Source organism: Plutella xylostella, chromosome 4, assembly GCF_932276165.1.
Source record: "Plutella xylostella chromosome 4, ilPluXylo3.1, whole genome shotgun sequence".
NCBI classification, from domain to species: domain Eukaryota; kingdom Metazoa; phylum Arthropoda; class Insecta; order Lepidoptera; family Plutellidae; genus Plutella; species Plutella xylostella.
In genome coordinates, this window is record NC_063984.1 from 3,415,273 (window position 1) to 3,486,908 (window position 71,636).

The following is a 71,636-nucleotide window of genomic DNA, read 5'->3' on the forward strand; positions in this document are numbered from 1 at the left end:
CGTTAAAAGTAAATAAATTGTGGTTTCATTAATTTATATAAGGGTTTCAGTTTCCAGCAGCCTATTTTCAGCTAGCCCTATAGGTAGCTAGCTCTATAAAATGTAAGAAGTACCTACTACAATTTGACGACATCGCTTTTTAGTACAATGTCTGGCGGCTTACCCACTTATTCACAAAAAAGTTACTCCAGTCCAGTAACTACTCTATATGAACGAAAAACGAACTAACGGGAGCTGTCGTGCAATCGGCACGTTTAATACAACAAGATTATAAAGTACTAAAATTATATATAAGTAGCAGATAATAATTATGTAAGTTTAGTTTGTAAGTTAGAATAAGTATTAGTTTTAAATTCGTCCGAGAAAGTAAATCATTGCACATGAGAATATACATAACTAGTCATTAACATAAGAAGTGCTTGAAATATTTTTGAGTTTAGTTGAAATAAGCTACAATTTCAGCAGAGCATTCACTTAAGTATACCATAGAATAACGAGTACTAGTACTGTACTTGTTATTCTATGCTTATACTTATTGTAACTTATTACACTCACAAGAAGTAGAATGTATCTTTGAAAAGTTATTAACGTTGATACAAAGAATCTGTGGCTGAAGTTTTCAGGAGCTTTTACGCCCTGTATAAGTTTTTTTCTAAATAATTTCAAAGCTGTAGTAAACTAGACTACATATTTTATATGAAACTGTATAAGTATTTTATTGTTTTTTTAACCGTAGCTTCTATAAATTATGGGATTCTAATGTGCAATGGAGTTACAAATGAAAGGACGAACTGTGAATGAACGTGCCAAAGTAATTAGGAAAGCTCTGTTTTGAGTATATTATATTTATTTACAAACTTTTAGATAATTATGTAGATATTGCAGAATCTAAAATGATAAGAAGTTACCTTTAGACAAAAAACTTAAATGTGTTTTAAAGGTAGGTTTTAAATATACGTAAGGAAGTAATTATTTCGACTCGAGATGATAAGCCAAAGTAAAAATGTGATTGTTGTTAGCAATAACTTTTAATTTTAACTAGAATTGACAGGATTATTGTGAAACCGTAATAAATAATCTCTTTCAGATCACGTGTTTTTGTTGTTGTCGACTCAATTATAATTCGAAAACTAAAAAAAAGCATTACCCGGCCTGTCCCAAGGCGATTTGGACTCGACCACAATGGGTTCCAGTTCCATCAGATTAAATATTTTGCACGTCCAGCTTTGGAAAAATTGGTGTAAAATTAGTATTTCATTACAAGAATAATTACTTATTATGTTTTGAAATTATAAAAGAGAATGGCCAAATCTGACCCGCTTTGCAGCCACTAACCAAACCTATTTTTATTCAGTGATAAAGGTGTCCTAAATAAGGGAAAATATTTTAAAAAAACTAAACCACGTTTAAAAACAATACTTAGTTCGTGGGAAACGTCTAGTACAGTACAAAGACTTGATCTTTCAGCAGCACCTATATCTTCGTTCTACCATGTCTCATAATAATAAAGTTTACAACATGATATACCTACTGTAATCATGGGCTACAAATACAGTATAGAGATTTGAAGAAGGTTCTTTTGATATAGTAGCGGCACCTATTGTAATACATTGAAACTAACTAACAGTCGGTTAACAACGAACACTATTATAACTAAACCACATCCACAAAGAATCATGCAAACGGAACTACGACGAAAGGCAATGTTATATTTACAAAAAAAGAAAAGTAATATTAATCAACTTCTTAAACCCATGGTCCTTCAGTTCATGGTATCTTACATTTTCAGAACTTTACTCGACTATCGTTACTGTGTAGTTCGTAAGAGTTAAGTATAGATGGTGCTATTACACGTATTCTCATGTTTGTCAAAAGTACAGTAGGAAAGAAGCTAATAATTTTGCATTTATTTGGCCACCCATTGTGCCTACCATCTGAACTTGAGACACATTATAAACACTGACAAGAGGCTGACAAATTACTTATAAATATGTCAAATTGAATTGTCAAACACCCGCTAGACGTAGAGTTAAATTTTATGAATGATAACTCTGTTTGTTCTTTGTATTTTTTCCCTTTGAGGATTAGCATATTTTTTTTTATTTTATGTATTTTTATTATGTATATGTATAAATGTACGTATACCAGAAGAATAATAATATTATCAATAAAATTTAACCACGTCTAGCGGGTGTTTAGAACGCAAAAGAAATAGAGCACACTAAAAAGTCTAACTTACTTAGATAGACAATTAGTATGCAGGTACCTATCTATTTTCATTAATAATAAGTATTTTTGTTGTTGTAAAAAAACACTTTTGTATCTGTTAACTGGGTTGACTGTACCATCCAACATATACCTACCTACTACCGTTAGGTCACAGCACTTATAATGATTGCAACGTCTATACTAGACATACCTACACCACGGTTCACGAGAATGCTTATAGTGGGCATATCATTTTAATGTGAGTATAATAGGTAGATATAGACCTAGTTTACGTGGCTGGTTCGAGTGCCTTTTCCCCCTAATACTCATTTTTATTTCAGTGATAACGCCCTGTCCTAGTTCTTATTTTTGATTTTTTTCCTAGAAGAAAGTGTTTAGAATGACGAGTTATATCACCTCCTATAGGCAAGATTTTGACTAAAGGGACATCCTGTATACTTAATATTGATTCTACCTAAACCACAATCATGTCCCTTTTTAGAGAGTGCTTATAGCCCATACACATGAACTCCGCGAAAGTCTGTTTTGAAATTGTCTGAGTATTTATGATTGCAGTTTTACTTGTAATCGATACGTTAGGCAACTTAGGCATTATGTAAGTTAATCTAGATCTACTCAGACCCTACCAACAGCAATTAAATTCCTAAATAGTCAAATCCAGGAATATTGCATTATCACCGTAATTCTTAATTGAATGTAAGTTGCAGTTCGGATTTATAATTAAAAAAAAACGCAAAGGGGTGTGCAGCTTTGCGTCTATCTAGATATTTAGGTAAGTACCTACGTAGGTATATTAAACAAAAAGTTTCTAGACAACCGTCAGCAGAAACTACCTACTTAGAATGTACAAAATGTACCCACACACAGATCATTTTGATAGCCATATACATAATAAATGGTTATGGAAAATATTTTCATTTTCAGTTTTCAGCTTGAATAATGCCAGCGCAACTTATCTGTATGTTATCAAGTTAAGGCTAGGTTGAATGTTATCACGCCTACCTAAAGATAGCAGCAGATTATATTAAATAATGTACTTAACTACCCAACTATTCATTATTGTGACCACATCAAAAAAACGACGTTATAACTACTTATCGAAAATATTGCATCTCGGTACTCATAAACTGCTGGCCATTGACATAGGTCATAGAAGGATAGATGCGGCAGCAGCCTGAATCTCGAAGAAGAATAAGTATACCTAAAGTCTGTTTTTTTTTTATCTCAGATACTAAATGGACAGATTCTGAACGGTTCATCATCAGTCGATTGTCCCGCGATTAAGTAACGTATCGTTCTATTGGCGGGACAATCGACTGATGATGAACCGTTCAGAATCTGCCAACTTAGTACCTATCTGAGATTAAAAAATAGACTTTAGATACTTATTCACATTAAACATGTAATGTCTACCAAGGAATGAATATTGGAATGTATAGATCGTATTTGAAACGACAAATGATATTACATTGAGTGGAAAATAGTGTAAGTAAATCTAAAGTTAGCCTTCGGTGACCTTTCGTGGTACCATACTCAGGTAGGTACAATATAAATACGTACGTATAGTAGTTACCTTGCTATCGTACCTACACAACTATAAATAGTATGTAAAAAGTAAGGTGGTGGAAGGCAGTGCCACTATCAAACTTTTCCTGCTAACTATTATTTACCCAAGATAATCCATTGGCTACAGACGTGTAAAAAATCAGACCAGCGCCTGATGTACGAGTCTATCCCCCCGGGCCAAGTGCCAGGGTTGAGACAACCTGATGCTTCACCGTCATGGTTACCTCTGTATTTAAAAAACGACCGGGAATAAACAGGTGTTATAAGTTTGAGTGATTTTTGTCTGTCAATATCGAAGGTATTACCATCATCATCAGCCCGTAATCCACGTTTGTATTGTATGGGGAGATTGAGTGCTGGGTAGACCACTAAATTCGTTTGTATTTTTATTTTAAATGAGTCTGGCTTGGCTACTCTTATATCATAATTATTGTTTCCTCCACCAGTAAGGAAGGTAGGTAAGCAAAGTTTAAAAAGTTTTAGGTGTTTCATTGGCCCCTTTCTTTTGACGTAAACGTCTATTAATAAAGCAGTGGTGTTGCTAAGCTTTAAGCTCCTGGAATAACTGTTTTCTTCATCACCGAAGCCTCTTAAAACTTCTAACTTTCTACAGTACCGATATCAACGTAAGATTGTGTCCTAGAATAGAAATGGTGGAGAAAAGCAGCCCTATAGTGATGAATACAGGCGAGCCATGAGGCAGCGAGCGGTGGGTACGAAATTTAATCTACCCCCGTCTGGAGGTTCACTCTATATGACGAACAACGAAGTTTCGGGGCGCTGCTTGCGCCATCCACGACTCTATCTCGTTGTATTAAACATGCCGGTTGCACGACAGCTCTCGTTCGTTAGTTTTTCGACAGCATAGAGTAACCCTCTTGCCTCCCTACCACCCTCCCCCAGCGTCGTATACATATGGCTCGTACATTTACACTATGTACTAATTTATTCATACCAACTCTACACGTCCGTCCTATAATGACGGCGATACTGCTTGCTTGGAAGTTTGTTTTTCGCGATGGTTTCCATGTGAACGATTACATGAGTCGCGAGTGGCGCTACCTCACTCTATGTCATGTCTATGGATCCATATACTTACGTAAGTACATAATAAAGCTGTGTGTACGAGCAACTACTCACTACTACTACTAATGGTCGTGTCTCGTGGATTTATTGCAGATTAAAATATTTTATCCATTTCATACCGCCTATACCAACAGATAGCTAGGTAACATCTAATCCGAATTTTGGAATAGTTCAAGGACTGTGGCAGGGTAAGAGCACAAATGAAGAGCTATAAGCCTCTACTTCATACAAATGTAAAATTCAGACCAGCTCAAAACTGTAGAATCTGTCCTACCCTAATCTGTATTTGGGTCAACCCAGGTAAAAATTACCAAAAATTTACCTGAGTAAATATGAAAAGGGGTCTATCTAGAGTTCCCGCATTTTTTCTTTAGCTACTTATGGAAGTCTGCCAGCGAATCATCGTATCAAATAATTACTGCACAAAATGAGGTCTCGCGCGTTTGATAGAGCACCGAACTTGGGTCAACGTACAGAATGTAAAACAGTTGTAACAGGTTTCGCTGCGTCATATGATTTATCTTTTTTTTTTATTCATGCTCTGCGGCCATGGTGCATTCTTTCCTATTTATACCAAGATTATATCGGAAACACATACAAATACTTTCTAAACTTGTTAATAGGCAATATTAAAAACGAAATCCAAAAGCTTTATCTCCTTCTTTGCAACATTCTACGTATATTACGGGAGGGAGCAAGACAGCCTTATGTCTCCGTCGCTTTCGCTCTCTGCGAAAGCCTCCTGAAAATATCTATTGATTATCGTATAGCAGGCGGTAGGTGTGTATAGCACTGCCTCGCCCCGGAATAGCTATGTGGAGGTTCAGTCGAGGGGCAATTTGTGCGGGAAACGAACTTCACTTGAACCTGGACTTGGAGCTGCTCGAGCTACAAGCAGACCAGACTCCGTGCCATCAGCAAATCACCAGCCACAGGCGGACAGGAAACTTCAATAATAACTCGTAGCTGCTTATGCTATAAATAAAACCCACGATCATCGTACCGACGGCCCGTGCATAACAACAGCATACGTTGATTGAAAAAAGGAAAATAAGCACAAATAAAGCTCTAGCACAAAAAGGAGGGTGGGTAGATATAATACAAGTTAGTACATAAGCTCGAGACATGTACAGCGCCGGTATACATGTATAGGGCCGTCATGACGTACAAAATGTTGAGTTGGCCCAAGAGCAAAAGCTCGGGGATACCAGCGTCGAAGCAAATACTCGCTTCGACCCGAACTTTTCAGATCCTGCAGTCACCTGCTGGAATAGTACAAATAACTTGGTCAATAGCAGATAAATATTACTGTCGCTATGCGATGTTGTATTGATTATGTCATGATTACAAAAATCTATATTGCCACATAACGTTTGCATAATACAATAATTATCAGCTGAGCTGAGGTAACTATGGTCCTTTCTATGTAAGCGAATAGTGTGGTGATGGTAACCATCCTTTTTTGTCCTTTCGGACGGTTACACTATTATTATTACTGCCAGCTGAGCTGAGCCGGCCCAACTTGGGCCCAGTTCTTAGTTCAAGGCAAACATTCTAAACATTCATTGCTTCATCTATATTCAAATCCAACATGTGCAATCTACAGCACTGCACCTAGCAATTATATTCATCAGGAGGGGTAATATTATTAGCAGTTATTGGTATAACTGAATTCGCAAGAAATGGAACGCGCTTGCGCGGAGCGACCGGCGGTGGGTGAGCGGTGGGGGGTGGGGGCAAGGCCGAGCGGGGCGCGGGGCGGGCGCGCGGGGCGACGTCACCTCGCGGAGACCGATTCACACTCGACCAAGTTAAGAAGACACCACAGAACGTGTAAAACCGACTCTCGTACTGCTATCACATTTGGTCGGTTAAATTCGTGCCTGCGTCGTGCGAGTCGCTCGGAGTGATTATGCGAGGTGGGACAGTCGAGCTCGCTGTAGTAAAAGTGCTTCTCTCAGTGCGAGTGTACACATTTTTTTTTGTTTGAAAATCTAATGTGGCTGTTGTTTATTCCGCAACGGACGCTCGTGTAGTGCAACAATAACAGCTGCGTACTGAAATCAAGCAATAAGAACACTGAAATATTGTGAAGAACGAACCTTGTCAAAAGAAGACGGAAAATAAATAAATAGGGTTAAAACTCAACCGCCAGCGGAGACTGCAGACAAAAGGAACGCTTATTACAGTGATATTAAAGTGACATTGGATTGGATAAAGTGAAGTTGTGTGACCGAATTGTTTAAAGAAAATTATGATAAGTTGGTTGCTTAGCTTGAGTATGAAACGCTCGGTGGTGACATGAGATGAGCTGGTCTAGCGGCAGGCTGGTGATCATGGACTGGCGGATCCGGTGGCGGGTGGACAGACGCCGGTGAACTCAGACGCCCGTCTTTTCAAACAGGTACCGGTTTTGGATTATCTTTTTGACGGATTTATTGTGGATCGACCCCAACTTACTTAGACAAGCGCAGATGTTTTCTATTCTAATGCCAGGCTAATAGCAAGTATTTGGTATAAATGGAATCCTATTCCATTATCAACGACCAGAAAACCAACCTATACTTTAGCTATCTATCGTTGTCGTATCGGAAAACTGCCAAGCAAACAACTCCTCTATCGCATTGGATTAGAGGTAGCGATTGCATGGAAACGCAGTGCAGTTCCAGAAGATGTAAAGATTTTTCTTTGTTAACTTTATTGTATTCTAAACTGTGTTTTTAACTATTCCAGGTTACAATGGAGCCTTCCGCAGAGGCCGTGGCTGAACAGCCCAGAGATTATGAATCTAATAGCAACAATGCGGATGAAACAAGAGACACTCAAAAAGACGCAGTAGAAGAAATCACTGAAAAAGAATCGCCGTCAGTGAAGGAGGACAAAACTAGTGACAGTGACATTAACAGTGAAGACATTAACGTTCATGATCAAATCGATGTAAATGTTAATAGCAACTCTCAGTTCTATGAGAGTAGTGATAGTAAAATAGATTACGCTGTAAAAATAGATGATAACGATACTTTAAGTGACGTAGAAGATATCAAAACGGACTCTGCTTCAGCAGACAGTGAGGATTCAGCATTGGGCAGCCTCCCACCGGACGCGGCGTTAACCGACCGAGAGGAAGAGGCGCAAGATCGGGAGGATGAGAGACCGGATACAGAGGAGGAAAGACCATATACGGAGGAGGAGAGGCAGGATAGGGAGGAGGAGAGACAGGAAAGAGAGGAGGTGCGACAGGAGAGAGAGGAGGGTCAGGATCGCTCCGATGGCAGCGACTCGGGTCTCGGCTCTGAGACCACTGAAGATCCCAAACTATCAACTTTTGGCCTAGAACTACCGTGCAGCAGCGGCCTAAACAACCCCGAATCATCAAATGACAATATAGATAAAACCGGCACAAGTACCATTGATGAACCTAAAGTCTTAGAAAATAACGAAACCGAAAACCCATCTGCACAAATAAGCAAACCCCTTAAAAGTAGTCTTAAGAGAAAATGTGAGGAAGAAACCTCCGAAGAACCTGCAGCAAAAAAGAAAAAGGAAGGAATTCGGTTTGACAACGTTACTGTTTATTATTTCACACGATCACAAGGGTTCACATGTGTGCCGTCACAAGGAGGTTCAACGTTGGGGATGGAGTACACCCACTCACATTCGGCCAACTTTACTCTAGCCGAGCACGCATTAGAGCAAAGAAGATTGCACAGACAAATTTTGCAGCAACTCAAAAATGAAAGGCATTCATTGCAAGGCGCTACGTTTTCGTCGAGCGAAGACAGCGACACTGAGGAAGAGGCCAGTGACATTTCAGAATCTGAACTGGATCTAGACAGCTATTACTTCTTACAACCAGTCCCTACGCGACAAAGAAGGGGGTTATTGCGCGCCGCTGGTGTAAGAAAAATAGAAGGGTACGAGAAAGATGAATGTAGAGATATAAGAACTTCACGAGAATTTTGCGGCTGCGCTTGTAAAGGAGTGTGTAACCCGGAGACATGCTCTTGCAGTTTGGCCGGTATAAAATGCCAAGTCGACAGATTAAACTTTCCCTGCGGATGTACCCGGGATGGATGCAGCAATACTACTGGGCGAATCGAGTTCAACCCTGTAAGAGTAAGAACTCACTTCATTCATACGCTAATGAGAATAGGCCTCGAGAAGAAGAATGAGGAAGAGGCAGCTAAAAGGCAATGGGCTCAAGCGCACGCGGCACGGGCGGCGTGCATGCCGGCGGCGGCGGCGGCGGCGGCGGGCTACGAGCCGGAGCGGCCGCGCCCCGAGGAGCACCTGCGGGACGCCGCCCTCGCACCCAGAGTCGAAGTCGAGACATGTGTGAACGCGGGAAGCTACAGCAATATGCATTGCGATATCAACAACGCAATCCCTGCTACTCAACCCAATAACCTACAACCGGATCTCAGTTACGTATACAGAGAAAATCCTTCAAGTCACAGCAGCGTCAACACTAACTGCAACATGCACATGGGAGAGACGAGTAGCCACACCAACCACGCTGACCCTTACACCTCCAGCATCCTGCAAGGGAAAGGTCCTCCCTATTCCATGCCCAACACCATGGGTTTCGAAAACATGCAACACAATGTACAAAGGTTTCCTTGTGATCTCAACTACACGTACGCTCAGCACTCTGAGAACCACCACTTCAAGGGTTTCCAGAGCTTTTCGGCGTCGAGCTTCGAAGAGTTCGCGCACAACTCGCACATGACCATGTTCAGCCACTACGGGCACATGTACTCGGCCGAGTACCTGCACAAGGCGCCAGGGGGCGCGCGTGACCAGCTGCAGTATCACCAGATGTCCTCCAGCCACTACGACATGTACAAGACCAGCGCCGACGCGGCCGATAACAAGGCGGAGCAGCAACAGTATACGACACTCATGTCCTTACCGTATCACACGAATAACAAGGTCCAGAGTGTCGGGAACGATGAGAACTGGTTTAGCCATAGCGGCGGCGAGGTGGAGGCGCCGGCCCCGCCCCCCGCCGCCGCCGCCCCCGCCCCGCCCGACCCCGCGGCTGAAACAACCGAGAATTTCGGGGAACTTATCAAGAAAACTATGGTAGAGTCCGTTTCTGTGTAGATCAGTTAGTTGTTGTCTTTTCATCGTCTTATTATAATGTTATTAAGTTTTAATTTTAGCAATTGGGAAATTTTAATTACTTAAATATACTCACATATATGATTATTTATTTCTGTGTGTCCTCTTTGAGTCTTGGTGTCCGAACCATAATAGAAACCACTCCAAACGATTATGTAGTGAGCAAGCAATTTTCAGATCTCATTCAAGTCTCGCTAAATACACTCATCATTATGCCAAGGTCGTAGCAATGTTGTATTTGCACCTGTTGTAATACTGTCAAAATGACGTTTGAAAATATTACGTTGAGCATTCACGTAATTCTTACGTACGAATAGTACGGGACGACAATATGGGCCATACCAGTTTGATGTAGCTGCTTTAGTCTAATTGGATTAAATTTATTTGATCGTAACTGACCTACTGTATCACTTATCAGATAGCCCAGCCCAAGTAAAACCCGGCAATGACGATAAATTATAAATAGCGCATGTCTTTTGAACTACTGAAATGTTTCGATAAAAATCGCCCCTCAAATTAAAAGAACCGCATTCTAATAATCCGTTACGGATCTAAGTATTAGGTAAGTACAAAATCGACTTTTCGTTTTTGCTTTAAAAATAAATAAACAGTCAACTAATAATACCTAGGTATCAGTTACCCCAATAAAAAGTTTTGGTCCAGAGTTGCAGGTCAAAGCTAGATAAGTTTATATGAATATTTTAGTCATTGATATTTATAGATAAACTTAACGGCAACATTTTTCACCTGCAAACTGGGGTGCAAAATGTTATCTAGGGATACGATATCGATATGATATTATGTAAACTAACACCTACCGATGTACAGAATAGTTACGTAAGGGCGAAGAGGTAATAAATTAAAAGACTCGATGAATTTTGTCTTACCTGTTCTATGTAGGTATATCTTGGTTATTAGATGATCATAGGTGTAGTTGTAGTTATATTTTTCATGCTAGACCACTCGATTTTTCAATCATTTCATGCATATCTTGATATATTCTATGTTTTGGTAGTAAGTCTAGAAGAAAAAAATATTTATAAAAAGATTTATTTGATCATTATTGTCATAATAAAATATTGGAATCAATTATACATAAAATATCACATTTTTATAACACTTAAATCTATCGAGCACAAAAGTATTAAAGAGTAGACTAAAGAAATGGTAATAATACTGTCCTTCAGATTCTATCTTTCGTCAGGAGTCGTTTATCAACTTGAACACTTTCACAGTTTTGTCTTTGCTGGCGGTGACCAGGGTGCGGGAGGCTCGGTCCAGGAAGATGCTATTTATGGAATCTGGAATAAAAACACTGGTTTAACAATGGAATATTCACGAATAAAAACTACAGTTGTAAGTATAAGTAAAGCTGTTTATGTCTCAAGTGGAGGGGATATGGAAACCAATAGCTTCAGGTATAATTTAGTCCATTCGGAATTTAAAGGGAAATTATGTTACGCCTCTGACTGATTCAGAGCTACTATAGAATCAATGGACTAGTAGATAGAGACAGTGAGCCTAAAACTAGCAAACAGTGAATAATCTGCTTACTAAACCGATACTCAGTCGGCGGCAGTTTGAGTTCTAGTAACGCACAGCCCAACTATGTAGAAGTAGTAATAGTGCAGTACCCACCGTCATGTACAGTCTGGTCACTGGCGTGTGCCACCTCGGTTAACTACTTGTGGTATACCTGTGAGGGTTACTACTAGTAATACTGCAGTACCCACCGTCATGTACAGTCTGGTCACTGACGCGCGCCACCTCGGTCATGTAACTGCTTATGGTATACCTGTGAGGGTTACTAGTAGTAGTAATAGTGCAGTACCCACCGTCATGTACAGTCTGGTCACTGACGCGCGCCACCTCGGTCATGTTCCACTGCAGCAGCGCGCCGCCGCCGCCGAGCCACAGCACGCGGCGCCCGTCCCAGCAGAGCGAGCTGATGGGCGTAGGCAACTGCTTGTGGTATACCTGTGGAGATTAGGAGGGGGTGAGGATTGGTGATTGATGCAGGAAGCTACAGATCGTATGCTGTGGCGTGCTTTGGAAGAGGCCTACGACGTCCAGCAGTGAGCTGCTATAGACTGATGATGATGAGGAGTTGATTTATATTAACCATATTGTGATGACTGAAAAGAAAATTAGTGTATGTGTCGATTAAATATCCTTAAACTCGGTTGTGCAACTATTTTTGCTTTATGAGTTTCTAGATCAGGGTAAACCATATTTTTCCTTATTATTAATTTATTGTATGTTTGGTAAATAACAGGCTTCCAATATTCTCAGTAATCAGACTTCATATTCATTTAAAATATAATGTACCTACGACGTAGAGTACACGTAGTAGTACAGCTATAAGGGCTGGTTTACACTGTAAACTGAAAGCACCAATCGAAACCATGTCTGCATCGTTCGTATTTCGTAGCGGCTTATACATCGCTGCACCACATACACTCACTCTATGTATTATGTATAAGTACCTACGTTGGAAACGTTAATGTAGAGCCTTATTCAGCCAGTGCGTTTGTGTTCTGATATGGTTAGGCTAGCAGGAATATTCTTGACAAATGAATTTGGATAACGTATTTTCATAGACTAAAACAAAAATATCTAAAAATTTAACTAGAAATTAAGTAAAGCATACTTACAGAATGCGAAACACTAAGATCGGTGACATTCATTTCTCCCTCCTCGCTGACTGTGACGACCCTATCTCCTGACTCCACGAAGCATGCTCCTCTGATAGGCGACGATGTGACGCAGATCTTATTCAAAACTTCCTTGGACTGCAAACTCCAAATGTACACCTCCCCGTCGCTTGTGCCCGATATGATATCGATTCGGGCTTCGCGGAGGTCGTGGCCGCGCCGCCTAGAATCCATAGACAAATTAGACAATTGCTTCGTGTAGTTAGTTTGTAGGTGTGCTGTGTGGGTGTTGGTAATAAATAAGTAGAAGTTAATGTGATTTGTAGGGCAAAGGTATAATGGAAGTAGGGTATGGCTGTGGGACGGCTAAGTAATTTTAGTAACACGGAAAGAGGTCAATACTTTTTCAGACGTTTTTTTCTGAAATAAACAGTAATTTATGAATATTTGGTAAGGGATTCTTTTTCAGGCATTAGGTTTACAAAATTCAAGAACTTCGTACATATGACACGTATTACGTGCATGGATCGATATCTACAATGAAAAGCTCAGGTAGATTATTTATTTATGAAATTGTGTACCCACACAACGATTTTGTTATGGGTAACCATATAACCATCATGTATAAATATTATTGCCATATCTATGCATGAAAGGAAATTACATATAGTTAGTCATAATCCATTATGTCAAGTACATTGGGCTACCAAAAGGCTATCAAACTGAGAACAGCTTAAAAGCTGAACTGATTTTCATAAAATTGTACTTAAACAGGGACCAGGTTGCCTATACCTACCTACCTAGATAAATTATTTACAATAGTTCGATCAGGATTCTATATCGACTAGACAGCACTTGATGGACGATTGCAGAGTAAACCAATTACGCAGGTTCGCGCATTTTCCTATCTCCCGTAATCTGATAATGATAAGGTATGTAATATGTATTAGTTAGTACAATTAGTACATACGTACAAACTTTAGGTAGGTAGGAAAGCGTTTGAATCAGCTGTTTCGAAAATTTTCATAACAAGTTAAATAATATTGCTAAAATTGATAAAAAAATTGGTGAAGAGCTCGGTGACCTACTTTCGGTTGTGCACTTAATAAAGACTCACCTTTTATAGTTACTATATGTTTTTTTATACTAATGCTGTTGCTAGCGAGCTTCGCTTGTTGTACTTAATATAACGGGTAGGTTACCGGCGATGAAATTCAGTACCCAGTCATTCGGAAAATATAATCTACACAGTAACAAAACATACGTAATCAATAGTGATAAAAGATGTTTCGGAGCAGTTGACTCACACTCGTAACATTTAGGTTGCAGGAAACGGGAGAGATTAGATCTTCACAATTCAAAAATAAAACAAAACAAACGCGTAACGTTACATACTATTAACACTACTAGCACAGTGACGTCACAACAATCTTGCCAAGAAAGTTGTTATTCAGTATGTAGTATCACCATACACCTACGCTACGATAGATAGTCCGTCATAGCTCAAAAGTTACGCCAGCTATTTACTAATTATGAAGATTAGGTGATGTCTCATGCCTGCTATCAGATATCTTTAGCATAAACTTAGGTATCGATCGCATTTTTCTTCCAGCCATTTTGTGGTTAGGTGATGAGTTACGTATGTGTAGTAATGTGTACGTATAGTTATGAGGTGTGCGGCTGTGCAGAGGGGAAGTTCAAACAAAGAATAGGGAACGCTCGCATTGAGGCGATGAGTGGCGATGACGTTCTAACTTATGGCCCCACTACACGTCCGCGGATGTGTCCGGAGATGCATCCGGAGATGACCTCCGCGGACTTGTAGAGGGGATGATTTGGGCATCTGTCGAGGTATTTCACGTCCGCAGACGCATCTGCCACCGATCCGTTTGTTGTCGGGGTTTTTGTGGCACAGATCAAAGGGTTCAAGCGCGAGCGTCTTGCATCGCGACCACACGTCCGCTAGCGCAACAGTCATTGAGAAACCGCAGAAGCTAAAGCACGCGTGCTAATAAGTAAAATGGCGAGTATTATGACAATCGATTTTTTTTTAATTTATTGAATTATATCAAGCAAAAAATTGCTTGTGGAATCCAAAGAACAAATATCATGAAAATAAAAATGTTGTAAGTACTTATACAATTAAAATATATATTTCTTTATAATTCTCATGAAATTACGCGTGAACTGGATACAATTTCCGCAGCCTTTTCGATGTCCATGTTTACGAGTAGCCTACGCTCTGCCGATATTCGACTCAGACTGACCGATCAACAGAGATTCGTCTGCAGATGCATCCGCGTACGTCTCCGGACGCATCCGCGGACGTGTAGTGGGGCCATAGAAAGGTCACGAATGCCGACCATTGCCCAGAATATATATTTTTTTTTCTGTTCAAAATTTTTGAAACTTCTCGGCGGGATCATAGTGTGTCATCATTTGTGGTCATCGTTCCTGAACATACTCTGTATACATAAAGTATATAATTATGTAGAACTAACCTGTACGTAACAGCGGTGATCTTCCCGTCGTGGTCCCGCTCGGCGCGCAGGCGGCTGCGCCCGCGCCCCTCACCCCCGCGCCCCCCGCCCCCCGCGCCGCCCCCGCGCCCCCACACGCGCACCACGCAGTCCCAGCCGCCAGATATTAGGAGGCGCTCTGTGGTGCAGTGGATGGGGTTAGGGCAAGGATATAGGAGCTGTTATTCGTTGATGATATAGGAAGTTTCGGAGAGCTGTCATGCCATCGGTAGGTACCGGTACGCTTTGAAACGAGATAGGTACCTAGTGATACAGCCGTACATGGTTGGAGCAGCAGTATCCCAAGAATCGTGTCGTCAAGCTAGAGTGGCTTCACCTAGGGCCTATGATACTTTAATGACATTACATTCTTTTGGAGACGTACTTATTTGGCTGTTTGGAAAATTAACATGTCTACGGATCTTTCTCTTATATAATTCCACCCTGTGTAACGTTATAAAAAGGGATATTTGTAGTAAATCTAGCTAATGTACGTACCGTTTTCAAGCCACAGCAAGCAGCTGACTGAATCATCGTGGGCCCTAAAACTTTCGACGACTTTCCCGTATTCCACATCGTACATGTATCTGTAACAATCAAAATTATAAATAAATAAATATGTGGGGACATCTCACACACGGCCATCCGACCCCAAGCTAGGTAGAACCTGTGTTATGGGTGTCGGACAGCTGATATATCTACACAAATACATAGATAGATAGATACTAAATATAAATGGATGTGCCCGTAAAATGGCAATAGGCCCGCCCCCTATTACATTGGGACTAACATAACACTCTGGCGAAAAGTGGGTGCATCAATGTACCTCTGCCTACCCCGCAAGGGAGTACATTAGTACAAGGCGTGAGTGCGTGTGTGTTAAATATAAATATCAACACCCAAGACCCGAGTACAAATATCTGTTTTTAAACAAATATCTGCCCCAGCCGGGAATCGAACCCAGGACCTTCGGCATAGCAGTCAGGGCCACTAACCACTACGCCATTCGATCGTCCAAATTACTTCAGCATACCGAGCATAGGGCGCAAGACTGCCAAAATCTATAATAAAAACAAAGGAGTCTTACATATCGTTATCCCACGACCCAGCCGCCACCGTATGATCATCCACCATCACGCACGAACTGAGCGGCGTCGCACACAAAATAACGCTCCTTATCTGCTTCTTGAGATCAATATCGTACACTTTAAGCGTACCATCCTTCCCGACCGACACCACCTTATTGTCATGAACCAACGCCGCCGTCACCTCCTCTCTATGCAAACTTATCGTGTCAACGCATTCCAATTTATACGAGTTAATAACTTCGTCATTGTTAGCCACAGGTCTCGGTATTTGGTGGGTGATTTTGCGGACGTGCGGCCGAGTGAAGAGTTGCTTGGGGACTTGTCCGAACTCCATGATTTGGACTTCTAGTGCGTGGCGGTCGTTCATGTCGCCCACGCTCTCGAGGTCCACCGCGCCCTCGTAGCACAGGTGGTAGAACACTGGAAGAGTGACGGATAGTTTAATATGTAGGAAATTAGAATATTAATTTATCTATAATAACCATGAAATGACACAAAATATTTTTAAGTAAGTCTCGAAAATTACTAATGCTCCTGAAGTTTAGTCGCACTGGTATGCAAGTTTCGTCACCAAGATGTCGTCGATACAAGACAATAAAATTATTAATTGCTCTGGGCAATAGTAGCCAGACGTAAAATTATTATACAATATTATTATATAGGGTCTCATTCCTAATAAATCATGTATCAAATTAAATGTACCACACAAAGAGGTTACTCACATAATTATATACCTAGAAATCTCTCTACGCACCATTATTAGCCTTAACTGCCTCCGGCCCCCTCTGCTTATAGCCGAAAATGAGATCAATCCATAAATGCAGATGTCTGGACACGTACTCAGACTCCAGTGCCTCTCTCAGCTTGCTCACGAAGTCCTGGGCGCCGCTGGCCCACGGCGGGAGCGCCACGTTGTCGACCTTCGACCCGTCGTGGCGCTCGCCGAAGTGGATCTCGTATTTGTTCATTAAAAAGTCGCCTCCTCCGTCGGTGTCGTAGAACTCTGGCAGCAGTTCCTAGAATAGATGTTTTAGGTTTTAGAGAGAATACTAACTAATCTTGAGTCTCCACTGATGCTCTACTGTTAGCAGAAAGAGGCAATATATTATTGATATGAAGAGTGATACATGTTAATTACAGAAACAAGAGTGGCCTCAATTTATATTGGTCGTATTTTTATTATTATTCTTAATAGAGAATGTTCGGTCAGTGTATAATATCTTACCTTGAAATCAGACATATTTCGCAAACAATTGTTATAAACATCTGAAATTGAATTGAACATTCTGTCTGGATGATCAAATCTGCCATTTTGCAAGCATAACATGTATTGCGGATATTTCCTTACCTGTAAAAACAAATACTCATTAGAAAAAAACATATACTCATTAGTAAAATCATGTCATACAAAATACCAGTAAATAAAATAAAACCAAACGAGCTTTTACATGAATTTCATTAAGTAATAGATATTGATAGAAACTTACTAAATAAAACAGCACAAGACCAGGGGCAGAATAATGAGATCCATAAAGGAATTTAGGACTAGACATCTCATCATATCTCTCGAGCAGTTTCTCCAGCCGGTCCGGGTTCAGAGCCCCCATGGGCTTGGACAGGTCTCTGAAACTCTCCGCCTTGTCCAGGTTCAATATCTTAGAGCTGTAGTCAGCCACCACCCAGGGGAACACGGGATATTGTGTCAGATCATTCTTACTTCTATCTGCTAGACTGAAACAATACACAGTTAATGATTGCAAAATAACTGAAAGTACAAGGAAATTATAAAGTATTTTTTGTAATTTTTTTTTTTACTAACCCAATTTGTCTCATTGCTGGTCATAGGTCTCTCTCTGGTTCTGCCACCTATTTCTAACCATGGCCTCCTCATTCCACTTCCTACAAAATACAATCAGGTCCTCCCGCATGTTCTTCATGCAATACAAATAAATTTAATTTCCCAGGAACTCTACTTTTCCATTTTAAAAGTCCTGTGAAACTTACCAATTTAAATAAATAAGATAGTCATAATTTGATACAATTCCATTCTGCCACTGAAGAGTCATTTCTTCTGGATGCACCCTTTCTAGACTGGCTTCTGGAGATTTTTCTATAACATTATAGAGGGTGTCCCGTTCATGTTCTGATTGGAATGACAAGTATATATGGGGCACCATGCTCTCTTCATCACTGTATAACTCGAGACCCTGAAATTATAAAGGGAAAAGCTTAACATTGAGAACCATTAATTTTTTTGGAAAAATTCTAAAATATGCATTCAAAATATAAATATCACAAAATTTTACACCATAGTATTATCTTACCACATGTCTAAGCAGAAATCTCCTCTTATAAATTCTTTTTAATTTGGAAAGTTTTAATTTTAATATTGGACTCTGAAAACACAATATTTTTTTGATTATTACATTTTTTTTTAATAAAAAAGAATTCTATGATATACAGATAAACAAGATACAGATCTTGTAGCATATTACAAGATCAGTAAAATACAAAACTAAAATGAGTCATGAATGAGTGACTCACACTTTCAATGTTGTTGAATGGTTGGAAGTAAAGTGTGGTGGGTGTGAGTGCGAGCTTCCCCTGGTGCCTCACTAGCGGTGATATCTTCTCCGCTTGCAGCTCACAGACAATCTTCTCCGTAAAGTCATCCATCATAACTGGGTCAAACACCATCCTTGTGTATCGAGAGTGTAAGATCGTAGCCACCATACTGTTATGCTCTGGAGCATGAAGGGTTGAAGCTCGTTGCAACTGTAACATCTGACTCAAACACTCTTCAGCCAAAGCAAAATCAAAAAAGAAGTAAAACTCCCTCTCTTCATACACAAACTTGTATGGTGCCAGTATGTTGTCTTCCAGCATCTCAGAATATTGTTGCACCTTCATTTTAATTGCATTTTTCGGAGCTTCATTGGTTTTAGGGTGTGCTATGGAAATGTCACTTGCATCTTTAAATTGTAATTTATAAAGTGGGAAGGCCCAGTCTCTGGGTTCAAATACTAGGGATTTTGAGCACAATTTCAACCGTCCCTGGATAGCATTTACACTTTTTAAAACTGCATCATTCATAGTGCAAGAGTAATCTTCAAAATATATTTCTCCAGGCTCCAAAAGCAGCATAGAAAACCTGAAAAGTTTAATAGGTATTTGATAAAGATGATCCTAAGCCAACCTACTAAACTAGTAGCCAAGCAGAATAATAATAATAAGAATAATTATTTAAGTATGTTTTTGTAATAATTGGCTGTTTTGGCAGTACTTTACTGGTCAGAATAATCCTGCCTGGGTAACATACCTAGATTTGTCCATTGTCTAAGTTTATAGCCAATGATCCCTTCTGATATTTAGTCTCGGTGTACAAAGAATGGGGATAAGACTTCACTAGGATTCATCTATTGTAATTTATCGAATGAACAAAGAACTCTTGGACACCGGTGAAAGTATATAATTTTTATACTATTATTTATACTTAATTTATTTTTTACGGAATTCCCCAATGTTTATGTAACCTTTTCAGATAGAAGTCAGTAGTATTGTTGGAGCCTCTAAATAAAAGTTAAATAAAAAAGATAATTTTGTCCGTAAAATGGTAAAACTGCATTATTTTAACAAAAACACAACACAAAAGATGAAAATGAAATTGACATTTGATTGACAGAATGACAGAAGAGATGACAGCAGCACAGTACAATGCTTGACGTTGACATTTACTGTTCACAGAACAAAAGATTTATATCTAGTGTTGCCGTAAAAAAAATTGACCTGTGCAATGTCGTTATTATTCTGAATTACATAACACTAAACTTTTGCTTAAATCACAAACACATTCTACACAGTGAGGTAAAATTTTGCATGTTTATTTACTTAGTACCAATGGGTAGAAGGCACGCACCTCAGGTCACGTCGTATACACGTCACGAAATATACGTCATAATCTCGTGGTCATTATTCTGAGGGTTCCGCAGTCGTACAATGTGGTGGTGTGGCAACATCTCTTTTCTCTATGCTCAAAGTTGTCAAACTGATATTCTTCTTTTCATGACGCGCGGTTTTTAAACTTTTGATTTTGGTAGGTAGGTATTGTAAAAATTAAACCTAACAAAAAAGAAAGAAAGAACATAATAAAAAGACGTAGGACGTAGAAATGCAAGACGAAGCGAACGCCATGTTTCAAATGCGTTTTCCTCAGAAATTGTGGTACTTGCTGAATCTCAGGACTGATGCTATATTATGGGGTGGAACCGGAAGAACAATTTTATTGAATTACAGGATCCTTCACAGCTATCTTCAATGTGACCATTCAATTTTTAAAACTACTAATATATCGAGCTTTGTGAGGCAACTGAATCTGTATGGTTTTCGAAAAGTAACATCGCATTCTCAAGATCCATTGTGCAATTCTAGCAACCCATACATGCACGAGTATGCTCATGACTATTTTCAATTTGGTAGACCGGAACTTCTGAATAAAATTAACAGGAAAGCCATAACAATAAAGAAAAACTTTAAGCAGAAGGTACAAACTAGACATAAACTCAAGCCTGAAGGTGTAAGTTTGTAGTCGTATTGTTTTATCTATTATCTGCTTTTAATGCTCTGAGTATTGTTTTAGAGTGTCTATACAAATGAGGAACTGTTCCCTTATATGACTCCACTTCAGAAGGCTCGTCAGACTCTCCGCGTTGCTTTGCAAAAAGCAGCTCGAGACTTATACTCCCAAGCATCTCCAAAATCTGTTAACTGTGAAGGTATATCTTCTTCTAACTTTTAATAACTGTATGTTAATATAGGTGTTCTAGGCTAAAGTGCAACTACAGAAGTGGGTGTCTCATGACAAAAAAAATGCTACTACATACTAACTTTTTCAACCGGGAAATGTATGTAACCGCATTTGTACTTTTTTTTAAATCATTGCAGGTACACCAGAGAATCACCATGAAAAAGAAGAGAGCTTTTATTTGGATTGGTTCAATCCAAAATCAAATGATACAGATAAACAGTTTCCACAGCCAGGTCTATCCAACCTTTCCTTTATACTATGTTTTTACTTTAATTTCCTTTTAAACACCTTTTTCCTTCCACCCTACCCCAAATCCTATCCTAATCCATTATTTCTCCTTTTCCAAAACCTATATAGAGCCAGTAACTGATGCAGAAAAGGAAGAAATCCAAATAGTTCCAAGGAATGTGAAATTTGGGTAATCATTCAAATACTTACTAATATTCACTATTGACATGACTTAGCATACATACATTTACAGAAATAAACAAAATCTTATTTGTGTTCTTTAGTATGAAATCAGAAGAAATACTGATAAATTTCACTGATGAGTCAAACCAGCAGAACAACGAATCAGACTCATTTACTGGCCAGTTCTTGAGCATGCCTGAACTAGATTCTGTGCCTGTTGAGGACCATGGTGCAGATCTATTAGCACAATATACTATCAATGTTGAACAAGACAAAGGTATTGCAAGAAGCATTCTTCAGAAATGTGACAGTACTGATGATGCACACAATGCTTTGAACTGTCTGCTGCCATCTATCAGCATTGATCAGAATGATGATGTTTCTATGGTAGAGGTCAGTAATGGATATGATAAAATCTGGCTTATGCCCAGTTGCATGAAAGCATTTTAAAACTTAGGCCACCCTTTATATGGCCTATTCTGTTTAAATGTAATAACCAAACATATTAAAGTGATCTAGTGTGAGTTTTTAGTGCTTTCATGCAGCTGGACATCAGATCCGTACAATGCCATGAAGCTATTTCTAAAAATTAAGAGTATCTTCTGCTAAATAGTAACTTTATGTTTCAGAGAGGCACTGGACTTTCTGGACATTACCATGGAGAATGGGACCAGATGTTCAATGATATAATAACAAGCAAGGGTGCAAGCCAAGAATGTGGCTCTGAGTTGAAGGAACTCTACTCCCAGATTTCAAAAACTATTGATTTACTAAATTCTTAAGAAAAATGCATTTATTGAAATAAATGTAATGAACTCCTTATACCATGTTACATAAAAGTTAATATTAATTTCTTTTTACTTCTTTTGTTTCTTCTTTTCTGCCTCTTCTTCCTTTTCTTTTTCAATTACTGAGACATAGGAGTTGATAGTGTCAGCGTCCAGCATTTGGATTGGCTGGTTGCGTCTCATGACAGCTATCTCAAGGTTCTTCTGACCAGACTGCACCACTTCTAGGAGAGCTCGGATTGCCAGCTGCAATAGGAATGTTAAGTAATGATTAAAAGTTGGAACTATTGCAGGATAGTTGTATCTTTTTATAGAGGGTCTTTGGAGTATCTCACATGAAAAATATGAAATTAATAAAGAGTACACATAACTTAAATAAAAGTCAAATAAATATCAATAGATAAAAAAAAATATTACCTTGACAGCTCCCTTTTCAGATGCAACCTCTTCACCGGTGTAGTTCTTTTCCAAGAATTCTCGTACAGTTTTTGCAGATCTGCCTGTAGCATTAGCTTTCCATTCATAGTAAATTCCAGATGGCTCAGTTTGGAACAAGTGTGGCTTGCCATCATAGTCAAATCCACCAATCAGGCATGAGATGCCAAAAGGTCTACGACCATTACTTTGAGTGTACTTTTGCTTCAAACCTGCTATGTATCTAGTGATGTATTCTAGGGTTACAGGGTCTTCAACTGTCAACTTATGAGACTGGCACTCGATTTGAGCTCGATTAATAAGAATTCGAGCATCCGCCGTTAAACCGGCGAAAGCCATAACAACATGGTCATCTAAGAGACATATTTTTCGAACAGTCCTTTCTTCTTGCAGTTTAGCGACGGATTTCTTTTCAACACCCAGCACTACCACATCTGCTCCTCGAACACCAACCTGTAATAATATAACCAGAAGTGAGATTCGTATTAAAGAAGCATAACTTAACCAAAGTGTGTATAGAAATACAAAAGACATACAGCGGTAGATCCTTTTCGAACGGCTTCTTGAGCGTATTCCACTTGAAGAAGATGACCGTCTGGTGAGAAAACAGTAATAGCTCTATCGTAGCGGGCAGACATGATTTATTTTTCAGAAATTAACAAGATTTCAACAAAATTCCGAGCCGCTTGCAAGGTAAGATGACAATCGTTTTTAAAAGTTTTTTTTATTGCGTTCCATTTGACACATCAAACTAACTTTTATATTATGCTAGCACTACACTTGGCTAGACGTATTTTGTTATACTGCCACCCCACTTTGTTATTCGTATTGGATATATTAGCCAAATGCGCAACTTGTAGGTCTGCAAAAAGTTAAGTGAATATACTGACCACACATAATAGGTTTTGGTGGGGTAGCATTCTGTGGCATTTCTGTTCCATGGGCATCATTATGTTTGATTTCTAGCTTTTATTTGCTGTAGAACACCCTTACTACTAACGTTCTGAAATTTTTAGTTAGTACATAGGCTCTGTTTTTTGTTTATGTGCGAAACACTGCCGTTAAAAGGTACAAACGTCCCGCAGATATTTCGCTACCGCACAGTGCAGTAGCTCCGCAGCTTCTCCGCAGAGACTCGCTGTCGCATACGAATGGTGTACAATACAAGGTGTTAAATCCGTTTTTTATCTATTTCAAAACTGCCTGCCTGTGTGTTTATTTACTCTATGGTACACAGTATTTGTCAAAATACTCAAAATATTATTGACATTTGACACATGTCAAACCATCAATATGGCGGCTTCGGTTACTGAATTTGAGCCATGGCTAAATGATAAATTAAAATCATTAAATACAGATGAAGGAGTCTTTGGATCATACATATCAGGTATTCTTGATGCGGAAGATACTTTGGACGATAAGAAAGATGCCCTCGAGGGTATACTTTCGGAGTTCGTGGTGAGTTGGAACAGTACTCATGACATTATCACATTTTTTATGGTGAACCATCTATTAAATGTGGTTTCATTGTTATTTCCAGGAAAGTGATATAGCGGCACATGTAACTGAAATCCTTGAAAAATGGGAGGCATGTCAGGTCAAAGCGGAGGAAGCGCCGAAGGCAAATGTCGACGCGCAGCTCTCGAAACTAATGGAGTCTCAATCTTTAGCTACTACCACACGTAGAGAATACACAGACGAAGAAAAAAAGATACGCGAGGCCATACTGTCCCAATACAGTCAGCTGTCTGACAATGAGGTAACAATATTTTGGTTAGGAGCCTGTCTTCGGACTTGTTTAATATTCTAACCTAAATATTTACTTTGAACAGGCATGGGGTAGTGGGTTATCTTCGGATTATACGCGTGGTACCAATAATAACAAAGATTTTTCTATATTAAAGTGCACATACAAAAAGTCAACTTTAAGGTGCATTTGGATGAAACTCCTGCCAATGAGTTCCGCAACACAACACTGTCCTCGAGTCCTAGGAACCTGAAGATAGTCTACAACCAGTCTGTCCTTGCTTGCAGGAAGAAAAAGAGATAGCAGAAGAGCCAGACCCAGATGATATGGTCAAGAACACAAATGCATCTGACGTTGCTGCAGCTGCACGGGAGCGTCGCGAACAGTGTCGTCAGGAAGCTCAACGTAAAAAAGAAAAAGATAGAGAAGACAGGTAACACTTAGCAATTGTGACTCTTATCAATGAATTATGAACAAACATAACAATAAGGCTTCTTAAAAAGAAGTTACTTCATTTAACATGTAATAAACAAAATCTTTTTTTATAATTTGTTTCAGAGAAAAGCAGAAGCAGCTAAAAGAAGAGAAGAAAGAGAAACGCAAGACTCAGAAAGGGGAACGAAAGCGGTAGCAGAGGAGTACCTAAGCACCCATGCTGCTTACAACTTGCTTCACTGTTGTTGTAGGCGAGCGAATCTGAGGTTAACTTAAAAAAGTTGTTATTGGTCTGAGTGAGATAATACCAAATACAGTTTTATTGCCCCCAATTTCTCACTTGAGAATTTGGAGAACAGTGCAGTATGAAATGCAGCACTACTATCAACTTTTTCCTGGTTTGTGGGGCAATGCTTAAACAGGATTCACATTGGAAATATGGGGTAAATTTAAATGAGTTAGTCATTGGTACTTTCTTTTTTGAATACCATTCTTATAATATGAAATGATATCCATTGCAATAAGATATTTAGAAAGTGGAAATAATTGTGGCTGACAATTAATACAGTAATTAAAATGATTTACTTCAGGTTAGTGTGTCTATAATTTTATAACTCTTCTTGATGTAAAGATATGTTTGCATTTATTAATAGTATTTTAAAAGAAAAATCTTCCAACTAGTTTAAAGTAGAGACTGTCTATATTTTTATCTACAAACATAGAATTAAAGAGTGTTGTTTTCCCAGTCAGACCCATAATAAAGTCTTGTGGTGTTTTATCAATAGCATACTAATTACAGTATTTAATACCTCTTCTCTTTTTGTCTGTATTATGAATATAATTATGCCTTTTAGTCATAATTTTAGGTTTTGATATTACAATACTAATATGAAATAAATTATATAATATGGATGCAATACAAGAAAATAAATAATATGTGTATGTACCCAATAATGGTTTTATTAAAACACTTTGTAATCTGTATAAAAATACAACAGTTAAAATGACTAGATTTCTAATAAAACAATTTTTACACCAGTTCAAAGTAACCATTCTTTAAATCTCATTGGGCACTTTCCCTTCACAATCACTAGCACCATTTTCTTCCTCTTTAACTGGTTTACTGGTGACCACAAAATTATGTCCACCCCCAGCATAAACTCTCATTATTAGACTATTGTCCCCAGTATCTATAGGCACGAGGGTGGGATGAAACACTGCATCTCCCGAGCCTGTGCCGGTGTTGGCATGCTCGTTCCAGCCCCATGCCCACAGAGTGTTATCAGCTGCCAAGCAAATTGTATGCTCAGATCCTATTGCTATGTCTTTTATTTGCCTATCATCTGAAAATAGATGTAATTTATTAGTTAATTATGTGTGAGATTGTTAAGTAAGTTGTCCTTTTTACCCGACTGCCAAAGGAGGAGGGTAATGCTTTAGATTTACAGATTACACACCTGGTAATGAAACATTTACTAGTTTTCCAAAATTAGCTTCCTTTGATGTGCCAAGCTGTCCATAGTTATTTCTGCCCCATGTTAGTATTTTACCATTACCCAACCACAGCAAAGCATTTGTCCACCCACTCAATAGCTTTTTGACATCTTGTCTCACATCTATATCAATTTTCTGAGGGTCAAAAATTTTCTTATACTTCTCTGGGCTCAGCAATAGTTGGCCATGCTTATTGTCTCCCCACACATACAGGGCATATTCCTCTGAGCTCCAAGCTAGTGTATGGTTCTGCCCACAAGCAATGTGAGATATTTTACCCACTTTTGATACCTTTTCAAACCTGTCTGCTGAGAGGATTTCTTCACCAAGACCCAACTGTCCATACTTTCCACAGCCTGTAATCCAGACTTCACCTTTAGAATTGACAATGGCAGTGTGGCGCAATCCCATTGATACTGACTTAGCATTAACTTGCAGTCTTATAGGCTTCATGGATTCTTTGAAATGGCTTTTAGGGAGTCCAAGCTGGCCATGACTGTTGGAGCCCCACACAAAGAGGAATTGGTCATCTGACACTGCACAGCTGAAGTCCCAGCCGCATGCAATTTTGTAAAAGTTAATACCACTCAATGGCCATACTCTGTGAAACTGATGAGCTTCCTGTTCGTCGCCGAGCTGCTTCCTGTGGTTCCAGCCGCATGAGAACAGCTTGCCCTCTCCATCCAGGAGCAGAGAATGACCTCCACCACAAACAATCTCACTGATACTTTGAAATAAATCTGTACAGTCAATCTTTGTGGGTTTATCTAATTGCTCATTGACAAGGTTTTGACCAAGTTGTCCATGTGAATTCGCACCCTATAAAAGAAAAGAAAGGATAATATTTATAAATTTTGATTAAGTTACTTACCACACAGATTAGGTTATGAAGGTTAAATAAGTTCCGATAATAATTATATAGATTGCTAGTTACCCAAGACCAAAGAAACATTATAAATTAAGATATTGTGAATGTGTGATATATAATTTATTTTGTAATAAATTAATTGAATATTTGATTTGTTTTGATTGTTTTACTCGATCCAATCATCCAATCCATATCCAATCCGATTCCGATTCGATTACGATTTCCGACACAAGTTGACAGTTGACAACATTTTGACGTTACACTTCAGACTTCTATTGTACCCCCCGGACCCGCCGCCGGACCCCGGCCCTACTCCTATTCCTCCTTCTCCACCACTCTTCCCTGAAACCCCTCAGGAATCAAGCCGTAAGCGCCCCCATGAGGAGCCAATTACTGACTCAGGAAAAAGAGTTATCACGGACCCAGAAATTGCGTCTGCATCCATCCAGTCGATGTATACGCACCCTAGCCTCAACGAAAACAACAAAAGGTACGAATTGCAAGATGTAGGACCATTTATTGTCCACGTTTCGAGACTAGAGTCATCCCCCTCTCAAGGTACTTCCCTAAAAGCTATCAAATTCGGCCAGTTTCTACATAAAAACAAAATTGCCAATATTACCCGTGACGGAGTTAAAGTAGTCGGTCGAAACAGAGTAGCTGTCGAATTCTGCACTGCAGCTGACGCAAACAAATTTATGCAAGATCCACTGCTTAATGAAAATGGATACAAGGTAGGCATCCCAACATACAGCATCACCAGGATGGGTGTATGTAAAGATGTTCCACGGGACTTGTCAATGGATGAATTTGTGAATTCACTTGATCTTCCCCAAGGTTGCGGTCATGTGCTAAGAGCAAGGAGATTCAGTAGGAAGAATAAAGACAGTGATGGAAAGGTTTCCTGGATTCCAACTCAAACAGTAGTCATCACTTTCAGAGGTCAAGTCTTACCAGAAAAGATTTACTCGTACAAAGCGACAGTCATTGTAGAGCCTTATAAATTCCCCACCATCCAATGCAGAGCTTGCTGCCGTTTTGGTCACGTGAAGGCACAATGCCGTTCCAAGCCCAGATGTTACCGTTGTGCTCAACCACATGATGGTGAAAATTGCACCATATCCCAGGAAAATGCTTCATGCCTACACTGCTCCGGCAGACATTTCTCAACAAACCTAAACTGCCCTGAGCATTCTAGGCAAAAATTTGTTAAATTGATTATGTCTCAAGACAATATTTCCTTCTCTGAAGCAAATGCCAAGGTCCCTAGCAGTAGGAAACCATACGCAGAAGTTGCCAAATCTCCATCTTCTACACAAAATTCACCATCAGCCTCTCCCCCATCACAGACCACCTCATACAGGAAAACGGTATTCACCCAAAGGCGTCCCCATGCCCCCCTTGGTAAGAGCTATGATAAGCAAGCTCACAACAGCCTAATTGCTGATGTTTCATCTTCTCTTCCCAATGGATGCGCCCTCAATAATAACTCTCCCTCTTCCTCTATTTCAACATCTACACTCCCAGTAACTCCTAATGATAACCTTCTAGAGGTATTGATTTCCTCAATTATATGCATCGTGTCAAAATTCAATGATACAACCCTACCGCCCAACGTTGCCAATAAACTCAAACTTCTCTACCAATTCACAAATGGCTCTGACACCAATCCTTCAGTGGAATGCCCAGAGTCTGAATCGTAAAAAATCTGAACTTTTACTCTTGATAGATAAACTTCAACCTGTTGTCGTTGCCGTCTCGGAGACATGGTTCTTGCCGGGTTCCCGATTCCGGGTGCCAGGGTACTCCTGTTTGCGGGACGACAGAGACGACGGGTATGCAGGCTGCGCTTTGTTTGTGAAGCGCTCCATTGTCTACTCCTCTCTCCCCATCCCTGCACACGGGTATGGATTTAATGTGGTGGCTCTTAGAGCTCTAAACATTACATTTGTATCCGTGTATTTCCCAGATCCCCATCCTTCCCTTCTCCCTCCTTTTTTTAATATTATTTCCTCTCTACCGGGGCCATTCTTGATCATGGGTGACTTTAATGCACACCATGTATCATGGGGCTCCTATCACAGTGACAGTTTTGGAATTGAAATAATTGAAATGCTTGATTCCCTTGACCTCTGTATACTAAATGACGGATCTCCTACTCGTCGCGTTCTCCCCTCTCAGAATCCTAAGAGTGCTGTCGATCTTTCCATCTGTTCTCCTTCCCTGGCTACATTAATGTCTTGGCGGGCCCTCCCGAATACCTATGGTAGCGACCATTTCCCAATCGACATAACTATATCCAATAGACCATCTTTTATTCAAAATTTTAACCCATTTCCAAGATACAAGGTGAGCCAAAAAGCGTGGCAGAGTTTTGTTGAGTCTGTCGAAAATAAAGTCAATCTGATCCCCCCTTGTTCTCCAGATAACTTTATGAACAACTATTCTGAGTTTGAAAACGCACTAACATCTTCTTCTAAGCCAACAAAATCAAAAAGACGCTCAAGGGTCTCCCCTCCTTGGTGGGATTCTGAATGCACAGAAGCAATTAAACAGCGAAATGATGCAGAAGATGCTTATTCGGTTGCAATGAGCCCAGAAAATTTTGTTGAATATAAGCGTTGTGCAGCCCGTACTAGAAGGCTATTATTAAAGAAAAAAAAGCAAGGTTGGATCAGATTCTGCGAAAACCTCTCTCCTATGACTCCCGCTTCCATCATTTGGAGACAAATAAGAATATTTCGTGGGTCCTTAAATGCACAGAATGTGTTGTCCAACGATCCTGCGGTTTGGCTGGATGATTTCTCTGACAGACTGGCTCCACCATTTGTTCCAAACTTTGATTATCTTCCTCTACCTCCTTCTGTTCTCCCATCCTCACATAGTTTAGACTCCCCATTCTCAATTGAGGAATTGGAATCTGCTATCCATGGTTTGAGAGACTCGTCTCCGGGCATTGATGGCATTCCATATTCCTTTATCTCTAAGTCGAGCTCCAGAGTCAAGCATTTCTATTTAGAATTATCAAATTATTTCTTTGAATATGGGGTTCTCCCTGATTCATGGAAGAAACAGATAGTATTGCCTATTTTAAAACCCGGCAAAGATCCAAATGATCCCAATTCTAGACGACCAATAGCCTTATCGTCTGTTTTATCTAAGATAACGGAACATATGATCAAAACTAGACTGGAATGGTTGGTCGAAAATAGAAACCTCATAGCTAAGTCTCAATACGGATTCAGAAAGGGTATGGGTACACTAGACAGTCTGGGTATTCTGGTCACAGATATCCAGACAGCATTCAAAAGAAAAGAATATCTGGTAGGTGTTTTCCTCGACGTGGCTTCTGCGTATGATAACGTTCTCCTTCCAATACTCAGGCAGAAACTGCAACATCTGAGTATCCCTGAGAGGCTGACCCGTTTAATATGCAACCTCCTCGCGGAGAGACTTATTTATATTAAGTGCCCAAATTCATCCATTGACAATCCTAAACTTGTATGGAAAGGACTTCCCCAAGGTTCAGTATTAAGTCCACTCCTGTATAACATATACACTCATGACCTGGAACAGTCTGTAAACTGTTTTTGCGAAATTTTGCAGTATGCTGATGACATAGCGTTATACTTTGCTAGCCCATCAATAAGCGAAGCTAATGTTTCTCTGAACCTAGCCATGAGATATCTAACTGACTGGTTGCACGAGCATGGCCTTTCATTATCTGTTGCCAAGTGCTCCAGCGTGGTGTTCACCAAGAAACGGTATGTACCAGATATTGAAATCGTTGTAGGTGACGATGTAATCCCTGTTGACAACAAGGTAAAATTTCTAGGTGTTATTCTCGACACACGCCTAACAGGTGTTCCGCATTTAAATTACGTCGCTCAGAAATGTGAAAAAGGCGTTAACGTCCTAAGATCCCTGTCTGGAGTTTGGTGGGGTGCTCACCCCTATACTCAAAAACTAGTATATAACGCTGTGGTGCGCAGCCATTTCGATTATGCGAGTTTTATCTTAGACCCTAGCAATAAGGCTGCTTCAGAAAAATTAAATAAACTCCAATATAAATGTCTGCGCATTATAACTGGTGCCATGAAGTCTTCCCCGACCAACGCTCTACAAGTGGAATGTGTGGAACCTCCCCTCTTTCTCCGTAGACAATTTCTATGTGACAGATTCTTTTACAAGATCTGTCAATTTACCTCTCACCCTCTCCTTTACAAATTAGGTACCCTTCAACATCTATCTACTGTTCAGATCAATGAATCCCCATTAACAGTCCCACTTCTGCTGAGAAGCTTCATCAGATTCTCTAGACTTCCCAACACGACAGTGACGTTTCTCTCTAACCCTATGTTTAGCACCTCTTATGACGCCCTTACCTTTCAACCAAATATCATTACCGATTTTGGTGTGGGAAAAGATTCTCCTGACGCTAACCAAACCTTCAACTGTTTGGTAAGTAAAATGTTTTCAGATTGGTTATGCATATACACAGATGCATCCAAACCGTCAGACACTAGCGACACTGGCCTGGCAGTATGGATCCCCAAATTCAAGATTATTCTTAGTTTTAAACGCCCTCCCGAGTCTTCTGTCTTCACAGGTGAAGCTACAGCAATCTATGAGGCCCTGCTTTATGTAGAGTCTCATAATCTTCAAAATTCCATTATCTTTTCTGATTCATTGAGCTGCTTACACGCCATAATTTCATTCCCTTTTCGGAGTAAATCCAAATTCCCTATTATATTTAAAATTCGAGAGTGTTTACACCGCTGCGTTACCCGTGGCATCAATGTAGCTGTGGCTTGGATCCCAGGCCATAGCGGTATTGTCGGTAATGAGCGCGTAGACTCATATGCTAAGAATGCTGTCCAAACTGGTTTGCCGACTCATTATAAAAATTTTTCCCATGATCTTGCCTCACTTGCCAAGCCAAGACTTGAAAAATCTTGGCAAAAATTCTGGGATCTTTCAAAAACAATAAAGGGAAAGCATTATGCTGATATACAACCAAAAATACCCAATAGACCATGGTTTTTTAAGTCTAAGTATATTGACAAACGCACCACATCTACAATCTGTCGACTGCGATTGGGCCACGTGTGTAGCCCAGTCCATTTGGCTAAGATCCGGGTCCGTGATAGCTCAATTTGCGACTGCGGGACGGACGAAGGCACAGTAGAACACCTACTGTTCAGTTGTCCAAAACTCCAATCCTCTATATACGACTCCCTACCTCCTTCAATCCCTCGTCCTGTTAATGTGAAGTGTCTACTAACCTATGTCCATTCCTCATTTGCAAATATTTTATCAACTTTTCTTAAAACTAACAACATTACACTCTAACAGTCCTCCCCTTCGAAATTAATAATGTAAATACATGTGATCGTTATACTAACATTAATCTACTAACTTTTGTTTGTGTTGTCTTGTTTCAGAATATTCATTCTCTGACTGAAATACATCAATCAGTAAACAAGGCAAAATAAAATACCGTGCAATCTCCAACACATGTTATTGGCGGAATTGACAGTGTTAGTCACACACAGTCAGAGAGCCACAAAAACAAAAATTGAATTGAATTGACTTCTATTGTAGGTACTCTGTGGCAACGTTTATTATTCTGAGCTTTAAAATATGTGCAATGGCGAGATGAGCGTGCAGAAGGTCCTCAGTCAGTTCATAATCGTCCACGACGCCGACGTAGAGGTGGCGCAATGCGATAGGCACGCACTTTTATTTATTACCCTATGGCGAAGGTTGGATGATTTTCTGACAACGAGTCAATAAAGAGTTAGCAAGAGCGTTATTATTCTGAGTTCTAGGGATACAAAAGCAGAACTTCGAACGCAGCCTCAGCTGTCAAAAGGTCAAAAACACCGGAGGGTGTCAGAAGGTGATTGTTTTGCATCTCTCTTTGTCTCGCAAAAATAATAGAGACAGAGAACGCGTTTCACGGCTTCCATTCGATCGAAGTCGACTTGAGTTGCATCTTGCAGTGTTGTGTTTTGTCGGTATTTTGCATCTTCTATTTTGATTTTAACTCAAAACTTTATCAATGTGAAGATAGTACGCTAGGTATTTCGATAGACTTTTTAGTTTTAGATATGAATATTTCCGCTGAAGTGTAAAAATGAGACTGTATTTTTGTACGACATAAGTTTTATACTACAAATAGGTAAGTCAGTAATGAAATGAGAAAAAAATATTTATTTAACTTCCTAATCATACCTGTATAAATTTTTCAAACCATAACATTTATATTTTCATATCTTTGCCCAGCAGCGGACTACACAGGCTGCATAAAAAAAAACATTTATATTTTCAGTAAAATGGAAGCTAAAAAGCAGGCAACAGGAGCTCAGATCACTGCGTTGCTAGACTACATGCAGGAGAACCCGGAGTTGTCCAAGGGGCTGGTGAACTCCGGCCTGGAGCGGGAGGAGGTGGAGGCGCAGTGGAGGGAGCTTGCACAGACCCTCAACAACATGGGGGGGTCAGTCAAATCTGTGGATAAATGGAAACAGGTATAATGTGGCCACAAAAATATTTATAGTCATGTTGGAGTGGTAAAACTCTGTCCTCCTTATTTTTAAACAGAGACAAAAGATAGTTCTGCCTTAAACCTGGCTTTAGACTACTGATTTATATAAAATCTCTGAACTATAACCAGTTCTAAGACTTCTAAGCGAGAACTATTGTTAGTCTATGTATATTTTATCATTAGAGGGTGTATGAAAGTAGACCTTGTAATGAACCCTATTCAAGTTCTCGAGTGGAATTCCCTAACAGTAAAATGCTGCATAGTTATGATGCTCATCAGCCCACTGAACTGGCAATCTTAGTGGGGTAGCTGGTGCTAGCTGGATGGGACACAGTGTTGTGGCTTTCTGTGAGAAAGGTCTGTGCCCAGTAGTGAATAATTAGGGGGTTGATTATTGATTAGTATAACAGAAATTCATATTATAATATCAGCCCAAAATAAAACTATAGTTAAATTGTTTGGCTATGTTATGTCTAATCTTTATATTTTTGCACTTCACAGACATGGCGAGACTTGAAATCAAATTCGAAAAAGCGAGCCCTAAGAGCACAGCAGTACGAGCCAGGGGGCAGCACCAGTGCAGAGAATTCCCAGAGCGCCGACCCTAATGATAATGATAATGGAATGTACTCTACTCCCAAGAAACGCTATGGTAATTTAATTATATGTAACAAAATATATTCATCTTCAATTTTATATATGTATATTAGGTATATGCACTCACGACTGTAATCCCCGAAAGGGTAGTCAGAGGTGGCTCACAAGCGAGCCACCCACTTTTCGCAGCACATTTGTACTCACGTAATAGGTTGCAAACCATATCACTGTTTATTCATTCGTTCATCTTCAATTTTGTTCACCAAAATTAGGGTTACTGCTTATTTATATAAAAAACCTTATGTTTTAATGCTATTTAAAAATAATATTTGTTTCATTCTAGTCTCATTTGATGAGGAGCTCCTACGGATAGAAAGGGAAAAGCTGGAAGTGGACAGAGAATACAAAGTACAAAAGATAGAGGTATTGTCAAGGTAATGTTGATCTATTGATTTTTATTTTGTCATTAATCAAACTTTTGCTGACAAGCCATAAAACTAAAAAAAAAACACTAATATAGATATTTATTTTATCTGGTCATATTGTATAGGAAGTTGCAAAAAAAGGTCCTTCAGGATAACCTCCTGAGTCAATCCATTCGGTTTAATAAACCACTTTTGCAATACCTTTTATAGTATTTAGCCTCCTAAAATCGATATAAAAAACTTACTTCATGCATCATATTATTATTTAGAATCTAGACAATCTATTTTAGATTTAGATTTAAAAACGCTTGTGTCCTAATCTCACTTTATTATTCTTTTACAGGATAGCTGCTGCATTGGAAGAATTAGGTAGGAAAAAAGAAATAATAAAATAAAAACTTAATTTATATAATTATGTTGTATCAATTATTTTTAACCGACTTCAAAAAAAGGAGGAGGTTCTCAATTCGTCGGGATATTTTTTTTAATTTTTTTTTATGTATGTTCACCGATAACTCCGCCGTTTATGAACCGATTTTGAAAATTCTTTTTTTGTTGTATTGGGTTGAGCTTCCAGGTGGTCCCATTTTTTTTTTCAGAATTTTATCTCACCCCTAAGGGTGGGTAAAGGGGTAAAAACAGGGTATGAATTTCCATTTTGGACACATATTAACCGATTCTAATGAAATTAAGAACGTAAATATAGTTCTTATAACAATAAAATATGATGGTGACCTTGAGCTGATCTGATGATGGAAACGGAAGGCAGTCAAGGGAACTCCTCAACGGTATATAGCAACTACCTCGTGTTTAGGCTTGAATGATTCGTATTGATTAGTAGGACTTTTTGGTATCATTTGCATCTTACTTTTGATTAAAAATTATTGCAAATAAACTAAAAACTATAAAATAAAATAATAATTAAAAAAAATAAAAAACCGACTTCAAAAAACCACTAAAATGCCTTTGTTCCCAGCCAGTCACACCTCAACCAGTCACACTGTTACTCGTTGGGAATTTTATGTTCAAAATTCCCATCAGTCCACACTCTGTTACTCGTTGAAACACCCTTTTCCTTCATTCCCAACGTGTCACATACAACTGTAACACTGTAACTAGTTGGGACTATGAAAATAAAAATTCCCAACAAGTCACAGTAACTTGTTGGGATTTTCAATGAAGAATTTTCCACCATAGACAAAAACCGATTATAGAATAGAATACACTTTATTTGTACACCCCAAAAGAATAATAAAATATTCAAGTTGTAACTTAATTTGGATGCGGAAAGCTAAAGATCACATCCAGTGGCGTGCTTTGGGAGAGGCCTACGTCCAGCAGTGGACTGCTATAGGCTAAAGATGATGAACCTAAATAGGGTACAAAAGGCGGTCTTATCACTAAAAGCGATCTCTGCCAGACAACCTTTGGATGGAGGGAATAAGAGATTAAGGTAGGTGGCGCTAGTGAAACCTCATCAAGTCTTTTGAGCCAATACAAGAGTCCAATGGATCTGAATTCCACCATATGCGATACCTATAACTACTACATGGCTGTTATGCAAATTAGTAATATTAAGTTTTAACTAGTTTAAGTTTTCCGAATAAAATAAATAAATAAGTACGTAAATACTAGATCGGTGTTGGTCCCCATAATTTTCGCCATTATTTTGAGATCATCTGCATCTTCCGTCTATGTCCGAGGCGCAGGCCAGATCATCATTAATCTGAGGCAGGTACTTCGGAAGTACCTAATTATTTATTCATGGTGAAGCAGAGCAGATATGAGTCGATAAGCAAATATCAAACTGCCATAAAGTCACCTCCACGCAAAATTTAACAAATGAAAGTTTTCATTTTCTCTATTATTTTGTGGCTACTGCTACTACTACTACCACCCAGTATCTATCTTTCATAGAAAAAAAATGATTGGATTTTACAATTCGGTTTTGATTTTATAATTTTATTGTTAACTAGTTTAATAAAACTTATTTGATTGTTCGGAATAATTATTTCTATTTTCATACTTTTTCAAGAAACGAAAATAATAAAAATCGTAATATCAAATACTTATACAGTGTGTTGTTTTTCGTACCCGACAAACTTTAAGGGTTTCTACGAGTAATATCATCGAGAAAAAACTTCGTTTAGAAAATCATCTCGAGATTTAAACGCCTTACGGATATGAAATAAAATGCTATTATCCGCAAAAAGTCATCTCTATTCATTTAAAATATTCACAACTGCTTAAAAGTTACATAAAAAAGTCCAAAGCAACTTTAAAATGGCCGCCATTTCTATAATATTGAGATTTGACCCCACATATGGGGGTTTTTTCTCGATGACATTACTCGTAGAATCCACCCTTAAAGTTTGTCGGGTCCGAAAAACAACACACTGTATAAGTCACAGTACCTATCACTGGTTAGGCATCATCATCATTCATCATCACTGAACAAATCTTAACGAGTAACGGGAGAACAGTTGGGAATTTTCTAGTTTATGTTCCCATCCAGTTACAGCGGCTGGTTTGGAATTCAGAAATAAATCATTCCCAACGAGTAACACTCCCATCGAGTAACACTGTGACTAGATGGCACACTTTTCATGAAGAATTCCCAACTGTATACAGTGTGACAGGTTTGATGTGTGACTCGATGGGAACAAAGGCTAAAATGTAAGTAATAATTTAAGGTTTACACAAATTATATGTGACAGTACAAATATACCTAAGCAGGAACTGTTCTTTTTTGAAGTTGGTGCCATATTTCTTCAGATTACTTTGTCACTGCACCAACATCAAAAAAGAACAGTTCCTGCTTAGGTATATTTGTACTGTCACATATAATTTGTGTAAACCTTAAATTATTACTTACATTTTAGTGGTTTTTTGAAGTCGGTTTTTTATTTTTTTAAATTATTATTTTATATCTTTCCCTGGAAATGATAGGATACATGCAAAAACAACAAAATGCTAGATTCGGGGTTAGTTCCCAAACTTCGTTATCCCTGAGCTTCGGAGCGCTGCGCTAACCGCAACTGCAGAGAATCGACATCCTGCCCCCTTGATTACATCAACTTTCTCAGCACAAGCGGGGGACGTGATGGGTTGTGATGATGATGAGTGACCCCTAGGATTTACAATGTTTCCTACCGTAACGCTGCTTGCCGAAGCCTATACTATACACATGGAACAAACAGGAAACTACGAAAATACCTGCAAGAGACAAAACACTTGCTAGCCAATTACAAGCTTAACGCCTTCCGTGATAAGAGTTAATACCGAATGGCCGAGACAGGTAGTTTGGAAACATTACCGTGTGTTACCGAAGCTTGCCATAATCGCATTAACCTACATAACCCCCATCAGCGCTAACAGAAACTGAGCCCAAGTTACGCTGAAACTTTCAGACATGGCGCTTGGGGATATAATAATTGGCAAATAGATATTTATCGTTGCGTAGAATTGCAGATAAAAATGCATGTAGGTACGTAATAATCACATGGAGGGCGGTGTAGTTACCAACAATGTAGGTAGGTACACTAGGTAGGGGAACCCGGGGTAAGATGGGGTCGCGGGGTAAGACGGGACCCCCCACTTATATGTAAAACTATACATCTTAGGAATCTGAGTTATGAGCCAAGAGAAAGGCTTTTTAAATGATTGACCTTTAGTGCGCAAGTGACAGAAGGTGTGAGCGCATGCGTTTTTTGTGTAAGCTCAATTGTTTGTTTTTGCGTAGTGTCCATATTATTTTTGACCGGTAGAAACAACGTCACAACACAGTAAATAAAACAGTGGCATTTTTGGTAATTGTGTGTTTTTATTTAAGGTTTGGTACGCTTTGTTTAAATATGTGCAAAATCACTTTAACATTGAAAGTAATATTTTTTTTTATGAATTATTTAAAAAAATATATAACGTGGGGCAAGACGGGGTATTTTTGGAGGGGCAAGATAGGGTACGGATCTAGCTTGGTTAAGTTTTTTTTTTCTCCAACCCAATATTTGACATTGTAAAAGGGCTCTAAAAGGGCTACAGGGAAGTTGGCTAAAAAGACAAAGCAGATACTGCCTACGAAGAAGAATAACAACGAAGATGACTGTGTCTACCTCTACTGTGAGGATATCTACAGTCCTACTTTAAATCTAAGGAAAACTGGGTCGGATGTCAAAGGTGCAGGCGTTGGGCTCACACTGCAGGTGCTGGTGTTGACGATAAAAACACAGAAGAAGTGTTGTTTGTCTGTTTTGTGCTCCACATAGTATACTTACCCCATCTTACCCCGTACATGGGGCAAGATGGTTTATTTCCCATTTTTTACATTTCTTTAAATAAGTCAATTGTAATGATTACTTTTTTGTCAAAAGCTGTGCTAAAGTGTTCGTCATTAACTTCCTAATAAGCCATAAATAATTGATAACGTTGTGGTTATAAATACCTGTTGTTTTTTTAATTTTCCCTTAGCGACCCCGTCTTACCCCGGGTTCCCCTACGTAGGTATCTACATCATACAGCCACCCGATATTCTTATCTTCCGATAGACTTTCCTCCTGACTCCTGAGGCATAATAATGTGGCCGAACAAGTGAAGTGCTAGGTCTAAAGACAAAGGAAAAAAAAGAACAACCCGGCCTCGGGTGTACCCTCGTGAAAGCAAATTTCTCGTTGCCCGCTGCCTGTAATCTATATTGTCCAAAAGTCATTTCGCATAACTCGTATGACCAAATTTTTTGGCCGAATCATCACTTCTCCAAAAGATTTATGTGGCCTAGCTATGGCTGGTTTTGCCTGAAACTCTTTTGTCACAAGCTTGAAACTTCGGAGTTTTGTTTCAAAATTAGGTAAGTAATTAAATAAATCTTAAGACGAAAAACGTAGAACGGTCTAATACCTACGTATAAATACCTAATTTTATTCTTAATGATTATTCTCATATAATCACCATATAACACTCCCATTATATACGCATCTAAACTTTTAAATCTAGGCAAGGCAACTCAAGTAGCTAATTGTTAAACATTATGTAAATTTTAACCAATTATAAATTTAGCCGTGGGTTTTCCGGTCTCATCGGGTAATAAATTACAATATTGAGGTTGCTAATTTGAGAAAGTTTCACATGTTACGGAAATTCGGGTCTGTTGTTACCAACTCGAGTTTTAACCAGAGGTAATCTTGTTAGCTTTGTAGAGAGTATTGCGTAATTAAATTATTATATTCAACCTAATCCTTATCAATATAGTTAAGTACCATCATTTCAAGAATAATATTCGTACTTATATATAGGTCGCATTAGGTAAAGTTGCGAAACACACGGTATCGTCAATAAACAGTACCTATATCTTGGGTCTAATCAGGTTACCTGAGGTACGAAATTCCGAAGTCTACATTACATACATACATTATATATATGTATGTCGCAGGCATCTGGTTTAATCTCCTGTTTGATTGAACCGCTAGCCCGTTCATTGGATGACGCTGCTTAGTTGTATGACTAGGCCGAACGTTGATTGCACAAGCGTCACAAAACGTCCAACTAGTTAGCTGACTTAAAATCAGTCAGGTGGTGAACAAAACAAATATGGCGTCTAACAGCTAACAGCTGACACAAAAAGCACCTATGTTGTTAGTTTTTTGCAAATAAATTAGCTTTAAAGTGCATTATTTGTGTTAAAATACTGTGATAACATGGATTTACCTATTATTACGCCGCGGGCGGATAGTTTCAAAGAAAAAATTGTTGCGTAACTGGATAATTATAAACAACAATATGAAGGTACGTTTATTGTTATTGTTTAGTTAATTTGTGAGATAAGAGCTTTGTAACATAGTCTTTTTGTTGACTCTTTTCTGGTCATGTTCACCCTAACCAGACATTACAAAGTTGCTATACTATATCCCATTCAACGACTCCGCTGAATGACGTTCAGTCAAGACGTCGAACGTTACAATCAACGACTTGACGAGTTGTCCTTTAGTCATACAACTGAATAGCGCCATCCAATGAACGGGCTAGTGGTTCAATCAAACAGGAGATTAAACCAGATGCCTGCGACATATATATGCTATATTTATAATATTCACATTAACAAAACTCCGCTCATCCATAAGAGCGAAGGTCCTTATACTGTGTTTAATAGACCAAACAATTCATAAGTACCTAACTATACATATTACGTGTCACCAGAATCGAACCCGAATCTTTTAATGTGCTGAAAAGCCTTAAATCTGAACCTCTGAAAGCGATTACAAAGCTGAAACACGCGCTAATATCCTAAAAGCCGAGTCATGGAGCTAATTATGCTACGGTTGACATTACATTGCACCTTCCTGGCACTTGCCCGACTGCAGTCGAGGCAGTTAATGTAATTGGACATAACGTTAGATTATTAGATGGCGCGGATAAGTGCAACGTTCCGGCGGCGGCGGCTCCAATGCAGTTGTCGTTTAGGAACACGGTATGGTAATGTTAAAATACCTACGTATTCACAAATGGATAATGTACGCGCTCGTTAGGTTTTATTATTCATTCTGGCTCTCGGGTGATGTGTTTTGATCGCGACCGAGGTGTTCGGTTCTTATTTGGTATAAGGTATTGGATATAAGTTGGTGTGGAGTTAGAAATTGAATTGTTATGTAGCGGGATGCCAATAATCCTAAACTACCAAAATTTGTTAATAAAAGTGCCTAATGAAAAATCATGCTACTTACGAATCTGTCACCATTTAGTAAGTTGAAACAAAAATGATGTACTTAAGTACTTACCTACATAGATATACATTATAATATTTTCCTTTTGCAAAAAATATTACACAGCAAAACGCTCGTGTTTTTGTATCATAAAATCAACAATGGAAGATCCGTTCTGATTGTCCGCAAATCCTTTATGCGGGACGACATCTGTTTTGATACGCCTTTGTGTGGCTTCTTTACGACCTTCGCTTTGTCTTAAAATAATATAAGGGAAATATTTTATTAACCTGCTACCGTAATTCCCGTTACGGGTACCGTTACGGGCAATAACAACTGAGACACTTGCTTCCCGGATGCGACGATGCAGGAGGTTTTCCATGAATCTCATTCTTATCTTAGATGGGAGGGCAAGGAAGAAACAAAGCAGTAAGTACAGTGAAACTATAAAGTCCTGAAATTAATGTTTGAGGAACTAAAATTTTCAGGAGCCTGGCACCATTAGAAAAGAAACATAAAAGTCATAACAATTGTTTATGTCAATAGGCGGTTGGCTGTTTTTTTGAATTTTCTTATTAATTATAAGGATAATCTAGATAAAAGCAACAATTTACGCTTGGTTGCAATTAGGAAGATGAAGAAAAATATTCGTAGTTAAGCTAGTGAAGTTATTTACCGAGTTTTAATACAATGTTTAGCGGAACATCAAGCTGGACACATTTTGTCGAATTTGGAGGATGTTTACGCTCGTACAGCGTCTATGACGGGTATGTAGCATTGTACAAATTGTAATAACTCATTTTTTATTAGTACCAACGCTTCATTTATCGATAAACCTAGGTTTAGAGCCCAAGTCGAACATTGTTTACATACCACTGATTGTAGGTTTCATATGGTTTCAGTTGAGTCAAACCTTAACATTTTGATCTTGAAGATATATTTTTTGTTTACTTACTAAATTCACATTGTGTGAATTTGGGGGGCATTGTGTAACTCAAAAAGATTTTTTAATTTTATTTTATAGTTATATCGGACGAGCGTGCCAAAGAGGGCAAAATATGGAATATTTCTAAATCGTGGAAGAAACAGAACTGGCCGTCCAAAAAGAGAAATTGATGTCTTTACTATGTGTGCCCTTCGTCAACAGATCCAGTTTTTTTATACAGTTGTAATAACGTTATTTATCTAAATAAATATTTATTGGTTTCACTATTAGCCTTCATATTAACACCTTCTAGCTTGTATAAGAGCTTTTTTGTGGATGATAAGTTGTTTTTAAAATACATAAATAGGTAGGAAGTTAACAGGCAAAATATCAAGTATCAAAGTCAGTTATGTTTCGCTAAAAAAAGTTTAAACTGTTATTTTGGATTACCGATTAGCGAGTGATACACACACACGGCTTGCTCTAAGTATTATATTCTGATGCTGGGTAGTTTACCTACATCTACTATGTATGTTACCTATTTAGAATTTAATAATGTATTCTGTCGAACTCTACATAAATTATCCAATGCTGAAAATATGGTAATTTTCTCTGAAATTCGTCGAAGAGCTGAGGTCGATGTTTAGGAACATTGGCTAGAACTTTCTAGAGAAACTTCGGGAGTGAAGGATTTAAAGCGCATGTAGAGTGGGAGGATGTTACCTCCGCTGATGCACTCCGTCGTGCGCGTGTTTCTGACAAACTAATGCCGAATTCCTTGAATTTTCCTCTTTGGTCCGCTTAACTTTCGTACACTTTACTTCTATTGAGCTTGAATTATACTGTATAGGTAGGTACATAAGTAACACTAAACAGTCGGTTACTTTTACTAAAGTTAAATCTGCACCTTATGAAATGTGGAACGTCTGTTTTTTTCTCGATTTTAGAGTTGGTCCAGTTCTGAAAAATTATTCTGCTCATTGAGTAGATATCGGTTCTACATAGACCTACACTACACTACACTCACACGTGGCTTGAAATTTTTCTTTCAATTCTGGACCTCAACAAAAATAGAACATTAACTTTAGAGCTTTTTCAGCCATTAACATGACATAAAATGAGGCTGACAATCTAATGAATTCTTAAAGTATACCATCAGCAGCATAACTCGATCAATTAAGGTAGGATCTGCAGCGCGGACGAATTTGCCGCTACATGAGTTGTAGCGTAAAATGCAATATCCCGTGCGGGGGGGACACTCCGGCTTTCCGACCGAGGCATTCTGTACCGAAGTACTGTCATGCTATCGTTAACTCTAGTGCTCGGTGATAGCCGTGGTATGGTTCTGCTGTATTGTCCGGAGAGCCGGAGTGAGACCGTGCCCGGGGCGGGGGCGTCATCAGCCGTGCGCCAGGTTATTTAATCAAAGCCACGCGGAAGCCGCACGGTATGTAGCTGACACGATAGGGTTTAATTTTAATAGACTTTGAGAAATATTTTGCAAATCAAGGGCAGTTTGGCGAACAAAATGTTCATGCCGCACAAAGGATCTTACTTTTAACACTGCAATGGGCCGCCTAACATCACATTCATGTTTTTCGAGATTATTATTATTATTAAGTTTCAAAGCTACGTTTGTTGCAAACCTAGCCATTTTCCACAAAGTTTAGTAAGTAATAATGCTGAAGGTGAAAAACTTGTCAATACGTAGGTAGTAGTGAGCAACCAATTCTTGCCAAGTCAGATCATAACTTTCTTCTCTCCGCCTTCACAGATTCTTTCCTAATTATTATTGGGTACAATATGATCAACTGGTTCATCTTATAGTCTGATAGGTATTAGATACACTAACCAAGGCAGCATCCTACCCCATGGCTCGGGCAAGGGTCCAGCGTCGCGCCGCTCAGCCCAGTGCCCAATAACTCGCATGATTAAGTTCACAGGAGCTCGCCGAGTGCCTGCACCCGCTCCACCTCTCTCTGGAAAACCTATTTTAAAACCGCCCCAGCCTGACCTGACGCGGCACGATTTATGTTCCACCGCAGAAGAAATTTGCTTGGGAGTTTTACGTGGTTTATTTTGGAGCTTGCCCCTTAGTCGGATAGGTAAGCGAGGTGTAAGTACGAGTACATACCTACATAATATATTTTAATACCTGATGAAACACATAATCCCCTTTTTTGCGTCTTCTTAGTGGGATAGATTCTGCAAAGTCTGTGTAACTCAACTGTAACTCTAGATAAAATAAACTGTAGGTAATTAAAGTTTTTTTCAGAATTACCGCTTGCAGCGAACAAAATGGTACCTTCCTACAGTAACAGCGTCACGGGTCACAACCCGTGATACACTCGGCTTACGATACATTTGTAGCATCATTGCCTTTTACACACCCGCTATAAAGTGCAGATAGCTGCCACAAATGTATTAATACTGAATATCTCTACTTTATGACCAATAAAACACGTTAACCCTTTGAACGGCGTCATAAGTCACTGATAAACGATTTATATTTGTCTCTCCCTCGTGTAACATTCTAGGATGTTAAAAACTATTGTATGTATGTATGTTAAGTATATCATTTCAATAATGGTTTATGTAACAACGTAACATAATGAATACTGTATTTAAAAAGAAGGTTGCAAAATTGGTAAGAGGGTGGTTCATAATCTACTGCTTATGCACTTGTTCAGAATGACTACGAGTACATATTATAGTATATTATATTATTATACCTACCTATTTTTGACATAAAAATTTGTATGTTGTATGTTTTTGGTTAAAATTTAAATAACGGCTGAGAAATAAAAAAAGTCGTGGTCGTTCAGACACACTCAAAATTCAATACGCTGCTTTCAGCCCTGAAAATAAAATTAAGCTTTGAATTTTTTATAGCTTGAATAACATTAGAATGTTTTGGCGCCAAAATATTAGTCCAGATCCCTCGTGATTGTCATTCGAATAGTGTATTCTCTGAGTCTACCGATATCGTGAAATTTAGACATAATTTTAATTAGTTAAAATAATAGGATTGAGATCTATATTTAGAATTCCTATTTGAGAACCGATCTTGTAACCTCATTAATTATGAGCAACGAAATCAGCCGCTTATTTCACTTCCTTTAACAATATAACGAAGGTACCTACCTACATAAACAGAATTTCTAGTCTCTCGTCTACCATGATACCTAATGATAATGTAAATTAGTGAACATTTTTTCTCTTATTAAATCTAAAAGTACGCTAAGCGCATGTCATCATGTTACCAATAGTGTAGAGTTGCATTTTTATCCGTATGAATATACGTAAAAGAATAATATTATATTATACTCATACTCTACCCTGGATATTGCTCTGAGAATTTATAGTACCTAATAATAATCATATTTTTTTTAGTAAGTAAGTAATTAATAAAAATATCACAATAAAAATGAATGATTTTAAAATAAAAAAAAACCGGCCAAGTGCGAGTCGGGCTCGCGCACAAAGGGTTCCGTAGCTTAAATCAACCTATCTCAAAAACTATAAGAGATACTTTGATCAAACCAAAAATCGTTGAAAGAGTTAATTAGCATGCATCACCTCTATTTTTTTTAGAATTTTATACCCCGTAGTTATAAAAATAGAGAGGGGGGGACATACTTTTTACGACTTTGAGAGCTGATATCTCAAAAACCGTTCACTTTAAGAAAAATGTTTTTTAGAAAACTTTATATCATTTTAAAAGACCTTTCCATTGATACCCCACACGGGTATGTACATCGAAAAAAAAAATTTCATCCCTCAGTTACATGTATGGGGGGCCCCACCCCCAATTCTTTTTTTTACTATTTAGTGTCATATTTTTGTAGCGGTTCATACAACACATATTCCCATCAAATTTCATCACTGTAGTACTTATAGTTTCCGAGTAAATCGGCTGTGACAGACGGACAGACGGACAGACGGACATGACGAAACTATAAGGGTTCCGTTTTTGCCATTTTGGCTACGGAACCCTAAAAAGGAACACACCCCGAAGGTCTTATGGTAGGAAGGCTTGTGTGGTATCCGGCTAGTGAATATTTGAGAGCCATAACGGTTGCCTGGGGCTTCACTCTATATGACGAAAAATTAAGTTTCGGAGCGCTTCTGCGCGAGGCACGACATGACGTCGCACCGGCTCTTGTTCGTTCGTTTTTATTCAGCACTAGCTGTTCCCGCGCGCTTCGCTTCGCCTTAAAAAGTTTTCCCGTGGGAATTCCGGGATAAAAAGTAGCCTATGTTCTTTCCCAGGGTCTAGACCGTATGTATACCAAATTTCATTCAAATCCGTCCTGTAGTTTTGGCGTGAAAGAGTAACAGACAGACAGACAGACAGACAGACACAGTTACTTTCACATTTATAATATTAGTTAGGATTAGGATTAGGATTAGGATAGAGTAACCCTCCTGGTCCTTGCCTCCGTTTGTAGGTCACGAGACACGGCGCGTTCCTTCCACCTCATGCTAATGAGTTCAGCTGACGATGTCGACACACACTTCACTCCACGTGCCGAACACAAAGACATAGGTGTGTAGATGCATACATCTTCATATTTGGCAGAACATTAGTGGAAGTGGCAGCCACTTCCGTCATAAATTCTAGCTATGTTTATTGTTTAAAATTAATCCATTCTACCTTAGGGCTGATTTTTCAATGCTGCTCTTACTAAGATAATCCTAACAACAATTTTATATGTTAACATCAGAGATATGTCAATGTCTAAGGATAACATTTATCCGATTGCATTGCAAAAGTATAATGAATTTATTCGATGTTGACATTGAGCGACTCAATGATTTTGATTAATATTTAATTACAATGCAACACATAATCAGTAAGTATTTAACTTCAGTTTTCATATGATCAAATACTTACCTTTTACAATTCATGTTGCAGCATGCATGACACATCAAAGACAGCAGGCTCAACGCACTGCGAACATCTAAAATATTTACTAACAACAAGCCCTCTGGGACTGAAGTCTCACCAGTCTTGCCACTCACCAAGCTCGTAGGTTACCTATAGGCCTTGTATCCTTTGAACATACATACCATAAAATAACAATGTAATCGTTATTCTATGGTACCTACTCAGTCTGATGTCTAACAGCTAACTTGAAGAATTTATTCTATGATACATATGATACATACATTTGTGGAATGATGTAGAAATTTAATAAATTCTTTTGTGGAAACTTAATAAATATATATGTTTATATATGTATATCTATATATAATAATATAAGTGGGTACATATGTATTATAGTCTTTTTACTATTTATTGTAGTACTTTATTAGTAATAATTTGTTTTTTTTATTAATATTTTTTTTCCTCTCTTGATAAAAAAACAATGCAAGGAAACACCTACTTACTCACCTAAATACAATACTTTCCTACCATAATATCATTAAGCTACTTACCTACATAGCTCACCACAAATCAACAGGTACTAATCTTCAATCACCACATATACTATCCATCACGCACACTCACATAGCTAGGAAGCGATCACGTGGTACTAACAAATATACTTCACGACCCTAGCTGCTCTGCCGATACACGATGTTTACTCCAAAATTGTTCTTTAATGCAATGAGAATACAGCAGAAGCATTAAATATTCCTCCTTCAATAGACATAAATATTACGAACATTCTTTTGTATCAATGTTGAAATATTTCACTACCTACCCAACTTGTGGGACAAGTTGTTGTTGACTTATTAAACTAAACTTTTTTTTTTTTTTTCTTAATGCATATCTGCCATCAGCTTGTTTAGCCTTTATCAGATGTGATGACTTCATGTCGAAGGGGAAGAGTTGTCCACTGACAACACCTTCACTTTAAATATGCGAGTATCACTTTATGTTGAGCAAGTTAGGACGCTTCAAGCGTACAACATCTTTTTCTGTGTTTAAAAGTACTATTGTCAGTGGGTTTATGTGCCTTTCAAGGCGGCCTTTGTAGCTTTTTATGCGATTTTCGATCTCCTCTTTTACTGTTGGTACTTCCAGGTACTCATGGATTTCTTCATTTTTGGTAAACCAGGGAGCAGCACATATGTTTCTGAGCACTTTATTTTGAAATCTTTGTATGATTTGTATGTTAGTTGCGCAGGCGGACCCCCAGAGTTCGCTTGCATAAGTCCAGATTGGCTTGAGTACACTGTTGTAGACAAGAATTTTGTTTGAGAGGGACAGTCTTGAGGTCCTATTTAGCATCCAGTGCAAGTTTCTGTATCGGATTTTCAGAGCGTCTCTTTTTGCAAGGATATGCGTCTTCCAGTAGAGACCACGATCCAGGTGGCATCCCAAGTATTTGACACTGGCCTTGTGTGGCAGGATTTCCCCTTTCATTGTTACAGGTGGGCAGTCACCTCTGCGCAGTGTGAAAGTGATGTGTACAGATTTGCTTGGGCTTGCTTTGATGCGCCATTTGTCCAGCCATTGATCTATTTTATTCAGGTGAGTTTGTAGCTTTTCTGATGCTATGACAGGATTTGGGCTGCTGGCTAAACATGCGGTATCGTCCGCGTAGGTGGCACACAGGATATCTTCAGACTGCGGAATATCAGCGGTGAATATTGTGTATAGGACCGGGCCAAGGACAGAGCCCTGTGGGACGCCAGCTTCAATCTCGCGCAATGCGGAGCATTCCTCGCCAAATTTCACTTGGAAGAGGCGGTTGTTCAAGTATGAGTTGATTAACATGTAGACTGTGTTTGGGAGTGCCTTCTTAGTTTTGTAGAGAAGGCCTGCGTGCCAGACACGATCGAATGCTTGTTGTATGTCCAGGAACACAGCGGAGCAAAACTCTTTCTTTTCGAATGTTTGTCTTATTTCGTGAACAACTCTATGTACCTGTTCAATGGTAGAATGGTGAGGTCTAAATCCGAATTGGTGGTCGGGAATGATATTTTCTTGAAATAGTAGTGGTTTAAGTCGACTCAGGAGAAGTTTTTCAAACAGTTTCGATAGAATAGGCAGGAGACTAATTGGCCGGTATGATGGGACTTCATTTGGTGGTTTTCCATTTTTGTGGACAAGGATGATTTGTGACACTTTTAACAATGGTGGGAAATACTGCAATCTTAGCATGGCGTTAAATATTATTGTTATTAGTGTTATTCCTTTAGGTGTTATCTTCTTTAGGATTTCTGCAGTAATAAGGTCGAACCCAGGGGCCTTAAGATTTTCTAGGGCTTTGATCTGTCTTGCAACTTCTTTTGGGGAGACTGGTTTTATTGGCAAGGACATTTGTTGCGGGCTCTGTAGGAACTCGTTTATTTCTTCTTCAGTTGACAGGTCGTCTGACTCATTTGTTTTAAATACGTTTTGTAGAAAATCAGCAAACACGTCTGCTTTCTCCTTCGCACTTCTTGCCCATGTGGCATCCGGGCGTTTTAAGGGTGGCACATGTTTTTGTGGTTGGCTGAGAAATTTAGTGAGTTTCCATAATGAGTGCTCATCATTTCTATTAGCGTCACTTTTTTCTAGTCTATCCTGAAGAGTTTCATTCTGCAAGTCATGGATGTACTTTTTGAGTTGTTTTTTTGCTTTATAAAACAAGGACTTGTCAGATGGGTGCCGGCTTTGCTGCCACCTTCTTCTCAATCTTCTCTTTTCTTCCACTTTATTTCGAAGCTCTACAGAGAGGTTACATTTGGATTCTCTAGGCAAGCTAGGAGTTGATTTCCATGCCGCTTCTTGAACAAGCTTTATATAGTCATCCAATGCTCTGTCTACGTCACCTGGTTTTCCATGCCCGGCAAGTCATTGCTATTCGCTGGCATTAGGTAACAAGTAATCTAGGTTACACTGTTCATAATAGGGAAGAAATCGTTAAACTTTCGGAAAAAGTTGTAGGAAAAAATTTTGGAGGGTAGGTATGCACTGCTAGAATTTCACTGAAATATTGTGTTTTGCACTGAGATAACACTATGTAGCAATATCCTTGGCGTTATCTAATGTTTTTAGATGGTTTTAGTCACAAAACACTCGTATTTAGTAAAATAAAATAAAACAGATGTATGTAGCACAATGTTCCTTGACACTTTTTTTTTTTTTTTTTTTTTTTTTTTTTTAAACTAAACTTACTTACCTATTTTTAAAGCACTTATTAAAGTATGTAGTACCTATATATAATGTGAAATTAATTTGTAAAACCTAAGAAGCTGTTGACGACAAACATGTTATATACCTACTTACGGTCAAGCTATAAAGCCCTGACATCAATGAGTGCGATTTTGCTAAGACTTTTTATGATAATCAGTTATTTTTTACTTGCTTTTAGTTGGTTTAGTTGGTGCCAGTTAGCCAGGAACCAAAATGTATACCTACTTATGGCAAATAAACGTTTTTCATTTTTCATTTTCATTTTCATGATCTTCCATCAAAAATCCGACAAGCACCAACTCTGGAAACCTTTAAGAGAATGGTGAAGGAACACTACCTTAAATCAACTGTTTAGCTGTTATCAGATCATTAAATAAGTATTATAAAATCATGTATGTAGGTATAATATGTATGATATGTATATGATATACAGGGTGTCCCAAAAGTCAACGTCATCCCTTAAAGGGCTGATAGATCAGCTCATGAGAGGCCAGAATATCACAATATGACCTTAGTAAAAACTCGATAATTTTCGAGATATTGACACTTTTATAAATTTGCTGAAAATCGACACCTTGGATCAGTTTTTTGCGTGCCGCCGGTACAAAAATCCATATAGTTAGAATTTGTTTGGTGTTGCATCACCCTGTATAGCCCTGCTATTGATCGCATCAAAAAAAAAATATCGAGTAATGCTGTATGTTTAAAAAAAACACGGTTTTCAAAGTCATAAAAGGTAATCGTATTTTTTTATAAACAACTTTGACCCTACATACTGTAAAAAAATAAACCACGCAAACCTGGCACCTTATTTGAAAAGATTGCTCATTTAATGCAGTTTCCAAAATGGTATGAAACGTTGCTATTGTTTCAATTAACAAAAAAGTTATTGCTATTTTAGTACAAAACGACCTCGATGTAAAATTGTTTGAAGGAAATTTATCTGACTGAATTTATTATACCCCATCCACACGCTCGGCGAACAATGGCAAACAGCAAACAGCAAACACTGACGTGTGGATGGGTGTTTGTCGTTGTTTGCCTGTTTGTGTTTGTGTTCGCCAGTGTTCGGCATCGGTGTCGGTTTTTCTTGCCAGATCAAAGGATGTTCGGCAAACAGTTCGCTACGTATCCACACGTCTGGCAGCGATCAGTATGCGCGCTAGCATTGCGGGAGGCGGACGTACCAACTTGCTACACTTTTTCGTTGGCGCGCATTTTTTTAAATGTATGTTCACCGATTACTCCGCCGTTTATGAACCGATTTTGAAAATTCTTTTTTTTTTGTATTGGGTTGAGCTCCCAAGTGGTCCCATTTTTTTTCAGAATTTTATCTCACCCCTTAGGGTGGGTAAAGGGGTAAAAACAGGGTATGAATTTCCATTTTGGACACGTATTAACCGATTCTAATGAAATTAAAAACATAAATATAGTTCTTGTAACAAAAAAATATGATGGTGACCTTGAGCTGATCTGATGATGGAAACGGAAGGCAGTCAAGGGAACTCCTCAACGGTATATAGCAACTACCTCGTGTTTAGGCTTGAATGATTCGTATTGATTAGTAGGACTTTTTGGTATCATTTGCATCTTACTTTTGATTAAAAATTATTTCAAATAAACTAAAAACTATAATACCTATAAAATAATAATTAAAAAGAATTTTTTAAATATTTTTTTTTATTATTATTATTATCCCATCATCGTCTTTGCTTTCTTCTTATTTTCCTTTTTTCTTTCTCTTGCTTTAATTTATATAATAAAAATATGTCAACCCGAAAGTAATAGCTCGACGTCCGCCGTGTTTGCCGGTTCGGAATGTTATGAGCGTTCGCCGAGCATGTGGATGGCTGTTTGTGTTCGGTGATTGTGGTTGGTGTTTGCGACTTTGTTTGCTGTTTGCTGTGTTTGTGACAAACAGCAAGCGTATGGATGGGGCTTTAAGGGTAAGTCATGTTGGAATGAGTAAAAGTAAAATAGGTGGCGTGGCCGGGAGTGGAAAAAGAGATAACGTTGTCACAGTTAATAAAAAAACGCATTTTCAGTATCTTTCTCGAAAAAAGTGGACTATAGCAACTCCACATTCCCCATAAATGTAGCGCATGGTAACGTATATTCCTGAGTAGTGCTAATGTGTGATATTGTACAAGTAAAACGCTTACACATGTACATTGTACACCCACAGTATCCAAAAAATGGACAGATCAGTTTGTCATTAACATTACCTCTAAGTACTTGTTATTTATTTTAAAGTTATTGTTAAACAAAACCAAACTCTCCAAATTATGATTATGACCATTAATGAGTATTATTTTTTGCTGATTATGTACTTAATATAATAATAAGGTGTTATAATTTTGAGAAATAAAAATAAAAGTCAATAAATGTTAGTTTTTTTTAAATCAGGTGTAAAAAACGCAAAATATGTTTTATAAGAGTTTGGTAATTTTTTTCTTAGCTATTTTTGCGTCATCTATGTTGCCACGGCTGACCCCACCACCTATTTTACTTTTACTCATTCCAACATGACTTACCCTTAATAAATTCAGTCAGATAAATTTCCTTCAAACAATTTTACATCGAGGTCGTTTTGTACTAAAATAGCAATAACTTTTTTGTTAATTGAAACAATAGCAACGTTTTATACCATTTTGGAAACTACATTAAATGAGCAATCTTTTCAAATAAGGTGCCAGATTTGCGTCGTATATTTTTTTTACAGTATGTAGAGTCAAAGTTGTTTATAAAAAAATACGATTACCTTTTATGACTTTGAAAACCGTGTTTTTTTTAAACATACAGCATTTTTCGATATTTTTTTTGGCTGCGATCAATAGCAAGGCTATACAGGGTGATGTAACACCAAATAAATTCTAACAATATGGATTTTTTGTACCGGCGGCACGCAAAAAACTGATCCAAGGTGTCGATTTTCAGTAAATTTATATAAGTGTCAATATCTCGAAAATTATCGAGTTTTTACTAGGGTCATATTGTGATATTCTGGCCTCTCATAAGCTGACCTATCAGCCCTTTAGGGGATGACGTTGACTTTTGGGACACCCTGTATATGTATGTGTGTGTATATATTTATATATGTATTATATTGTATATAATTGTGTATGTAATACATGTAGTTGGCGTATGTACTTGTGTGTCCTATATTTAGTGTGTAGTTAGATAATAATACATTAAATTAAACTATATTCCCCGAGTAAGTACACTGTACCCCTTTTATATCTAGTCCATCCATCCAAAGGTTGTCTGGAAGAGATCGCTATAAGCGATAAGACCGCCTTTTGTACTCTAGTTAAGTGTCTATGTAAAATTGTTAATTATTTCTTGGTGTACAAATAAAGAGTACTCTATCTATCTATCTACATACTCAGTCTGATGTCTAACAGCTAACTTGAAGAATTAAGGTAGCAACTTGGCCACTCCGAGACAACAAATAGAAGTAGTTTAATACAAATAGAAATCATTATGATGAGTAAATTTTCAATGGTAGATATTTTTATTTAGGTAAGTACCAGCTAAGTCTTTCCTACCATTTGATTATATGTAGTTAACCTTAAATAACGACCACTGTAGTGTACAATTTTGAATAAATCAGTATTTTACGGTAGGCTGGTTCCACTGAATCGAAGTGTTGTGCATTGAAATTCAGATAAACGCGACGTGCGCGATACGCGTGTGAAAATTATAATTAAAATTTCCACTTTTCGACGTAAAATGAGAACTTATTAAAATTAACCTGTGAGCTCCCGAAAGCGCAATATGACGCGTGTAGCAATAGATTTTTATTGTTTTCACGGGTTCAACCGGTTAATCAAAATAGATTTAATTTTAAAACCAAAAAAATTGTTAATAATAAAAAAAAGTAAAAATGTAAAGGGTGTTTAGAATTGCACTTCTTGGTCAATTTACATAGCATTTGATAGCATTTAAGATCTGTTGTAGTAAGGTCCTTGTACATTATTTTATGTTTACTTAACTATCCATATCCACCATGTTTGAAATGTGTTTTTGCTAAATGAGCTTTGTGATCTTAAACGTAAATTAACGAGTTATTACGAAGATGTGACCGATATTGTAAAATCGAGGAGAATAGGGGAACCTGAGTGTACACGAGGACGAGACGAGGACCAATAAACCTAAGGTCAAATCATATCTACATAAAGTGTGTGAATCTGCGTAATTCTGGGTTTGTTCCGCTGCGATACTTCCCAAAAGTTTTAAGGACTGAATATTTTATCTTGACAAAAGGCCGACCTTTTTTTATTCAAAGAAATTTTACCATTCTATTTATGAAAAAGTGGGAATATTCTCGTAGACTTAATTTTAATAATTTTGGCGGGTGAACTTTGTTCTTTATTTAGGTCGGATTAAACTTTTTTAGTGCCTACACCGCCTTGTTGTAAGTAAAAATTTACTCCTTTTGCATATTTTCGCCCAGGACAGCCCTTAGCTGTAAATAGCGTCTAAAATTTCAACTGCACCACCACAAACGGTACATACTACATATTAAACCGAGTTTAGCCGCACACGTAAGCGGAGTGTACACAGGGGGTTCACACCTTAAGTAGACGAACGAACGAGAATTGCCAGGAAACCAGCACGCTTAATACAACGAGATACAGTCGTGTTTAGAGCTGCAGTTTTGCTTTTCCTAAGCTTCGGAGTGCTGTGCTAATCACGGCTCTATCTCGTTGTAGTAAGCTTGCGGATTGCGTGTCAATTCTTGTACGTTCGTCGATTTAGAGAGTGGCCCCCCAGGCCATGCCGTCGCTTTCAAGCTCTCTGGATCCTTTCAGACAGCAGACGGCGCTGGCTCGGCCTAGGACCTCACTCTATCTTACGATTAACGGAGTTTGGGAGAGCTGCAGCGCTAACCATAAATCTATCTCGTTGTGTTAAACGTACATATTGCTTGTGTTAGACAAATTTTATACTAGTGGGAATTTATTTTTCATGGTCTGGCAACTCAAAAATATAAAAGTTGGTCGGGTAGTTGGGTTTATTAAAAAATATAATATGGCGAATTTTCTCTCGGCAACGGAACGATTCGGCTGGTCTTGATTCTGTTGTCTGGTACTTAACTACGATAAGAAGACATTAATAAATAGTGATCCAGAGAAAGGTGTTTTCTTACAAGTCGGAAGCGAGACAAATCTACGTGCCTGATCAAAGGCCGTTCGGACTACAGTATCTGCTGCTGCGTGTTTTCAGGTCAGACTTTTGATATTCCATATTGTTCACCTCCTGAGGCTGAAGAACTCCAATCTGTGTTTTCGGTACATGTGTGACAATGTGTGTACTTACTTTACTTATGCGGAAGTGAACTAAAATTGTCCCATTGGTTATTGTGATTACCTATTTCTGGCAAAGTGTTACGTATTTCCCGGGCTCCATGAGCTTCATAAAGTGATTATTTGATAATGAAGTGAATTAAAATTGACCATTGATTGTAGTGCTTATAATTTCGGGCCAAGTGTAACATATTTTTTGGGCCACGAGATTTCTGGTGATACCCAGTTGTATTTGTACCGCATACATGAGCATTATTTTAATTTTATGCTCACAATTTAATGAAATTGCTTAATTGGTGTGAGTTGTGATTTGTGAAGTAGCTACTTATAACGGAACACTGATCGTTTAAATACTTGGTTACTATAAGTACTTTACATGCTAAACCGATGATAATATTAATCAAATATATCATAGAATCTTCCTTTATTTTATATTTAGTGAATGATTAATCGAATTAATCCGATGTTTTTTTTGTAAGAGTTAATTCCTAATGTAATATAGTGAATGTGAGTACCTATATTGAGGTTATTGATATTTTTTGGTTCTGTTTTGTATATTATAAGTGTTGGTCGTGTTTTATTTTGAATCGCTTTGGAGTTTACTGTCGGTTAAAAGTAAAAATTAAGATTAATAATGGGTAAAACAAAAAAAAGTCAACGTCGCAAGCGAAGTGAAAGTTCAAGTACTGAATCAGTTTCAAGTGATGATAGCAATGTACGGCGAAGATCTAAACACAGCAAACGTCGACGGTACAATCGGAAACATCGTAGGGAATCCAGTAGTCGAACAGGCTCTGATAGCCATTCCTGTTGTGCTGCTCGTAGCCAAAATCGTGAGATAGCGCAAACACCACCGTTACCAACTCAGTTACCTGTAAACTTACAAACACAGGTACATCTACCAGAACAAATGCCAACTCAGGTACATGTACCAGAACAACTGCCAGCTCAGGTACCTACTATACTGCAACCATTATTGCCAGTTCAACCGAATAATAATTCAACACAAACATCGATGGCAATGAGTAACCAACAACAGTTTGCTAATCCAAACTTTTGGGCACAAAATAATTTCCCAGTTGCATTTAGTGTCGTACCCGAGTTTGACCCAAGTGACAACAGCCAGACCGTTGAGAATTGGATAAATAAAGTAAACGAGTGCGCACAGATTTATTCATGGAACGATCGTCAAATTTGTCACTACGCCCTTCCAAAACTGAATGGTCTCGCTAAAAAATGGTACCAGGGATTGCCTTCTGTGCTATTCACTTGGGCGGAGTGGACACAGAAACTTAAATTGGCATTTCCATCTAACGAAAATTATGGTGACTTGTTAGCTGCCATGCTAAAGTACCGATGTAGGTTTAACCAATCGTTGGAACACTATTATTATGACAAAATGACACTAATCAATAAATGCGAAATATCAGGAGCAAAAGCTGTTGGGTGCCTTATTCATGGTATCGACGATAAATTTGTAAGGATGGGCGCAGGTGCAAGTATGTTTACAGAACCGGAGCAGGTTCTTAATTATTTGCGGACCGTATCACAAAGTGAGGCCAATGCTCAAACTCGCGGTAGAAATACTGGTCAAAGTAGGCAACCTTATAGACCCCAGGTAGATCAGTCACGTAATAATCAGGATAGTACCTATAATTACAATACGGGTCAAACAGTCAGATGTTTCAACTGCAATGAGATAGGGCACATTAGTTTAAAATGTAATAAACCAATCAAGAAATGCAGCCTTTGTTTCAAATTTGGACATATTACGAAAGACTGTCGAAGAAATAGTAGCTCAACATCACAAGAGACTAATAAGGGTCCCACTAGAATGGAAAATAACCAAACTGTTCTATGCATAGGTGATAGTGACTCTGGTAACAGAAAGTTCTACAAGAATGTAAAGGTTGATGACACAGAGTTACAAGGGTATGTTGACTTAGGTAGCAAATGTAGTATTATTCGTGAGTCTGACGCAATGAAGGTGACGTCTTCTAAATGGGTAACTACTGACTTACCAATATTACATGGATTCGGAAATTCTTCTGTGAAACCATTGGGAAAATTTAAAGCTAATATAGAATTAGATTCTGTTAGGGCTGAAACTGAAATATTAATTGTTCAAGATCATTATTTGCATACTCAAATTCTAATCGGGCAATCTTTTACCGAGAAGCCTAACATAATTGTTTTAAAAACGACTAATGAATTATTGTTTATGAATTCACCCGAAACGAATGAGGCCAAGGATAAAATAAAGTTAACAGCTTTAGAGGATATATTAATCCCATCAGGATTTACAGTACCTGTCGATGTAAGTACGGATGACGACCACCAGGGTGCTCTTTATGTTGAGTACAGTCATAGGCATCTCCCTAATAATGAGTACCTAATTCTGCCTGGTATTTATAATTTCGATGGCGGTAGGGGATATATTATGATTTCAAACTTGTCACCTAACGTTTTGAATATACAAAAATCGAATTTACTCGCAAGGGGATATAAGTACAATGAATTCAAATCGGAATACATTGGTAATATAACTGAAGGCCAAGCCTGTGAGCCACTCCCTCTTGATGACATCACCATAAGTGCAGATGTGCCAGAAGAGAATCGACAACAGTTAAAAAATTTGTTAGATAAATATCGTGATTGTTTTGCTATGAACCTAAGTGAAATTGGCAAAACAAATCTATCAGAAATGACAATAACATTGACAGATGAAAGGCCGGTAGTCTATAATCCTTATAGAATGTCACAAATTGAAAAACAAGAATTAAATAGGATTATAGATGATCTATTAAGTAATGGCATAATAAGAGAAAGTACTTCTCCTTATTCAAGTCCTGTGATATTAGTTAATAAAAAGAATGGTGAAAAAAGGCTCTGTATTGATTATAGGGCATTAAATAGAAAGACCCTTAAGGACAAATACCCGTTACCTCGTATAGAGGATCAGTTGGATAGTTTAGGTGGTAATAAATATTTCACAAATCTGGACCTTTTTTCGGGGTATTACCAAGTGCCAATGAGCGAGTCGAGTAAATCACTTACAGCCTTCATTACTCCAGACGGCTTATATGAATTTGAGAGAATGCCCTTCGGGCTTGCTAATGCTCCGAGTGTATTTCAAAGAACGATGAACCGTTTGCTGAAAGGACCTGGTAATATGAGGTCTAATATGGCTATTGCTTATATGGATGACCTTTTAGTTGTGTCCAAAACGTTTCAAGAAGGATTGGTAAAGTTAGAACAGGTTTTACAACTGTTACGATCAGCTAATCTTACTTTAAATCTGAAAAAGTGTAACTTTTTCCAGACGAACATCAATTATCTCGGTTACGAAATAAGTGCCGAAGGGATTCGTCCGAACTTGACTAAAATTGAGGCAGTCGCCCAATTTCCCACACCCACTAATGTCCATGAAGTTCGCCAGTTTGTTGGACTAACGAGTTACTTTCGACGTTTTATCCAAAATTATTCTGTTATTGCGAAACCATTAACAGTACTTACCAAAAAGAACGTTGCTTGGCATTTTGGTGAGCCTCAAATAAATGCGTTTAACGAACTAAAAGCTAAGCTAGTAAGTAGGCCTGTATTAGCTCTTTATGATCCAGATGCGGAGATAGAAATTCATACCGATGCCAGTAAAATTGGTATCGGTGCAATATTATTACAGCGTAATAGGACGACAGGGACTTTCCAACCCATAGCGTACTTTAGCCGCCAAACAAGCGCCGAAGAAAGTAAAATGCATTCGTACGAACTAGAAACTTTGGCGGTGATAAGTGCATTGACACGGTTTAGGGTTTATGTGTTAGGTAAAACTTTCAGAGTTGTTACTGATTGCGCAGCAATTCGAAGTACTATGACGAAACGCGACTTAGTTCCGAGAGTGGCTAGATGGTACATATTGATGCAGGAGTACGATTTTGTAGTGGAACATCGCGATGGCAACAAAATGAGCCACGTTGACGCTCTCTCTCGCAACCCAATTGAAACAGATGTAATAACAGAATCTAAGGTTATAGACGTTTTAAAAATTGATGATGACGCTTGGCTTCAAACAGTTCAAGAGCAAGATTCAGAGTTACAACGTATCATTAATATTTTAAATGACCCAGAAACTAAAGACATCGTCGATATTCATAGCAATTATACGATAAAGAATGGTCGTTTGTATAGAGTAATTACTGACAGAAATGGTGAAACTAATTTGAAGTGGGTAGTGCCTAAATCGGTGCGATGGCAAATAGTTCGCATGAATCACGACGACGTTGGTCATTTTGGGTTTGACAAAACGTACAGTAAAATAAGTCAGGTATATTGGTTCAAAAAAATGAGGCGCTTTATAAAGAAATATTGTGAGTCATGCCTCAACTGTGCTCATAATAAATTGCCTACAGGTTCTAAACAGGGATTTCTACACCCAATACCCAAAGTATCTAAGCCCTTTGATACTCTTCACACTGATCATTGTGGTCCTTTTCCCATGAGCAAGAAAAAGAACGTGCATATCTTAGTTATCATTGACGCATTTACTAAGTTCATTTTCATAATACCTGTGAAAAATTTGAAGAGTAGTACTACGGTTCAAGTATTCAATGAATATTTCTCAATATTTGGAGTGCCAAGACGCGTTATATCGGACAGAGGTACAAGTTTTACTAGCAAAGAATTCGAAGATTTTCTGTTAGAAAAGGGCGTAAAGCATGTTCTAAATGCTGTAGCCTCCCCAAGGGCTAACGGACAGTGCGAACGGTATAACCGCACCATTATTGATGCATTGACATCCGCGATCCACGGTAAAGCTGAAAACTTATGGGACACGGCTATACCACAAGTGCAATGGTCAATTAATAATACAATTAATAAAGGAACAGGGCATACTCCATCTGAAATGCTTTTCGGCGTTCAGACAACTGGTGTTTCGGACGGAATCATGAATGAAATAGTTTCCGAGATTCATGAGCCTGTAGATCGTGCTGAAGTTTACGATGACGCTACGGTTAGAATAGCTTCAAATCAAGAAAAGCAAAAAGAATATTTTGACAAGAAACGCAAAATTGCCACGCGATATAAAATAGGTGATTTAGTTCGGGTGGAAAAAGAGATACGCACAGAGGTTGGTCATAGTAGAAAACTACTGCCTAAATGTGTAGGGCCATATAGGATTTCAAAGGTGCTAGACAATGACAGGTATGAGATTGAAGACACCCCAATAACAAAAAAGGAGGGTTGCAAAATTTACAGAGCTACATATGCAGTCGATAAATTGTATCCCTGGCTTGTTTTCAGTAACGACGTCATATCAAGTGATTCAGAGTAAAACATGTATTACTTATATAACAATAATTATATTAATGTTGTATATAAAATTATACCTAAATATATAATATAAGATAATGTGAATAAATATGTAAATATATAACATAGTATCATAGTAATTTATTCCTCTACCTACTTTTATCATGTTTTTAATTGTCGTGTTGTATGATGGTACTTAAATAATTGTAAACAACCCATAAAACAAATGTAAGTATTTTAGTATTTATGAAAGATGATTGATGATGATAATATGTTATGATTAAAAATGTGACGATAAATTGTGTGTTAAAATGCAAAAATCTTTGTTATGTGGAATAATGGTTAAGAGAAAAAGTAACAATTTTGTGATTGTATATATATAGAGCTTATAATTATGTCAAGCGTAATGTTAGCCAAAGAGAAGATTTATGAGCGAAACCTAAGATGAACAGTGATACCTACTTTGTTATATGGAGATAATTATAAATCAAGTGAGTCGTCATTGGCTGCCTTTGAACGACATAAGTTTACAAAAGTGAGTCGTCATTGATAAGAGTCTTTGAGCGACATTAGTTAATAAGAGTGAGTCGTCATCGACAAGAGTCTTTGAGCGACATTAGTTAATAAAAGTGAGTCGTCATTGACAAGAGTCTTTGAGCGACATTAGTTAATAAGAGTGAGTCGTCATTGACAAGAGTCTTTGAGCGACATTAGTTAATAAGAGTGAGTCGTCATTGACAAGAGTCTTTGAGCGACATTAGTTAACAAGAGTGAGTCGTCATTGACAAGATTCTTTGAGCGACATTAGTTAATAAGAGTGAGTCGTCATTGACAAGAGTCTTTGAGCGACATTAGTTAATAAGAGTGAGTCGTCACTGACAAGAGTCTTTGAGCGACATTAGTTCATAAGAGTGAGACATCTATGAAGAGAGAGTCTTTGAGCAACGTTTCAAAGTGTGAATCGGTAAAAATTGTAAAAGTAAGCTGATGTACAAAATAATGCCATTAAATGCGGATTAATGTACATAAATTTATAAAATCTTTTAAGGTATAATCATAAAAATCTAAGCAAGAATGTTTTGTTATAGTGATGGTTAACAATTGTTACAAAAAATATGTGATTATTATTTGTGATGTATGTATATTTATAAAAACTCTATAATACATTTGCATATTTTTAAAAAAAATCAATGTTAATGTGATATTATGTTTCAGTTTTCTGATAAGAAATTATTATTGTTATGATGATTGAGATTTGTACAATATGTTAATCTGTAATTTCTTTTAATTTTTGGCGCGGGGACGCGTCCAGAGTCAGGATTAGCCGAATGTTAGCCAAATTTTATACTAGTGGGAATTTATTTTTCATGGTCTGGCAACTCAAAAATATAAAAGTTGGTCGGGTAGTTGGGTTTATTAAAAAATATAATATGGCGAATTTTCTCTCGGCAACGGAACGATTCGGCTGGTCTTGATTCTGTTGTCTGGTACTTAACTACGATAAGAAGACATTAATAAATAGTGATCCAGAGAAAGGTGTTTTCTTACACTTGGCAGTGCTCGCTCGAAGGTGTTTTGCTAAGCTAGAGTAACCCAACAGAGCACTCACTCTCGTTTAGGCAACGAGCTGTGCCTCCGCCACTTCAGCTAAACCTAGTTTAAACCAGCGGGATAACCGCTCCAAGTTTAACGCACGTTCTACTCTACATTACCTTGCATTTATATTTATTATATGTTATGACTGCCTTCAGTCCAGTCCATAAAGGATTATATGAATTAGTTGATCATCAGATTAATAGCAATTATCTAGACACGTCAACCGTATGATATCCATTTCACATGGCGCATGGCGAATAGGTATAGGTACTGTGTGCAAATGACATGATCCTGAAAAATCAAACCACATGGTGCAAAGTGAGAGTAGGTAGGTATATTTCTTTGGGTTTTTTTTCAGTACTTTTTTTGTACCTATATATTTTTTATCGGGAGGTCGTCAATTACGACTATGGAACATGATAGGCCCTATGACTTCAACTGGTCGAAACGTAAGTAATAAGAAGCTCCGCAAATATATAGGAAAACACAAACAAACCTCAGAAGTAAATACCGAAAAATATGAGAAAATTCTTTTATCCGCCATAAAAAGATGAAATATGCGTTATCTTTATGACGGACGCTACGTTACACATTCCATAAAACATAAATATTTTACTACACAGAAAAGAAAATCTCGTTATTCCACTCCAATTATGCTCGAGTAAAACATTTATTCGCAAAGCTGATTAAAAAAGCAACACAGGGCATATTTTACAATTGAAATCTGTTGGGTTTTAATAAGAGGATGGATGCTTGAGAGACTTTGTTAGGCCAAAAGAGAATCCTCGGAGACTCTCAAAGGCCGAGAGGCAATATATTTCTGAGAGAAGTCCGAATCGACAAGCATAAAAAGTGATAATTAGAGACAATAGTTATTTTGATATTTTTAATTTAGGAAAAAAACGCTTTTGTAAGCAAAGAAAACATTCATCTGATACAATGTACCTTTGTAAACTTACCTTGTACGGGAGGAGCTCATGACCGCTACCGACGCTGCAGTATCGGTGGCCCAGTTGTGTGGATGTATAGTTATTATTTAGCAAATAACTATTCCGATTCTGAATTAAATAAAACAATCGCTTTATGAAAAGCATCCGTTCGTCCCGTAGCGTTTGTTGCCGCTTTGTAAATAAAATAACAGTGTTTTGCAATTCTTTGACGGTGCTGCCAATAAATTGTAAATGTGACTCCAGCGGGCCACTGAAGAATAATTGCATTTTATTATACTACGGCCACTAGATACGGGGAATGGAAATAAAATATGAGTTTTTGCTTTTGATTGGCGATATTTATGTATGTACACTTTTCACAATATAATAAACCTACCTACTTACCTATAATAAAACATCCGTTGGCTTCGTAGCTGAAAACCTTAAGATTGAAGTTGAAATTTGGTGGAGCTAGTATTCTATTAAACATTTCCCATTGGTCTTGGTACTATGGAAACCCATGTAATAAATATGATAATATTGTGAACTTCATAAATTATTATTTAATTATGTACTTACCTATTATTTTTTGTAAAAAATGTAAGTGGTGACAAACAAGAATAGAGAAAGGCTTGCGGGCTGCAAAATATTCAATTTCCAGCCTTAACCTCAATGATTTAATGAATAAAACATTTACACCTACAGTGAAAGGTATCCGCAACTTCGGTTACAAAATACGGGAACATCCAATATCTGTGAATAAATGGGTGCCCTCTTAAAATATTTAGGTAGTTAGTTACTTTAGGGTGAGATTGCCATATTTCATCGTCCATATTTGGTATCATAATTTTATTATTGTTCTTAGTTTTATAGATGCATATTTTATTTTACTTGGTAAATAAATGAAATATAAGAAGATAAGTACCTCATATAAATTTTGGTTAGGGGAGACACACTGATATTATGTCATGTTTCATTATAATAGCTACATAACTGTTTACTTAGTAATCGAAATTAGATAGTTAATTAATTCAGCTCATTATTCTGTACAGTTCAAGCGTATAACAGGACTATATCTATGGTAATTTGCAATGATGATCATCCTTGCTGTTGCTGGGTTAGAATACGCCTAATTTAGTACTCACAAGTGGGTAAGTACTTTATATAGCAACTAGCTGTTCCCGTGAGATTTATCGGTTCAGGCGTTTTGACGTGAAGAAGTTTTGACGCGAGTAACAAACATATTTACATATTCACACACACACACACACATACTCTCAAACTTACGCCTTTATACCTAATATTAGTAGGATTATTTTAGTTTCGAAATCTTGTAAGTATACGATGGGGGAGGGGGTTTTAATAATATTGTCTGAGATGGTTAGAAAGTGTTAAAAAATATGCAAAATGGAATTCAATAATTTATTTATAATGTAAGCTCTAGCACTAGTATTAAACGCAGTAACAGGCAGTAACTTACCCGGTGTGCCGTGCGTCTGGCGTCAGCCATAACAAATTGTGTCACCGTTATTCAAACCAGATGAAGTAATGGAGTTAGGCTGAGCCGCCCCGCGTTATCCAATCTACTGCCGGCACTCGGATATTGCAATTGCACCGGCTCCCGCCCACTGCGCCTTTCATTTTGTTTCATATCTCAAAATCTGTGTTGCTATATGTCGGTTTCTGTTTCAGAGAACAGTGTTTGATGGTCATAATGTACAGATTCAGGGTGTCGCAAAAGTGGTTTACTATTAAGCCTAAAGGGGTGACTCTGGGGGTCATTCTAACCAAACAAAGTATGTAAAGTACTAAAATGGATATCCTCCTCCTAACGTCAGTCATTTAAAAACAAAACTAACAGCTACTTCACGTGCTACCAGTTAAGACTATAATAATTATTATTATTATGATTCTCTTTAATCGGAAAAGTTATTTTTCCTGGCAACACTGACATAAATTCGCTGGGTGCAATACCGCTTCACGTTTATAAAGCAATTTTCAAGCTTGCATTTTGGAGGCGGGAGTAGTGAAACGCTGATGTTTATTTTCAGCTGCACATTTCATACGGTTGCAATGTTAGATGGAATGAGCAAACATAGCGATAGAGTTGTAATTGACAGGATGAAGGATTTAATTATTGTTCCACAATAGATATCTTTTGCCGATTTACAGAAAGGAACATTAAGCTAACGTCACGTACTTAGGTATATACTTACGTACATAATTTATTTGTGCCGACATATTTTCTAACTATTTACCTTATACACAGGTAAGTAAGTGCTCAGTTTATCAAGGAACAATACCAAAGTTAAGTCGGTATGATTACATTATGTTAAGACTATTTCAACAAGCAGTAACTTCAGAACTTTAGAGAAACCAACGGCGAGGGATGTTTCTTTAAACACAGCGCAGGAATATTAAATATTCATCACTTCATTCCAGGGTTTCTTTGCCTGTAAATAGTTGATGAGGGCAAGTCGTGGTCTATTGACTTAAGTATGAACGTAGGTACTACGTAGGTATATATGTATAGTGGTTACTACAAGATATTGTAGAATTTTAAGTAAGTACGTTTTTAACATTAGTATTGTTGTGTAGCTTATAGTAATAAATTTAGCAATGCTGTATAGTTCATAGCGCTGTGGCTAAGTGCAACGTCGAAATATGAAAGATTCATCATGGCCTGAGGCACGGAACGTTAAAAAGTGAAGTGTATGCAAAGTTTAGAGGGAAATTTCACAAAAGCGTCATCCATTAGGCGGCGCTAAGTAAGAAACTTATGGGAACAAGGCTTGTAACCGCGCAAAATGGATATTCGCAGAGTTAGAAAGCCACAGACTCTTTAACGAGAATGTCGCCGTTACACTGTGAGGCAGAAAACATCGTCATTTGAACTTTTCGATTTTCATGATTGATAAAAATGATTCAGAAAATATATTCAGAAAATATTAACCATGACTGACTTCTGCAAGTCAGAATAAAAAGTGGCCGCAGACTTCATACAGTAAAAATTACAATATTGTCATTGTCGTAATCGAGTCGTTAGTTTTGTCGTAAAAAATGTTCTCTCTAATCAATAGTTCATTATTGCTTTATACAATATCGTATCGAGTAAATTCGATAACAAAGACGTTAAAATACATCATAAAAACTAACTAAAACTTAGCAATTAATCCAGCCGTCCATCCGATCATTCGTACACGCTAAACACTAAAATTTAGATTACAATAATTATATATCACATTGAGACGTCCCTTCTTAAATCCAGCATAACTCACACACCAATATATAAAATACAACGAAGGCACAAGGATCCCCTACATCTACGACTATGTGTAAACTTGTCCCGAAGACGGCTATATCATATTCGATATATCAATTTAAAAAAAAGTAAAAGTAAAAAGTATTTATTTCCATAAAACATGTTTTACAATGGTTTTATCTGCAAATTCCGCAATCAATCAAGATAAAGACATTAATAGTATGACAAAATTGTGAAAATGACGTTGATATTGAAGTTAAAACGACAAAAGAGAATAAGAATTTTTGTATGGAATGTAAGTTCAAACTAAACGCAAACTGTTAACAGTTGAAAACTTGAGACATATCTTAAAAAGTTTACATGGAACTCAACTTTTAATAAGCATTTCCAAGATCACTGGCATACATTTAATATGTATATTAGTTTTATTAAAGTTAAGTATGGAAGAGTTGGTTAACATAGGCTTGCGGTCGTTATTTTAAATTTTGATTTACTTTGACTTACACTTATTTAAATAAAAATAAAACACTATGCACTTTTATCCATTCAATACGTGTCAAGATGTATTTGAAACGGCTGTCCCTAGTTCCCTAGCCGCCAGTGCACGGCGCAGGGCGCAACGTGACCACACTATTTAAGTTATGGCGCTCCATCTTCCCTGCAAAATTAAAACTAGCTGAGCGCTCCTGCACTTCACTTGCAATCCATTTTAAAGTTCCGCAACGGCGCTATAAGAGTGTTTAGTAAGAACATTTACTGTGTTAACCAGTTTTCTTAAGCGGTCAAGAGTTGCTGGCTTCAAGCCCGCTTTTGCTTAATAGCTTCGTTCATTAGTGCGAACGTTTTATAGTCACTTTATCGCCTTTCCTTTCCTCTTACATAATATGTGAGACTAAAGGTGATTACATTATTTAAGTTAAAATGTAGTGCTGTTCAGCTTTGAACGAAAGTAATTTTCAGATGAGAAACTTTTATCCACTAGTATACTTATTTACGCACTTTACAAAAGTTTTAAATGTGATGCTTACCGCACCGTCGATAGCTACCAAATCATCTTTATTAAAACAAAACAGGCATTAAAGACGAAAATCCTATTTTAATTGGCCTCGTTAACCCTCATTTAAATAACTCAAGTCACCTTCGTCAGCGGCCGACTTTAACCGTCAGAGCCAAGTCTCTGTAATACCCGGATACACCCGGAAAGAACCGGTTTCAACGGGTCACAAGCGGAATGGAATCAAAGTGTCAGAGCGAGCGGGCGAGCAACCACCAAACCAACTGTCATTTTCAAAGACCGCTTTAGTAACGAGGTTTAAGCCCGATCTCGTTGTATCTGGGGACCTGCAACGCTATTCCGGATACCAAAACGTTTGTTAAGTGATAGCGATAATATACATACATTAGCTTAAGCCTCAATTTCACCATACTTGGTTAGATCATTCATTTGTGTTTGGTTTGATGTTCATTGTTTGTAATAACTACAAAGCATCAATTATGTTTTTAAAGTACATTACTGCGTTGAAACCTAGTTATTATTCGCAATTCTACGCTTGAGTGTCACTGAGCTTCGAAATTGTAGTGAAATCCTTGAGGTACGTTGAGAATGTACAGTATCTACAATAGATGCTTCTAGAGTAATCTAGAGGCTACCGCAGAGCAATAGACTGGAAATCTGCAACCGTTTTACCAATACCACTGTGACCTGAATATCTCAACGGTCGACGTGATTACCTAGATCAAAGTGTATATTCATAAATTCTATGTAGGTATACTTTAATCCGGCTTAAAACCTTATAAATAATACCCGTAGGAAAATTATATTTTTTGCTTAAATCATTTTTTATTTCTGATTTTTGGACACAGATAGTGTATTGGTAATACCCACAAAGCAGTTGTAATACCTGAAACACTATAGAAGATCCTCTTAAAATAATGTACTTTGGAGTAGGGTTATAATATTTTAATCCTTTAATTTCTTTTAGTTTTTGATTCTGTGCTAGATTAAAAATATAATTCGTATTTCGTCGTAGCGAGCACGTAGCAAGTTGTAGCTCGTAGCAGCGTAGCTTCGTAGCGGCGGCGTAGCAGATTCGTAGCAAGGGGAGACGGGGGCGTTACTTCAGACACCGTGATTAATGTGTTTAGTACGAGACCGTTTTGTCATAATATCCTCGATATTAATGTTGTTGTTGCGAAAGCTATATCACAGCGAGAAAATCATTTTGAAGTGGATTTACAAAGCTCGTTATGATTAATTTGTAATGGAGGATGAAAATTTTTGGATATAATAATTGATATTGGATCGAAAATTAATGAATTAATAATTTGAGTAATTTGATATTTTTGAAAGCTTATAATTATTTACCATAAGGTAGTAAAATGGTTCATACAATAAATAATTTTAATGCGGCCAACAGGCTATTTAATTATCTTTCTTACTGATATTGTCATATTAAAACTATAGAGGTACCAAGCCAACAGTATTAGTGTCGATGGTTTATTTATCACAAAAAATATTGTAAGATAAGATTTACAAAGCTAATGTTGATGAATTGCGCTTCATCGGACGTGAGACTCGATCAGTCAAGTTTTGTCTTCTGAACTAATCTCCGTGCTATTCTTGAGCAAAACTTAGCACTTAGCAGATTACCATAATGAACCATCAACAACAACGCCAATTCTATGAAATGAGGCGATCCGTATGTAAGAAGTCAACCAAAGCTGTTAAATCATTAATTAGTGTCGGTGGTTTATAGAGGTATATCTGCCAACGAACCGTTAAACGTTGCGGTAGCCTAGTTCTCGGGTGGACACCACGAGACTATAACTAATTTCACCAACATTTTCCTCAGCGGTTCCAAATACCGGGCTAAAGCGGTTTTAACAATGAAATCTTTGGCATCCGAAGCCCGCCCGCTATGTTATTATCCGGGATAAAAGCAGAGAAGCAAAAAATTCAACAATGACGAGGCACAACTTTTTGTATTGGCGGTGACACCGCGCTCCGCCGCGGCCGACCCCGCTCGTGGCAGGCCGGCTTCTACTAAACCTACACTGGATCCGTAATACTGATATATAAAGGAATATTCATGATGGGATAATTAAAGGTTTTATTTTATGGGAGGATTAAATCAATTGATATCCTTCGTCGATCGATTAATCTAGATCTTCGGTAGTAATTGCTAGTTGAGGCAAAATAACTGTTGTGTTAGGGAAGAAACAGTTCATAAGCCATACAGTATACAGAATTATGAGACAAACAACTAACATTTATCACTTTATAACACACTAATTAGCAGAATGCTGTTCCCGAACCATCATCAATCACATTTTGACATCCAATTTTTCATGCCCCTCTGCCTAGCCAAGGATAACGTGAAAGGTCGCTTCATTACTAGAAACAAAGTCTTTATTTCTTTGTGTCAAGGATGTTTGGCTCGTGATGTAAATGTGACTTGTCAGGGTACGCACGTTTGGGAGCGTTTGCGACTGCCTAATTTGGTCTGACGTGGACTTCCGCCTGTTTCTTTGTAGTCGAAGTTTTTTCCATCGTTATAATAGAAGTACTGTCATAAAGTTATTTGAGTAAAACAAATAACAGGCACGTCGTTGATATTTTTTATATTAAGTACACACTCCAAAGCAGCACTATTTACTATCACAACAGCCTTACAAATCGTATGTATTTTACACTATTACGTCAAGGCTTGGGCATATTCATCAAATTACGACTTTAAATTAGGATTACACGTTCAGTTTAAACCGTTATTTATGAGCGTAACAGTTGAGCTAGCAACACAACATAAACATTGAGTGGAGCCGGCGTGTGGCGCGCAACATGAGCACAGATACGCGTAACAAGCCGCGCCACAGATCCCGCCACCGCGTATCACGGGTCGGACGCCGCAATTTATCGCTTTGGCTCTTCGCACGCATCTAGTAACCCCTTTTTATGTTTATTTTCCGCCGTACGGTCGGGTTGTAGCGCGTGATAGCTCGAGTAACGGCCTGACAATACCGATATCGCTTGGGCGTAAAGTGAGATAGGAAACTTACTTTTTACCTTTACTTTTCGCTGTTGTTCTACTAACTAACAGTTCTATGCAACTACCTAATTTAGTATAAAACACATTTATCGCCTGAAGGCTAAACATCCACAAATTAATAGAAAACTATGCAGTGCAACATTTTATTTCCATAATTATTTTTTATAAACACGCATTTATTATTATCGTATATCGTATAAAATGGCTCAAGTTATTTGAAATAAATGAATTTAATGAATTAAATACCAACATACAATACTTATTAAATTTTGCCAAGCAACATCAAAATACAAATCCAATTTCAATCAACATAATCCTGAGCCGGCGTAGCTTCCGTATTAACTGAAGATTACCGTGCCAGAAAAGTATTACCGCATTTGGCAGGTGACCGCTGGCGCGGGGCCGCCGCCGGGGTGAGCTGGCTCGGGCTCGGCTACCCACAGACCCCTTGGGCCGACCTGTCGGACACAGTAATACCTGCTTGCTGAGCGATATATTTCCTGGCTTCAATTGTTTTGAGGGTTGGTCGGTGAAAATAATAAATGATGATTTCAGTGCCTACACTCACCAGTTAATAACTGTACTAACTGCGTGCCTATTGAACAAGTACGTC

The 71,636-nt window shown here is 38.0% G+C and overlaps 7 protein-coding genes across 7 annotated transcripts; 4 read left to right on the top strand and 3 right to left on the bottom strand.

Annotated features, from left to right (window-relative positions):
* Positions 1–6,693: 6,693 nt before the first annotated feature.
* LOC105383729 lies at positions 6,694–10,096 on the top strand. The gene is made up of 2 exons (XM_011553823.3): positions 6,694–7,285; positions 7,615–10,096. Exon 2 carries the CDS (start codon positions 7,621–7,623, stop codon positions 9,985–9,987), a length of 2,367 nt encoding a protein of 788 aa, XP_011552125.3. The 5' UTR covers positions 6,694–7,285; positions 7,615–7,620; the 3' UTR covers positions 9,988–10,096.
* A 943-nt stretch (positions 10,097–11,039) lies between these two features.
* Positions 11,040–19,933, bottom strand: LOC105383728 (protein FAN). Its single transcript, XM_038121077.2, has 13 exons — positions 19,586–19,933; positions 18,811–19,417; positions 18,591–18,662; positions 18,271–18,473; positions 17,754–17,997; positions 17,492–17,614; positions 17,021–17,282; positions 16,266–16,686; positions 15,677–15,765; positions 15,161–15,317; positions 12,660–12,882; positions 11,841–11,982; positions 11,040–11,306 (listed from the first exon to the last, which is right to left on the bottom strand). The coding sequence occupies exons 1-13, from the start codon at positions 19,597–19,599 to the stop codon at positions 11,206–11,208; spliced, it is 2,658 nt and encodes an 885-aa protein (XP_037977005.2). The 5' UTR covers positions 19,600–19,933; the 3' UTR covers positions 11,040–11,205.
* Positions 19,934–20,321: 388 nt separating this feature from the next.
* LOC105383701 (heat shock factor protein 2) lies at positions 20,322–22,341 on the top strand. Its single transcript, XM_011553795.3, has 6 exons — positions 20,322–20,806; positions 20,903–21,038; positions 21,208–21,303; positions 21,428–21,488; positions 21,583–21,874; positions 22,111–22,341. Exons 1-6 carry the CDS (start codon positions 20,435–20,437, stop codon positions 22,261–22,263), a joined length of 1,110 nt encoding a protein of 369 aa, XP_011552097.3. The 5' UTR covers positions 20,322–20,434; the 3' UTR covers positions 22,264–22,341.
* On the bottom strand, positions 22,248–23,430 carry LOC105383702 (proteasome subunit alpha type-7-1). Its single transcript, XM_011553796.3, has 3 exons — positions 23,241–23,430; positions 22,687–23,157; positions 22,248–22,515 (listed from the first exon to the last, which is right to left on the bottom strand). Exons 1-3 carry the CDS (start codon positions 23,340–23,342, stop codon positions 22,339–22,341), a joined length of 750 nt encoding a protein of 249 aa, XP_011552098.1. The 5' UTR covers positions 23,343–23,430; the 3' UTR covers positions 22,248–22,338.
* A 537-nt stretch (positions 23,431–23,967) lies between these two features.
* On the top strand, positions 23,968–25,832 carry LOC105383700 (coiled-coil domain-containing protein 43). The gene is made up of 4 exons (XM_011553794.3): positions 23,968–24,162; positions 24,245–24,463; positions 24,739–24,884; positions 25,010–25,832. Exons 1-4 carry the CDS (start codon positions 23,998–24,000, stop codon positions 25,080–25,082), a joined length of 603 nt encoding a protein of 200 aa, XP_011552096.1. The 5' UTR covers positions 23,968–23,997; the 3' UTR covers positions 25,083–25,832.
* LOC105383699 (ultraviolet-B receptor UVR8) lies at positions 25,821–27,446 on the bottom strand. The gene is made up of 3 exons (XM_048629190.1): positions 27,315–27,446; positions 26,344–27,199; positions 25,821–26,229 (listed from the first exon to the last, which is right to left on the bottom strand). The coding sequence occupies exons 1-3, from the start codon at positions 27,330–27,332 to the stop codon at positions 25,943–25,945; spliced, it is 1,161 nt and encodes a 386-aa protein (XP_048485147.1). The 5' UTR covers positions 27,333–27,446; the 3' UTR covers positions 25,821–25,942.
* Positions 27,447–33,214: 5,768 nt separating this feature from the next.
* LOC105383727 lies at positions 33,215–35,232 on the top strand. The gene is made up of 5 exons (XM_011553821.3): positions 33,215–33,432; positions 33,583–33,781; positions 34,300–34,450; positions 34,739–34,829; positions 35,164–35,232. Exons 2-5 carry the CDS (start codon positions 33,587–33,589, stop codon positions 35,213–35,215), a joined length of 489 nt encoding a protein of 162 aa, XP_011552123.1. The 5' UTR covers positions 33,215–33,432; positions 33,583–33,586; the 3' UTR covers positions 35,216–35,232.
* Positions 35,233–71,636: the final 36,404 nt, after the last annotated feature.

Coding starts and splice junctions, on each gene's coding strand:
- LOC105383729 (XM_011553823.3), top strand. CDS start 7,621: ATGGAGCCTTCCGCAGAGGCCGTGGCTGAACAGCCCAGAGATTATGAA.
- LOC105383728 (XM_038121077.2), bottom strand. Junction 18,474..18,590: donor GATTTCTGCTTAGACATGTG/GTAAGATAATAC, acceptor TTATAATTTCAG/GGTCTCGAGTTATACAGTGA. Junction 12,883..15,160: donor ATCACCGCTGTTACGTACAG/GTTAGTTCTACA, acceptor TATGGATTCTAG/GCGGCGCGGCCACGACCTCC.
- LOC105383701 (XM_011553795.3), top strand. CDS start 20,435: ATGCAAGACGAAGCGAACGCCATGTTTCAAATGCGTTTTCCTCAGAAA. Junction 21,039..21,207: donor AAAATCTGTTAACTGTGAAG/GTATATCTTCTT, acceptor AAATCATTGCAG/GTACACCAGAGAATCACCAT. Junction 21,489..21,582: donor CCAAGGAATGTGAAATTTGG/GTAATCATTCAA, acceptor TGTGTTCTTTAG/TATGAAATCAGAAGAAATAC.
- LOC105383702 (XM_011553796.3), bottom strand. CDS start 23,342: ATGTCTGCCCGCTACGATAGAGCTATTACTGTTTTCTCACCAGACGGT. Junction 23,158..23,240: donor TTCGAAAAGGATCTACCGCT/GTATGTCTTTTG, acceptor ATATTATTACAG/GTTGGTGTTCGAGGAGCAGA. Junction 22,516..22,686: donor CTGAAAAGGGAGCTGTCAAG/GTAATATTTTTT, acceptor TTCCTATTGCAG/CTGGCAATCCGAGCTCTCCT.
- LOC105383700 (XM_011553794.3), top strand. CDS start 23,998: ATGGCGGCTTCGGTTACTGAATTTGAGCCATGGCTAAATGATAAATTA. Junction 24,163..24,244: donor GTATACTTTCGGAGTTCGTG/GTGAGTTGGAAC, acceptor TGTTATTTCCAG/GAAAGTGATATAGCGGCACA. Junction 24,885..25,009: donor GAAAAAGATAGAGAAGACAG/GTAACACTTAGC, acceptor AATTTGTTTCAG/AGAAAAGCAGAAGCAGCTAA.
- LOC105383699 (XM_048629190.1), bottom strand. Junction 26,230..26,343: donor AGTAAATGTTTCATTACCAG/GTGTGTAATCTG, acceptor ATCTATTTTCAG/ATGATAGGCAAATAAAAGAC.
- LOC105383727 (XM_011553821.3), top strand. CDS start 33,587: ATGGAAGCTAAAAAGCAGGCAACAGGAGCTCAGATCACTGCGTTGCTA. Junction 33,782..34,299: donor CTGTGGATAAATGGAAACAG/GTATAATGTGGC, acceptor TGCACTTCACAG/ACATGGCGAGACTTGAAATC. Junction 34,830..35,163: donor AAGATAGAGGTATTGTCAAG/GTAATGTTGATC, acceptor ATTCTTTTACAG/GATAGCTGCTGCATTGGAAG.